The following is a 72,089-nucleotide window of genomic DNA, read 5'->3' on the forward strand; positions in this document are numbered from 1 at the left end:
GCAGAAGCTGCACAGCTGGCTGGTGACTCAAAACTGCCAGATGCTAACATGCTCTTTGTTACTGTTATATTTTCTAGGAAGGATAGGTTTTTTCCCATTTCCCTTCCCCTCCTGTAGAACGGACAGGCTCCGACTGTTAATGACAGCAGGCAAGCTAACAGTACTGCTGTGGCAGGCAAAAACAGGACTCTGGAATTAGCACCTCCCGTGTTAGTCCCCCGTGCAATACAGGGCTGGTTGGAGACTGCCTTTCTTCACAGCAGTTGTTAGTATCCCAGAAGAATTATAGGATACTGCTCATCTTTGCATTACACTTCTTCCTATCCGTGCTAAGACAGCTGCTGACTCTAACAGAGAGTCAAAGGAGCTGTGATGAAACCATAGCTGAAGAAGTCTGTTGTGCAAACTGACTTTTCCTGTTTAACCATTAAACTTCTAACCCCAGTTAGGCTTAGCACAATAGGAGTAGGAACCTGGCCTGGTGCCTCCTTATGAGAAGACTTACCTCTGCAGCTATTTGTAACAGCTCCTGGTTCATGTCCACACCCTGGCTGGGACCCTCGGTTGGGACTGCTCAGACTACTAGCATGGGCTGGGAGGTAGAAGAGAAAATTACCTCATGGTTCCAACCTTGCTATTTATCTTGGGAAAAGATGTTTTTAACATAGATCAGCAAATGATAATCACTATGTGCATCTGAAAACACTCTTAGAAATCATCTGAATAAATACAAGGTGATGAAGAGCACAGTGACTGAGGTCATCAAATTAAATATTTTTATGACACAAGGAGTAATATAATACAGTGATTAACACCATCACAAAGACAAAGTTTCAAAAACCTGGCTTATAGCCTCTGCTGCTGATGAAATAAAAAAAAAAAAAAAGATGGAGAGAGGCTATCTTATTGTTCATATCTGAGATTTTCTAAAAGAAAGAAATAATCTTGGGCAGAGCTGTCACACAAAAACAGTCTAATAAGATGCCCTGTTCTTCGCATGTAAAATTACTTAGTTAAATTAGGGCGAGAGAATTTTATTTTGAACCAACTTCTAGTATTATGATCTAAAACAGTCTAATCACTGCTGCCGTGAGACAGGTTTGCTTAAAGCTTCAGAGAAGGAATGTATAAGCTATCCAAAAAATGTCTGTTTTTTCAGTTACACTTTTTTTTAACTTTGTAAGCTATCTAGAAAGATCAAAATAATATGCTTCTGCATACTTTCTCTCTTTGTTATTGTTGCAGTTAGTCAGCCACCAAAGAGAGAAGGGCCATAGTTTTGATGTGTCTCCAGTGCCCTGAATCTATACAGGGACATTTATTCTGGTTTATACTGGAACATACTGGCTCAGAAGAATGAGCTTTAATTCGTAGTAACATAAATCAGGAAAGACTCAAGTATAAGATGAAGAGGTGCATGAACATTAAATATAAACTATTTCAGAACAAGATTGTTTAGAAGTCCATAGACTGAAATTTATTTTCACAAAAACACAGGAAAAATGGCTAGGGATTTAAATGGAAATAGCATAGATTGTTTGCCACCAATGCAAACAACTTCCAAGATTAAAAAAAAAGTCAGAATCCATTAAAATGTTCATTTTTGATCAGAATAAATTCTTGTTCTGAGAAAAGTCCCGTAAAATTGAAATGGAGCATATCAGAGAGCATTGTATTGCCTGAATGGCTGCAGTATTTCACATCTATTTTGACTATTCATTTCTTGACAAATTCTACCTGCTTCTGACACCACAGCTATTCCTTCCCTGCTCTGCCAACAGAATCTCCCAAACCAGGGAGCCATCCCAGCATAAGGCTGAAGTTTAATCTGCAGAAATGCCAGTGAACGTTCTTCTAGTATTTACACAGATTGATTATTAATATATTATATCTTTTAATATTATTGTCACAGTTGCCCAGAAGTGCCATTCCTTACTCTTATTTTCTTTTTTTCTTGTATTTAATTGAATATAGGTCTTTTCTTTTCTCTGTAATCTGTTTCTAAGGGAAAAAAATCATTTCAGTTTAAGTATCTTCTGTGATCTAAACTATTTTTATTATTTTTATAAATACTATTTGGACCTTAGCTTTTCTGCGTGACCTTGCCAAGCCTGAATGCACAGTTAAGTCTTTTTTTTTTTTTTTTTTTTTTTTTAAGTAGGAAATGTTAGGAGATAAAACAATGACAAAAGATAATGTACTTCTCTGTGGAACATCATTTTTGCTGAGGCACAAAGAGGAGCCTTTAAGTTGAAAATATAGCTGGCCTCGCTCTTGCTAGAATATTAGACTTTATTCCTTCCAAATAAGTTTTGACTCAAAGGGTATACGATTTAGAGATGCCATTTAAATAGGAAAGAAGGAAATGAGAGCAGCTCATTAAAAAGCAGCTCTGAGAAAGTAACAATTTACACCATGTATCTCCAATATCAGACATAGAAAGAACTGCATGTGCATCTACTCTACAGGAATATTATGGCATTAGGGATGTGAAAATAGGCCATTTATGCTTCTTTCTTTCTTTCTTTTTTCTTTTTTAATATTTAAAAGAAGGGATACTGTATGGAGTGTTTTTTCTTCTTTTTTTTTTTTTTTTGAAGGGATAAGAAAAATATTTAATTTTGACAATGGTGAATTTCATGGTGCAATATCATGAAAATACTATAGGCAAGTTTCATTTGTTTAAGCATGAGAATCTACTGCAGTTTCAGATACTATAATGTACTGTAACAAACAGTTACCTGTATAAGACTTGTAGATGTGACACAAAGCCAGACAGAAGTCAAATGCAGCTAGATAACCATTTTAAGCACTTTAATCTTGCCACATTTATTTCAAACATGGCTCTATTTAAAAGAAAATTATTATCAGAAAATCATGATTTTTTCCTACTATTCCGTCTAAGTGTGCAGACTGACTTTCTTGACTTTAGCTTTACATTCATGTGCAACCTATGTTACTCTGTTCAATTCAATAGATTGCTTTTAACAAGTTCTTCTACTGAGGAGCGATGCGTGTCAGTATTTGCTGATATATTGCTTGATAGGACCAAAGATTCCTAGAATTCAGTTTACCTTGAATATGTGGGCTTTATTACCATTCAGTATGGCCTAGTTAACCTCAAAATCTTTCAAAGTGTTGAACTTCAAATCCAAATTTTCCAGTTGCTGACACCCTCACTTCACTATGAGATTTATTTCTATCTACTGCTCTTCATGATAGTTTCTTCCTCTGCTCTTTTGTCTTCTCTGACTCTGTAAAAACTAAGTGGTGGCTCAGACTTTTTCTAATTTTTCTAAATCCTCTGGCTCCTTCTGCCTTGCTTTCTTCCATTTCTTGCCTACAGCTGTCTCATTTCTGTCACTAACAGCAGTTTGAATTTTTGCTTTGTATGATATAACTATTTAAACAGTAAGAATCAAATATGCTTTCCTGTGCCCAGTAGTCTTTGTTACTTGATTCCTGTGGTTTGGTGGGATTCCAGTTTAGCTGGATACTTTCTTAGTTTGTCTGACAAATTTCCCATTTTCTCCCTGGTGGTTTGCAGACAAATCTTGTTTTTTCAACCCATCTAACCCTGTATTGGATGGTATCTAATCCCTGGAAGAGACTATGGGAGGATCCAACGCTAGATCATTGATAGATCTTTTCTGCATGTGGATTGTTACAAAGATCATTCTTACCTGCTTCTGCTATTTGTCAGTATTGAATTTCCTGGTTTCAAAGTACATCCTCAATAGCTGATAGTTTCATCGTATAATGGTATGCAATTGCTATGAAAGCATATAATTTTGGAGGAAAAGTGGGTCAAATCACTCATAGCAACCCTATCAAATTCCTCAGCTATACTGTGAAGTTAATAAAACATTTACGGTAGGATTTGGTTGCTAAAATTTGGTGTCTACAACTTTTTTTAGATTTCATAATGTCCTACATGCTGTTACAGAGATATAGCAAGGCTCTCACAGGTCTCTGTCATAGCTGCCACACCTACATGAATGTCTTAAGATATATCTTACGTGGATGTCTTAGACATTCCTGGTGGCACTTATTGCCTATATCTAAAAAACTGACTCCTGCATCAAATGTGGTATGCAGAATCCCGATGTTGTAATCCTATAATAACAACAACTGCTGATCACAAACCTTCATTTTAGATCAAGAAGCATTTCCACACTGTTTTATTTAGTCTCAGACACAGAGAGATTTGTTACAGTGAAAACTAGATTACATACATGGATGACTACAAGCTGAAAAGTGATAAAGGAAGGTGTACTTTAGAGGAAGCTATTGGTGTCATGATGTTTTGGGGTTTCAGGTTGCACTGAGAAAGCCAAAAATTACTCGAGCTCTAAAGATTCGTTTGTTCTAACCTTAAAAGAAAAACAATGAGTGATTTTCTGTTGTCTTAACTCTCTGTACTGTATTGCTGTGAGACCAGGTGACACTGGCAAAAGACAGAGTGAAAGACAAGGGTCCAAGGATGGCAGCAGCAGTTCCAGTTTATATAGGTTTAAACTGTTATAAATCTGCATAAGAGAAATGTTCAGTAAGGAATATTCTGGCTGCTCAGTGTAACCAAAGCTTTTGTTTTATTGTTTGATGAGTTGCTCTTTAAAAAGAATTGCATTCAAACAGAGCCTTAATAAGGCAAAAAGAGTGTGTTTTGTATTTGACACAAAGGTAATATAGAGTATGTATAATTTGTATATTGTGTTAACAGTTTAGTCTCTGTAGTTTCTTGGTTCTTTCAGAAACTGTTTGATGTAACACCTCTTGAACAGATGAGATGAGACGAGATGAAGCATACTTAAATGTATGAGATATAAAACTTCTTGAATAATAGAAAGAAAGAATAGATGAGAGCTATAGAGGAGGAAGACCAGTTATGCATAACAATAGTATAAAACCTGGGAGGAAAAATGTAAACTGTTTCCATTTATCACAGTGCTTTCCTGTGTAAGTAGAATAATAATATTTTTATCTTATAGTTAATATTTTTAAATATGTATATATTCAGAAGGTGTATATATATATATATATATATGTAACTTTTGAATATATTGGTTACATCTTGTCTGTAATAAATTTCAAACAGTGAACATTAAAAATTTCCATTGATAGAACATTATAGGGATAATAAGTATGTTCATATGCATTTGTAAGAAAATTTATGAAAACTGTTCTGAAGTCTCCTATACTATAGTGATAAGTAATTTGTTAATCTACTAGAATATCTATACCTATTAAACATTTATTAAAACATCTTTTTGTTTAACATACTCTTAAGGAAATTAATAGGCATCATCAATGCAATAGTAATAAGCAGTAGTATACCAGAATACACTAAGAAGATTGGAAATCAAGTTTAATTTTATTAATTAATTAGATTAAAATAATGTAATTCCATTTACTTATTTTTAACATTTTTCATATGCTAACAATATTTCTTCCTTTTCTCATCATATTTTAGGATAAGTTGTTGTTTTATATTCTTCTCTTGAAAAAAGATAAATTTCTTAAAATATTTGGTTATATTTTGGTTAATCTAATGGAAACTGGGTTTTTAAATTCTAAGACAATGTGTTGATAAATTATTTCACAAGCAGGACATACTAATTATACTTTCAAAATTTAGCACATGTAAACAGTCAGCTGTTTTATGGCAGTTATCCCAGAATGATAAATTTCAGGCTGATCTATCTGGGTTGTTATCAAATTAGATCATTTTATAATATTTGTGCTGTGGAATGGCTTAACAATTTTAATCTGAATTCAGTGTCTGCTGCTGTGCTAGATGCTGTGGGTGGCACTAAGAGGACCAAACTTCATGGGATTCTCTCTTTAGTCTGTTGGGAAATACAGTCATTTGATAAGAACTTTTAGGGAGCAGGCAATTAGGAGGTCATGTGCACAGACCTATGAATGTGTGAATAAAATAATAACCATTAAATCCTTGTGGATACAGCATGAAACTTGGATCAAAGTAAATGCAAACCTAAAATATTCCAAGCTCTTGTCTCCATGTCTTCTTCTTTAACCAGTGCAGCAAAAGTAAGGTTGAGCATCAACTTTAGACACCTCATAGTGGTGTTTGAATTAGCTGCTTTCTCTTGCAGAGATCTCTTACTCCACTGGTGGAGCATTTTGCTCCACATAGGTAGAAACCATTATACTCCTAATTTAGATACCACAGGATCAGCATAACAACTTTTCCCTATCAGAGGAAGGAAAAAGGGAGGTGCAGCATTTACTGGGATGCTGTTGGATGAGGACATCTGTGTACTCCACTTTTTTGCATTATTTTGCAGTTTCAGCTGCGTGAAAATCTAAACTTAAGACTTGATTCTGAAAAAAATTAGTAGGTCAAACTATGCTTTGCAATAGCTGTCTGCAGCAAGAGACATGGGCCTAAGGATAGTTACTTTGGTCAAGATATATATATATATATTTTTTAAATCTTAGTTTCACAAAAGAGCATATCTGTGTTATGTAATTATTTCAGTCTTGCTATCCATTTTCTTCAAAATAATCAAGTTTCAGAGCTTTTCTGAGCATAATTTTGAATCTGATGGTAAGATTTAAGTCATGTTGTTTGATATCATTTGACAAATGTGTTGTGTTGTCATTCTTAATGGCTATCTGCAAGGAATTATGAATATTATTATCATGCTTTTTTTTCCTTGTTACATGAATCTATGAATTTCAACTCAATTTTCAGGATTTTCTTCATTTTTCAAGGTATGAGAGACACTGTCTGAATAGAAAAAGATTACTGCTTTTTGCTTTTGCATTAAGCTATTGTATTAGTATCTTGCAAAATGTATTAAAATGGGAATAAAAAAAAATAAAACTACCTGAAGAAGCAGCTTGCTATTTTTGTCAAAGTAGATCACACTTTTCAAGCCTCTTGAGGCTCAGAAAAGCATATTGGGAATTAAAATGGCAATACAGAGAAGCCTTTCTAAACTAGTTTTAGTCATGGAATAAATTAGTACAGAAAATATTAATATCTCACTGCACACCACATCTTTTTCCCTATGAACCAACTCACTTCTGCAGTTGTAGGTGAACTCTCCTTTCTACCTGGGAATTGATCTTCTGGTGTGGAATTTGCTACATAATAGGCTTCCAAAATGATGCTTTTGTAGCTTGTTTGAAAATCACGTTCTTCTTTTGTATATTGTTGTACATTTGTGCACTTTTGTACATTTATACACTAATCTAGTTTACGTGTGTATAAATAGGTATATAGACAAGAGTATTTGATTATGGTATGTTCATTTGTCCTGGTTTATTTGCAATGTTTGATTATGAGCTTGTCTTCATACACACACACACAAAATTGCATTTGACTAACAGTAAGTTGATTTGAATCTGAATGTCACCTCTCTTTTTTTTCTGAAAAGGGTGTCTTTCCCTACTGCTTCAAAATGCTGCTTTTTCCAGCTGCTAGGTATAAAGTTGTGTAAGCAGTGAGGTTTTTATTCTCACTCTTCTTTTGCAGTTTTGTAGATGTTGTCAGACGTATTCAATGCTACTCTATTAGCATGACAAGATATACAGAAGTGCTGCCAACGCGTAAAGAGACAGGCTGCTGTGGTATCTCTTCAAGGCAGATCACATCTGTCCCACACAGAGTTTCGTGTAGTATCTGAGCCTTTATCCTCTGTGTCTGTCTGTCATAACCGTCCATTGCTGTTCTGGTGACAGGTTTTGGAAAATGAAAAGTCAGCCTCTTAAGTGAACGGCGTTAGGCATACAGCCTTTAGAGGGGCTTGCTCAGAAAGACGATGGATCCAGCTCTAAAACAAACACTGAAATCTCACAGTTGCCTGTCTGCAGTGTAGCGTTTCTGAGACAGAACAACTTAGATCACCGAGTGGGGTGCCACCAGTAAAGACTCTAGATGAAATTTTGTGCTCAGATATAACTATTATCCTTTAATTGTAGGTTGTAGTCATTCCAACTTATCTAAGTATTTTTACTATCTTTTAGATATATTTAAAAATTGAGAGGGTCATAGAAAAACATGGCAATTTAAGCATTTTTATGACCTATAAATATACATTTTTCTAAAGAGATGGATTTTTCCTGTCTTTTATGAGACTTCTGTTTTTGCAGATGTAATTTATTGTGAAGACCATTTTGATGTTTTATGTAGGTTGTTGAGCTAAGTTCCAGATTGTACCAATGAGCACAAGTGCAAAATTCAGTCCTCTGCTTTTCTGCCACAGAGATGTGGCAATTAAAACACTGTCATAAATTTTATCCAACATATTTAAGGTTTAATCTATTTTAACAGGTATAAAATATGAAAGCTAAAGTTTAGTAATTTTGTCCTATATGTTTTGAGACAGTGTACTTCTCAAACTGTTAATGCAAAAAGCAAAAGAGGAAAAAGCTTTATATTTTCTTTCAGTCTGCCACTTCAGCTTTTTCCAATTTTACTCCTTTAAAAAGAAAAAAAAAATCTTATAGCATTTACGATTGAACTTTTCGTGCCTGATGTTTCTTTTCGTACATCTCACTTATGTGGTTTGTCCTGACCTTGACAGCTCTGTAGCACATTACTGAAATATTACAGCAATAATTCTGTACTATTATGCCTAATATTATAGCAACATCCTGCAGTTTTGCACTCTGAATATGGGAGAAATTCAGGTTTATTTACTTTAATGACTAGATAATGAGTCTGAGCTACACAGATCAAAGTGAACTGCAAAGAGAGGGACTGTTATGAGCCAAAACTAATAACAGGCTACAGCTCAAGAAGGGGGGTCTATTCACTTTAGTGCAGTGAGAGAGTGCATAAGTGTTGGGTAGAGGAAAAGGATGTGTTCCACCTATATTTAAAATAATGTAGGCTGAATACTACAGCTTTGCCTGTCAACCCTTTGGCAGCCCTTTGGACTTTTCAAGAAATTACTTCCCTTCTTTATTAAAATAGTTATAATCTCACACTGGTTCACACTAGTTTTATGGAGCTGGATCATCACTGGAGACTTAGTTAGCCACAAATTATTTCTGTGGATGTGGCAGAGACTACTCTTTGCTCATAAAGGAAGAACCTCCTACTGGAACAGCTACATAGTGTTAAAGCAGGCATACTGGTAGGGATTGATACCCTTCCATTAAGGGAAGAGAGACAGATGTAGTATTAAATAAGATATCAGGAATCTTTCAAAGCAAATATGTATTGTGAGACATTATGAAAAGTACCCTGAAAAATGAAACTTTCACAATGAAAGGTTATCTTTCCTCTTAGTTATTCACCTAGGTATCATTAACAATATTTTCCTAAGGCCATCCATTGCTGCATGGGAAAACATCAATGTTCAACTATTTGATGTTCTTCATAAAGAGAATAATTAAAGTCATTCAAATCTGAAGAAGAAATGAGTGTGAAATTTGTCCCATTTTTTCATGTCTTTTTGTCTAGATATTTCCACTGGAAGTGGAGTGAAGGAAAATGAATATAAAACCTTGTTCTCAGTTCACATCAGCCTTTTGCTGCTTATGCAGTTGAGCATATTATCTGAGATTAACATGAAACAGATTGCATGTTACTGTATGCTAAGCAGCTGCATAAGTGACTGCAAACAAGATTTGCATCAGAGTTCCTGTAATGTTCGATGCATTCAAGAGTAAAGTGAATACTTTAGGTCATCATTTTACTTCAGATTCCAAATGTTTTTTTTTTCCTTTTTTTTTAATAAATACTCTGCTTAAAATCTAGTGCACCTTAATGTCTTGATGTCTTTCATAGTCATAATTTTTCTCATGCCACGTTTAACATGAAAAATTACCAGGCAGAATTACAAAGACACAACTTTGTCCTTTTTTTCCACATTACATATTCCTCAGAATAATGGACAGATAAGTGACAACGTGATTATTCTTCATCTAATGAAAAATTACATTAAAAATAATATAGATTTTCTTTACTCCAAGCTTTCCCTCAGATCATATGTTCTTCCAGCCTACAGGATTCTTGGCTCAAGAAATATTATTTACATATTTATCTCTTTTGTACCTCATCTATCATAACAAAGCTAAACTCATCTTTAGTTTCTTACAGATATATATATTGCATCTCTACATGATGAGGTACAACTTGTAAAATGTAATTTTATATGAGTTATATGTGGACTTCAGTGCTTTCTGCTTAAGTTAGGGATCACTTTTTTTTTTCTCTTAGCTACATATATTTCCATGCATTATTGGCTGCAAAGCAATATTGTTTGTCAGAATAAGAAAATGGAATTTATTAGGTAAAAATCCTCCTCAGTATAATTAATTTATCCATGTAGATTAAGACATAATAATTACAGAATAAACTGTGAAAAGCAAAATATTTGTAAAGATAAAATACTCTCTGCTAATAATATGAAAGGCATATAGAAGGAGAAATTTAGATAAATATGCTCTTATGTGTGTTTGCTCTCTTTATTTCTATTCCTTTAAATTAATATGAAATTAAGTCTTCAGCTAAATGTAATATATTTTGAAGAATATTAGTTTAAACATTGCTGCATCTAGTTGGCTTGTATATGGGCAGTAAAAATTTTGTCTTCCCCCATATTATTGTTTGATAATTATTTGTTAATCTTCAGGATATTTTTACATTAGTTTTTATAGACTCCCGGTAGGAAACTCCTTCTCTTCTTGTGCACTCTAATTTTACCCTCATTTACAGTGTCTATTAAGCATTAGGTAAATGAATTATCAATATATCAAAACATAATGTAGTTTAACGAAGAAGTCGAAAAGACCACTGATATTTGCACAATATATTAGAGAATTAAAATTCTACTGCAGTGCCAATTCTCATGATGAAAACTGTAGAAAGAACAGTATATAGCATAAAAATCTATTTTGCATGGTGCAGATTATTGTAAGAAAAGGAAATTGTGAAAACTTAATTTTTGATGCTCTCTCAAGATAGCAATCTCTCAGTCATTTCTGAATGAAATTAAATAAAGGGGCTCCTTAGTTTTTATTTGCAGCACTGATCTGTAACTGCCTCTTTTTTCCAAGAAGTTTCAGTGTAGGCACATTTATTATTTAAGGAAAATCCATGAGGAACATTTTTATAGCACCAGAATAGAAATCATACCATAACAATAAAGATCAAAGATTGATGCAATTGTGAATACAAGTAATAGCCGCCTTGTGTGGTTGTTATCTCCACGAGGGAATTCTTTAGAATGGCTTTCATTTTATAAAATGTGTTTGTTTCAGTGCTATAGTATACGAGGAGGGAACTGTATTCTAGTGGTTTTTTTTTTCCAGTTTCCCTTTTTCTGCCCCAAGAAAAAAAACTCATTTAAAATTGGTGTGACTGGTTTCATGAACTTTGATATAGCTCTGAACTTCAAAGAAATCAAAATCATACAGAAGCCATCTGTATGTGTATGTAGTTAAAAGATATTTTGCCTGTCAAATCTGTTTTTAAACCAGCAGATGCTAGTATCTCAGATGTTGCTATTCTTGGAGTTTAGTCCTTTTCATGTATAACAGCAGGTGAATACATCAGTGCCATACATTATCTGCTGGCCAGTGTTGTTGCCTTCTTTCCCGAAGACATCAAATCAAAGCTAAAGCCAAGGGAATTTATATCGAGTGTCTTGCCCAAAGACCCATGATCACAAAAAAAGACTTTCTTCAAGATGGGGAAGATTTTAGTCCTCCAAGCTTGCAGGTGCTGCGTGACACTTTGTTCCAGCATCCTGAATCTATTGCAAGGCACCCAAGAAATTACTATAAATATTTCACATCTGCACTGTTTATTACTTCAACTCATACTTTTATGAGACATAGTGGGTGATAGTGTATGATATTTCTCTAACTCTGATTTATACTGCCAATAGAAATCTTTATTTGTTTGTTTTATTCACTTTATATACAAAGAAGAAACAGAAATTCTCGTAGCCTTTCTTCAGCAAGTCATTTGCTTCACTTTTCTCAGCTAAAATGTTTTTCTTCTGTGTAGACATTTTCCTGAGCTTCAGTCTTTCACATTAGAGTTGAATTACGTTTGCCCTTTGTCAAGAATACTCTTAATAACCTAACTATCATTTTTTTTTATTACTGAATTGGATGAAGCAGTAAACAGCACATTAATTAAAACGATCAGTTTCTAGTTAATGTGATGTGTTACAAACATCAAAAGGGCCAGAGAGATAAATTTAAAAGGGTCACAGGCAGGAAGTTCTACCTGAAAAAAGATGACTTCATACATCATAGGAAAAAAGAAGTCTGAAAATCTGAATATAAACTGTTAATGGAGAAGGAATTACTTAAACAGACTTAATCCCAGAATAGACAAAAAGCTGGTGGGTATGAAGTTACAATGCAATATATTAGGAGACAAAAAAAGGAAAAGGAAAATAAGGAAAAGGAAAAGGAAAAGGAAAAGGAAAAGGAAAAGGAAAAGGAAAAGAAAAAAGGAAAAGAAAAGAGAAAAAAGGAAATAAGAAAAGAAAGAATATAGAAACCTGAGAAGGTAAACATATCCTTTTACTGCAAGTAAAAGTACACTCAGCTGTGAGAAAGATTTGAGACATGACCAATAAAAATGATAAAGGTGCTGGAAGGCTGACTTATGAAGAAATATTAAAAGAGCTAAATAGCTTAGCCAAAAGACATTGAAAGGGGGATACAATAACCTTCTATGAGAATTTGAAGGGTGTACGTATTAGGTCAAAAGACCTTTTTCCTACAGTTCACCAGGGTGTGTTCGATGAAAAAGAGGCATGTAATAAATCACAATAGCATCAAAAGAAATATCTTAACAGAGGGCCTATGAATGATGGAATGAATAAATGATGGTATTTATTAATTTAAAGGCCCAAGAAAATTGTTGTGTTAGGAGAAAAATAAGAGGACAATGAAGTACATGTAGAAAGAAAAAGAAAAAAAAAATGCAAATTAGCAGCAAAACCGGAAAGAATATCAGACACCCAACAGAAATAAACATATGTCAACTATAATGTAAATTAGTACATCAGGAGTATAAAGAGAACACAGGTACATCAGCATCACAGTAATACAGACAAGAAGTAAGAAACAAGAGAAATAAATAAATACATAAAATTCAATCACAGCAGCCACTAGAAACGTACAAACAAAAAACAGCCTTGCTTAATATGCCAATTGTCAGCACAATGTAGAATCACGGCATCTCCTTATCCTTTTAGCAATGTGAGTGTATTCACTACTAGGATGCTTATAAAAGTGGATTATGTAGATATGACTACAGTTATTTTCTTCTATATTTGGAAAGTAATATTGGCCAAATCATCTAGTTATTCTTGATGTTGCACTCCCATCGGCTCTCTAAGGTACGTTAAAACAGTGGCACCAAAGGACATGGCTATAGGTTCATATTTATTACATCAGACATAACCAGATGAAAGAACTCCCGAAATCAGGAGTGAGATTTGCTCAAATTCTTGCTTACTTACGGATTAATTCGCTGATAAATTAATTCGACCTTATTGCACTCTTTATGTTGCTTACCATCAGAGAGACTTAAAGAAAAATGCCTTGTTTTTTCATGGAGTCTGAGTGGGAATCTCCTCTCTTATTCACAATTCCCAATGTTGCAGAGTTATTTATACTCATAGGGATTCATAAAGAGTGTTCTTAAAGCCTTGAAAACTGAATTATGAAGATATGCTGGACTTATCTGTGCTACATTTTTTCTTAAGGAACAAATCACAATCCACATACTTTGACATTCCACATAGCTGGTGTTCATATGAAAGGAAAAAGGCATCTAGTTTGTCCCCATTTCATACTAATAGAAGACTCAGAGATGACAACCACCTCACAACCAACTAGAAACTGACATTTCCCAAAAATGCTTTTAAATGAATTTGCATTTTTATTTTAAATTACCATATTCTCTCAGATACATTCAAGAGAAGCTATTTTCTAGCTGAGTCCTGTGACATCTGACATGTCATCAGTATGAGTCAGAACCATTTTATGGTGTCAGGTATCCTTTGTTTTCAATTGGGGTATGCCCATTTATGCCCGTCATTTAATGATGCCATTCAGTGTGCATTAAGTTAAACCTCTGAAATTGTCATGGACAAAAGGTACAACTATTGCTGTGAATCTGCCCTACTAATTTCTCACTCAAAAGAAGTTCGTCTGGAAGGAATACTGATGACTAAATGTAGGTGAATTGTTCATTTTCTTTCTGTGCCAGAAATTGTGCGTGGAAGAAAGATCTGTGAACAAAAGGCCAAGATTATTGAAAGTGTTTATCTTGAAAAGAGGTAATCTAATTATAACATAAAAAAGCCTATTTCAGATGAAGATTAAGACAGCACTCATGTGTTACATCTCATCCTAGCTAGTGAATATATAGAAAACTAAAACATGGTACCTTTTACAGTATCAAAGCATATTCTCATAAAATGTATAAAATAATGGTGGGAATAATTAACTCAGGGATCACTGAAACATCATTGGAAACTGGTATTCATACAATATCTTCTCTGAACAAGACTCAAGTCAGTTTCTGACCTTTGAGATCATGGTGGAATGAACAAGGTGTATTCAGATTATTCATAATAAACTTTCAGGAACTAGAACTGATTGTGAAGTATTTTGTTACACTAACACTACACTACACTACACTACACTAATTTTATAACATTTGGGTGATCAAATGGCTGGTGAAAATCACTTTAAATAACTATAAAAAGCTTGAGAATGGAGAAAAACAATTCTAACTTTACATCTATTGTGAGAGGATCTGGAACAATTAATAATGTCCAGTAAGGAAGTTCAGAAATTATAATAAATGTAAGCCTCAACTGAATGACTAGTAGCAGTCAGAGATGCAGATCCATTCCTACAGAATGATCTAGAAAATTCCTAGATGTAGAAATTCCTACAGATGTAATAGAGAACAAACGAAAACATAAATCCACAGCATGCCCATGTCTTTAGTACTTAGTGCAGGTCTCATAACCCTAACCCAAGAAGGGGACAAAGCAGAAAAAGGGCTTGGAGAAGGATGTCAAAAGTAAATCTGTGCTATGAATTGGCTTCCATACAAGAATAATCTTCTAAAGAGACTAAGACTTTGGAGAAATAGACAGCTAAGGGGTAACACAATAGGGATCTATATAATCACGAGAAGGCATGATTGTTGACTGTTTCTTATTCAGGAATCTTCAGATGAAATCATGACAACATGACAAGTTTAACACACACATACAAAAAAAGAGTCCCTATTTCAGCCAGTGCTCAGTCTTTGAAAGTTAGTGGCACAGGTTATTTTGAATGCCACAAGTTTATAGGAGTTTCAGAAACAATTAGATACATTCGTGGTGCAGCCTATGCATCACATCCTTGTTCAATGCAAGGTTCTCACTTATGGAAGAGTGTATCAGGGAAGCACCATTGCTGTGGCCAGTTTCACAGATGTGCTGTTAAGAGACATCAGCATTTTCATTTAGAGCTGGAGTACGTACTTCAAGTAATCTCCTAGTCACATTGGTTCACATCACAGAGGTCTTTAAGCATGCAAACTATATTCCTTTCAAGTTAAACTCAACTGGACACTGTGTTCATCTAACATGCTCCAACTGCCAATGGGTCTCCAGCACATGAGACCAGATTGGAAGTAGTCTGTAGTAAAGCCTCCTTAGCTTCGCTGCCCTCAGCATCACTGTCTACAAATGTCCCACACCACTTACTAATGTACATAGCACTGCTGGATATTAGGCAGGCTAGGACAGATGCAGCTGATCAGTCATGTTCTCAGATTTCCAGAAATAGAGATCTTTCTATTGACTGTGATGATATCTGTCTTGTTGATCCTCATGTGGAATATGAAGTATACCATATCTGGAGTGGGGAGATATGTTGTCAGTATATTTGGAAGTTTATATTTTCACTTTGGTCTTTGATATTCTTTCTTTTGTTCCCTTAAATCCTTTTTCTTCTTCCATCTGCTTTGTAATGGTAGTACCAAAATAATAGAGGCAGTATGTGATATATAATCTTATACTGTCAGGTTGTGAGTGATTTCAAATCTCTACAAAAGTCTACATCTTTATAGACAAAGATGTGTACTATTGAGTGTAAGATAATACAAGAAAGGCCCAAACTAAACAGAATATCTGTCTTGTTGCTACCTTTCTTTGGATATATTGAATCTCACAGAACTTTCTTCTCAGAAAAAAAAATCATTTTATAGAAAAAAAAGAATATTCTTATATTGTAGGCTTGTTCATTGTGTGCTTCAGATGTACAATTAATTATATAAAAAACTATTCAACTTCTTTCTATACTGATAGCTTCAGATCTTTGTTTAATTGAATCAGCTTGTCTGAGCTTTGAATGCATTGTCAAAGAAAATCACAGCGATGGGGATTCAAAATATCTTTAGAGTATTATCAACAATAGCAAATAATATGAGCTTGGAAGAACAATGAAATGAAAACAGACCTTTTCCCTGGACATATCATATATATTTACAGCACAAAATGACAAAATATTTTTCCTTAATGTTATTGTCATTTTCTGCATCAATATTAGAAACTCAATATGACTTAAACTAGCCTCTTTAGGCTGAAGGTATAATATCATAAAGATTCATAACAGCAGTTAGCAACAAAGATGTGCTTGCACATCTTTAAGTATTGCCCTCAGCAACCTGAGTGAAAATGTTTCTTCTCATTGTATCTTTGAGGCTAGACACTTGGAAAAGGAATTACAAGACAGCACAGAATGAAAGAAGGAAGGGCCATGTATTAAACTTACAGGTAAATCCATAATAATCTGAAAGAAATTTGAGTCCTCCACACAGAGTGCAATTTAAATATGTTCTAATATATTCATGTAAATTTATATTTTGGATTTAGACCAAAGGGATTTTCAAAAAATATATCTGTGAAGATGAATCTGTTCACTGACAAAAAATATATTTACTTTTATTTTGTGGTAAAGCTCCTTGTCAGATTTTACCTGGTATTTTTCTGTGATTGAGATATAAGAGCAAGTAATATACTGCACTTTTTCTTGCAAGCCTCTCAAATTTCAAGGGTTCTCTTAATACAGATTATACTTACAACAGTTCAGATTGTGTGTACTACAGGATTTAGGCAGCACGGGGAATTTGTACGTCACTGTTAGAGTACGTATAGAAGTCCAGTTTCAAACCTATGTCACACCTGAAATGAAAATAAGCAAAATATGGTGGTCTCATTCTATTCTCCCACTGAGAAGTTAATTAAATAAATATATTTTTGCTCTCTAGTTGTCAGCTATTGCTTACTTCCCTGCACAGTTCCAACAGCAAAATTACACAGCCAGGCAATGAGCTAGATACTCTCACTCATGCTCACTAAAGCAAATAAAAAGCTGTAGCAACTCAAGATATTACCACTGCTCTGCTGCCTGCCTTATGTGTTTACTGGAGGTTAAACACTTCTGGAAGAGCTGGCAAAGGGAGTTTGTGTGCATGTTTCATCTGTTTCGTTCTGGCGTACTCGCACAAACTACCGTTGCTGGCAGCTTAAGCAATGACACTGAGCTGTGACTAGAGCACGTCAAGTGTGCTTGCCTTTTCCTTTGCTACACGGGTGGTAAGTGACTGCCTTAAACCACTGGAGCAAGGCTCACCACAGTGTGTCTGTGTAAATTAGAGATGGTTGCATTTTCTCAAGCAAAATATTTTTCCGATGGAGATACCATGCCATACGAATCATGGCATTCGTACCTGCTTTGTTTCCTTCCAGTTCACCTGCACTGATTTTAACAGCCCAGGCTCCCAGATAAAACATTGAGGGCTTCCAGTCAAGTGGACTGGACCTCCAGTTTTAAAGATCTACTACTTTTTTTTTTCTTGGAGAATTTTGCATTCCTGAGGCAAAATAAATGTAAAAATCCTCAATAAACCAAAATACCTTCCCCTGAACTGCTGTAGTATGTCAAAACCATAAAATTATCTAGACTTAACTTAGAGCAGTCTATTTTAAAAGCTTTATCACTGTAGGAGTAAACTTCAGTACCTCAACCTTTTACACAGCTTTTTTAATCTTCCCTGAAAAGACTCCACAAATACAACCCTCTTTCTTTCCCTGGAAGAAAAAAAAAAAAATGTTTATTATTATCTTCTACAAATGTCTTCTACAAATATTTTTTTCTTGCTGGCAAGAGAATAAACAAATAAAAATCGTGGTCTGTTAGCCTGACTATGCCAGCTGATCCAACTGACTGGTTGCAGAAGTAATTTTGGGAGTTACCTAATTCCTGTCTTCCAAGCTGGTGATAGTCAAGAACCGTATCCTGAAATTTTGTAATTTGAAATCAGAAAGGAAATATGAACTACCTATGAAAAACTGCTCAGCAAGGAAGACAGGAGATCCAGTGATCTAGTCTAGTTACAATAGTTTCAAGACCTAAATGTATGGAATAAATACTCATCTTTTTCATTAATATTTTCCCAGGAATCATTAAAGCTCAAAACAGGAGAAAGAAAAGGTTACAATTCAGAAAATCACCTCAAATCATGGACCTGCAGTACTTTATTTTCCTTTGTTTGTTTTTTGTATTTCTTTGATTCAAATCTTGTACCTCTGGTCTGTGTCCCTAGAGTAGGCATGTAAAAAATATAAATGATTTTATGATATAAAAAATAGACTCTAGTTCCCAGTTAACTTCAACTTTAGAAGTAACTGCTTTTATAACAGTCAGTACTTCATACCATCCTACTCCATCCAACCACACGATATACATTGATTTTGGTACTGATGGTCACAACATATAAAGAACTGAAAGGTTTAATGAGTTGTTTTCAATATGTTTGGTGGGTAAGTGCTAAATAGTTTTTTAAATAGTATTAGTTATAGCAGCCCAAACAATCTATGGAAATATGTGATCAAACTGTTAAATAAAACTGTAGTTTTATTTTTGAAAGCAAATCATTAAAATGGCTCAAAATATTCTTTAAGTACTAATATTTAAACCCTCAAATGTTTCCATTTCTTTTTGTTTAAGGAAGCATATTTATGGTTTTTGCCATTTTCAGGGAAGATGCTAAGCAATATAATAAAGCAAATTTATTTAGTCTAGAAATTCTGATACATTGAAGTTTTGTTAATAGCTCTGTTTTTATCTCCTAAAAGACAGTTGGAAAGGTAATTATAACATGCAAATTAGCTTCCATTGGGATTCAAATTAAAAATTATATACTGAGGTACAATACCTAGTACTGCAACCTATGCTTAGTATTTCTTCAGGTAGACTGAATTCCAACAGAGACTTTACTCTGTGATTTATATGGTTTAGGCTAATTTCCAAAATACAGTTTTTATGCATCTCCTTTCACTCCTGTGTTGTTTTCCTTCTTCATATTCATATTTTCTGAAAGTTTCTTAGTTTACATATAGAAGATATTTTCATTAAGGAATTTCAGTTTTGGGCTGTTCTTTAAACCTTTGCCTTTGATGAAATTGTTGCAGCAGCCTTTATAGTCTCTCTAATTAATGTAAAAGCCCCAAATCGAAACACAAGTCAGTCAGATTAAAACAATTGTGCAGTACATTTTAACTACAGTCTTTGCAGGGCTTTTCCTTATGACTATTTTTCAGTTCTTCTTTTATGAAAGATTAGGAAACAAGGATACAAGGCACTGCCAGAGAGAGAAAAGGACACCTAACCCAATAAGCCATTCCCTTTAAGTTTATCTCACACTCATTTTCCTTCTTAGTAACTATATCCTTTGATTCCCTCTCTGCTCAGACAGAGCTCATTTGAGCTGTTTGCTTTGATGGCCTTACTTGGCAACTGTACTAAGTGAAATTCTCTGGTTGAACTCTTTGTGTGCTATCCCTCTATGCATTTAAATTGTGGTTTCTAATGTCTGAGACATTTGTACTGTGACTATTTTCCTACCTTTACCATCATTCCCCTCTCATAATTCTAGATGTCATTTAGGTCATCTCAAGAGCTTCCCATTTGTCATCATTTCTTTAAATTATTTTTATTAAAATAGTCTGAAAATCTCATTTCATTCCAATTGCTTATAACAGATGCTCTAAGTTGATAAAAAATGCTTAACCTAAAATGCAAAGCAACACTGTAGAAAGACTTAACTAATACTGCTTACTAAGGAAATATTCTCTTTCAATTTGTTTTTAGAACCAAATTCTTTACTTTGGCTTTCTAAGCTGATAGCATCTTATATCTACCCAAATATTTCATAGCCTTTTAGCATGAAATTCACACCTCTTATTTACAATCTATCTGATGTTTTTGGCTGCATTTGCCCATAGAGTTTAACAGCTGTTCAATTCAACCTTAGTGCTGGGTTATATCACCTGATTGAGGGTGACAGAAGAGGTCAGATCAAAAAAAAAAAAAAAAAAAAAAAAAAAAAAAATAAAAGCTTTCATAGGCTGAAAAATGGGCATCACTTATGTAATGTAGATCTAGCTAGTGCTTAAGCCAAAATGGATGCACATAAGTGCAGTCTCTGCAATGCCCCACCGTCTTCATGCTGCAGTTGCCTATACACGGGACCTCTTTACAAGCACATGCCCTGTCTTCATGTCTGGGTTCATCTTTCCAAAAGAAAGCAAAATGCAGGCCTCATCTCAGCGCGGAATCATGATGCAGCTATAAGGAGCCCTGTGGGATTCACTACCATGGGTGGGTGACATGGATGTGATGTATGAGGTATGCCTTAAACAAACTGTTTTTGCAGATCCACGGAGATGAGAAGTGGTGGGAGATGGCAAGTTTTGTGTAGGTAGGACGGTGCCGCCTCCTGCATTAACTCCCCCATTCTGGCTAAAGATTAAGGGCCCGTGTGCACAGAAAGGTCGTACCGTGGTCACAGCAGTAGAGAGGACATGTCGACCACTAGGACCCCCTACACCCCCAGACCCATTTTGAGGACTTTCTGAACAATGCAGTACATATGCTCAAGCTTTCTGATGAAAGTCTGCCTAATGGGAGGATCTCAGAAAGTGAGAAACTATAAAAGCCGCAAGATAAGGCAAATAGCTGCCGGCCCACCATCCAGGAACCTTGAGTCAGGGACAAGGTGGATAAGACATGGCTGGAACCCAGGGTGGTGATCTCTCTATTCCCTACCATCTCTATTTCTCTTCCTTTCTTTTCCCCCTTTCTCTTCTTTAGCTTTCTTTAACTCACTGATAACATACAGTAGAGAAAGTTCTGTTTTGCTTGTGTAGTATAACGTATATTTAACAACCATAAAATAGTTAAGATTGCACTCTTGACTGCTTAGTCATTCCTTCTTTGTAGTCAATAAAAGGTTTAATTGGATTTATCAGTTGCTTGGTGTTGACTTCACCTTTATTAGTCTGTGGGGTATCACGAAACCTAGCGCAATCCATTTTGAGACCCAGGGTCAGAGATTTGAATTATGACAGTGGGCACAGAAATCTGAAGATCAGGTCTTTGTCTATTGAGCTGTAAGGCTACAGCTCTGTGCTCATCAGGAGAGTCTGGATATACGGAAAAGACAGAGTTAGGGTTTTTAGGAGGAGACACAGATTTCTGCTATCTTACCAAAACTCACAATCTCCGTAAAATAATCAGCGAGTCCAGTGATGAGAGAGCAAACAGGAGTCTAACCCTCAGGACATTCATGAAGCTTTGGCTAAGGTCTTCACTCTGGTCTGGGTTCCTAGGACTATACCAGAGTTTTACCCAAGGCCTTTTTATCCAAGCAAAACAGTGCATGTTACAAGACTGGAGGGAAGGAATTGAATCACCATATCTCACACTCTAGGTAACTGTTGCATTAACTTGTTTATTCAGTAGGAAAGTTGTGTTTTAAGAGGCTTAGTTTAAGTGAAATGAATAAATACTGCAGCTCCCAACTCTTGGCATCCCAGACATGTAACTGAGGGATCTGCTCCTCAGAGGGGCAATTTGTTTACAATTGCAAATAAAAAAAAAAAATAAAACGCCCAAAAAAACACAAAATAAGTTTAGAAGAACCTCTCAAAATCATTTACAGTGATCTTCTATGGGATGCAGATTAGGCTGAAATAGTCACTTCAGTTTTAATTTTAGTGTTTACTTTCTCCTATAATCATCATTTTAATTATTTGCCTCTATTTTGTTGCTTTGGATCATTTTTCAAGTATTCTGCATATTACTTACATAGTAATCTTTGCATTGTTATTCTATCACAGTGACACTTTGCTGTTTTTGATTGTTAGTAACTAGAAACATATGCAAATATTCTGTAATATCTTTACTCACTCCATTTTTTTAATTTGTTTCTTTTTGTTTTAGCTGATTCTTAAAATTAACTTCCTGATCACAAAGTATGATTGCAATCAAAATTTCTATAGGGCATTTAATATTCCTTAAAGATGAGAGTTTTTCTTATTAATTGAGAGTATTTAGTAGCTAACAAAGGTGTTTTATGATCATAGCTCCTGTAAAAAAATAAAATAAAAAAAAAGATTCAAAAATGAAAACAGCATAGATAGTTTTATTGCATCATCCATGTTTGTTTGATATTTTTTTCCAGGCATATCTATTGATCTAATAAAAATAGTTTGTAATTCTGTTCTGTAGTGGAATCTTGGTACAGTCCTCAGTGATACAGGTGGAGAACTATGGCAAGGTATTTGACCATCATAAGTGATCAAATAATTGCCCACTGGTGCTTTCCCAAAACCATACACTAAACCGGGGGAGAAATATTAATCCTCTTAAAAACCAATCCATTGTTCAACAATCTCTGTGCTTCTGGAAGCAAAGGAAGGCATGGGCCAGAGCTGATTTCTGTATTTGGGAAGAAGCTGTTCACTCCAATGGCCTGGAGAATACAGTCTTGAAAAGACAAAGCTTTCCCCATCTCTCACCTGAGTTTCTGCTGGTATTCAGATACCCTTTCTTCATGATCTTGGCCAATGGAAGAGCTTTAGCTGTTTTTTTTTTTTTTTTTTTTTTTTTTAATTCTTTCCTGGTTGCTGTCTCTCAGCAAAGAAATCTCTCTTCTTCTTAGACATTTAACCTTTTAGCACTCCTAACACAGTTAACTTACTTTGCTGAGGTCAAGGCAGAGTGGGCAGAAAGCAAACTATCAGCCTTACTCAGCAACTCACAAACTGTCGTAACAATAGCAGCAACTCTACCAATGCCATCAAATACTGAAACATGCTGAAGCACTCAGTATGCAGCCAGATTTCAAAAATAAATAATGAAATATACAGCAAGGTCTAAGAAAAAGCCTAGCTGTTTGTGCTTCTCGTGATCCTGAGTTCACCAACAGTCTCTAATTGCACTGAGCATCTTGTAGTCATCAGCGCTGAAGGTCAGATCTGATAAGGCCCAGCTATTTAACCTTGAATCAGACCTCTATATGCACGCACTAAATTGGGAGAAAGAGTTGTGAGAGCTCATCTGGGGCCTCTGCCCATGCATCCTCTGCTTGTTGACTTGAACACTGCATTTAAGCTTTGTCTCTTGGTGTGCCACGTTTTGTAGGTATGTTACATCTGGCTGTAGCTATGTTACATCTCTTGCTGATCCTGACCTTCCCTTGCAAAACTTTTTAACTTCACCTCAGACTTATGTCGTCACTATAGATTTGTCTGGCAATCACTGGACTGCTGACCTGGTTTACCATCACTGAACCTGCTTTACTCTCCTTCTTTGGGTGCTGAGGGACTGCACTCCTTGTCAGTGATAGCACTGCCCTGCCTGCCTTGCTGTTGCCTCCCAGCTTGCCCTCCTTTGCAGAGCTGCCTGTTCTTGCTGCTACCTTCCCTTGAGCCCATGGTGATCATAATAACCCTCATCCCTGCAACAAACTGGTTGCATTTTCTTCTCTGTTGTTTGATTGCCTCTTTTTGTTATCTCAGATAAAGATTTAAATGCAAATTTTATTTTTTTTTGTTTTGGTAGTGAGAGTTTCGTTTCTTTATTATTAAAAAAAATCCAACAGAAATAGGCTCTTGGCACTTTGAATGTTTTTAAGTGCCAGGCAGATGTGGGGCTCCACGCAAGCACATTGCTTCACTTTTATTTATTTATTTGTTTTTATTCAACCCCTACTGTGTTGTGCAGTTGAGCTGGAGGGTCCAGATGCCATTGCTGCTCTAAATACCTCTATAAAATGCAAGTCTGAGGGAAATGCTACAGCTGTGCCACCTCTTTGCATTGTTTCAGGGACATTGCTATCCCCAGGACCTTTTGGATTGCATCCTGCTGTTTTGTGCACTGCCTTTTACCACTCTGGGGTTAGACAGCACTGCAAGGGTAGCTGTAATTTGGAGGTTGTGTTACTATGTGACTTTATTCCCTCCCTCTAAAATTACTTTTTTGCCCCTTTCTCCCCTTTCCTTCTCTTCAGTTTTAAAATTTTTCACACTTTATAAAGAAAGCTTGAAGAAAACCAGGATGAGACATATGTCTCCTCTTGTGAGCACAGTAACAACCTTGAAAATCTTAGGCTTGGTTTAAATCACCTTATTTTTCTCCCCTATGTTGTTTTTACATACCTCAGTATAAGAACCACACTACTAGTTCTATAAAAGTAGATCTTGTAATACCTCAAACTATTTTGTTTGCAATTTCCCCTATTCAATAATTTACTTATATCACAACACATAAATGCTAACTTTCAACAATTCTAAATACAAAATCAGCAAAGGCACCATCAAGTGTTTTGGAATTGTGGGGATCAGCAGTGCAATTCATAGGTTGTTCTTATTATTTGAGTGATGGATTTGAACAACTAGGACTGTTCACAGCTAATCTGATATTGAAAGATATGATTCTTTTTGTTTATAAAGCTATTTATAAATCATCTATTCAGGGAATATGAATAATGCCATGTAATTTAGAGGACAAATCATATAGCATGAATACTGAATATTTTCAATGATCAGCTTATGAGTGAAGCATAAGTTAAAATCCATTGACACAAGTTATTTATTGAATAACTGCAAATACAAAAATATATTTGAAAAATTCAGAACCCGTATACAGATAATTTGCAAAGTGAAGAAAGTTAAATTGTCATACAGATTCTGTTATTCTGTATGCATGAATAAGTTATGTACATGGCCATTCAGCTGATTGACTTTACTTGTGGAAAATAGACCTTTTTACCCCACCTTGTTCAATAGTTTCTTACAAATCACAATGAAAATCATAAAATTTATCTGAGCCACCAGACAGTTGATGCACCTTGACTACCCACCAAATGGTAGGGCCAGTTCAGTCACGTTGGACTCCTGAATCTCTTCAGTCAGTTCAAACAGTTGCTTTTGTTAACACTCAAATACATGGAACTGCCAGAAAATGGGGTTCAAAGGATTCCAAGATGAACTGGTGATGTTTTGAGTGCTTACAGAGTTATCCAATACTAGTTTGTGAGCACTTAATACTTGAAGGACAAAGTAATGTCTGTATTGTGCTAGGAGTTTTACAAACACATGACAAAAGACAGTCCCAGTCCACTGCAATTTCAAATCTATATAATAGTGTCTTTAATTATAGTTGGCATAATGAGAGTTAGGGTTCATGTCATGTGAGGAAATTGTTTGAGGTTTCATATTTTTTCTGATGTCTATTGTTCATAGCCTACCTGTTTTGGAGTCACTTTTGTTTCTAGCATAAATTGTTTTTTTAGAAATGCTGAAAGAAATGCAAGGCAAGTAGTGTTCTGGGCAACATCATATTCATTATTCAAAGAAAATAGTGTGAAGTTGAGCTGCACAACAGGCTTTTGGTTTGCAAAGTCCACATAAATATTTTCTCAAAAAAGTTGTTATAGTTGATAGGGTACAAATCAAATCACATAGAAACCAAAACAAATATTTTAAAAAACCCATGACTCATAAGTATTAAGCCAATATTTATATAACCCCCCACCCAGTCTCTGACACAATCCACTACGTTCTGCATATCTCTGCTTTCTACTTCCTGCAGTGTAAGAAGATAATATGAGGCTATGTTATAAAGAATTCTCTTTTTTTCATTACTTTGACCTATCTGAAGCCATGACGAAAATCTCAGAAAATGTATTCTCAAGTGAATTATAGACCGAAAAAAGATTTGGGTAACTTCAGCTAAATATTTCATTGAGGAGGCAGATCCTCACCATTATTCTGATCTGAACTGCCCTATTGTACATTTTGAGAGTCAACGATCATATCTTTTATGTTCATTTATTTTCAGACCAATAAAATAGACACAAATATTAAAAATGGGACAGTTCTTAGACCACAGCTGTCATTTCTTATGTGCTGTATAGGCTTTCATCTCCAGAAACAGATGATCATGCTGAGTTTACCTTTCAGCACAAACAGTATTTTGTTACAGTCAAGGAATGTTTTCTTATCAAAACCAAAGCTATCTTTCCAGACAACGGAGAAAAAAAAAATTAAGAAAAAATTACTTCTGTCTTATGGGAAAAACAGGCAGAGTGACTCTGATCAAGAATGATTCTTTCCTTCTTGCCTTTTTTGAACCAGTAAAAAGCTAAAATGTGAGCACTAAAGTTAAGACCAAACTCACTTGAAGGTAAGCCCATAAGAAATAATGAGAAATAGCCTCAGCAGCATCCACATCCTCTAGAGAGATCATTTGACCTCCTCCAGTCATGGATTTGGATCCAATTTAGGTATATATCAGAAAGATCTATCTCAAGCTGTGGCTGTAGTATATTATTTTCTGAAATTCCAATATCCTGATAAAATAAAAGTGATGAGAAAAGTAAACAATGGTTTTTAATATATAGTTTTTCTTGGACCGTTGTCAAAGCTTGCCAGTTTAATAGTGTAGATAGAGTAACTACAGTATGTGGGTTGTGCAGTGGGGTAATTGCTTTTTATTGCTGAAAGACTGGAAGCCCTTTTCATAATAGCTTTTAAAAAAATAGGTAGAAACAGTCTCTCTTTTGTTCAAAATCCTTCCTTACTCGGAGATTTAATCAGATGGTGATGTGGAAATGAAACATAAGAGGATACATTTTGGAGTTTGATGTCACAGGTGCTTTTAATCCCCTTGACTTTCAGTACCAGCCTGTTGAAAACTGTGACAGGTAGTTAATCCAACTTAATGAGTACAGCATAATTTGCTTTTCAAATACCAAACATAAAAATACTCTGGTAGAGTTTAAGACAAATTCTAAGTGTCACTTTGCATACTCAGGACACTTTACCCGAGACATTAACATTATTTATTTATATATTTATGGCTTTCAGGAGAGAATCTGTGGTTGTTTGGTGGGTGCAATTGATAATAACAATTTTTTTATTTCAGTTACTGATAGTCTCTTCCTTAAATGAATTCTTCACTTATCCTTTCCTTTTACTTAAAAAACTTCAAACAATAAACACTTAATAAGATTATATCCTGATTTAACTGAACTTTAATTTCAATTTCATGCTTAGACTAAGAAGGAGCTTCTCTGATTTTCATGTAAATTATTTTTTTCCTCATTGGTAACTAATTTTCCTCATTGGCTCTATGAACCTAGGAGAATGGTCTTCATATTTATTTTTAAATGGTTTCTTTATCAATTTTACTCTGAATGTGGTATTATAATTCCCAGAAAACTGTATGGGAAGTTATGTTTTGACTTCTTACATCTTCATGTTACAAAAGCCTGATTCTAAAGCATTCTGGAATTTGAGATACTAAATCAAAATTCTAGTGTAGATTCTTCAAGTTGATCTTCAGTCTATGTTTATTTTCTAAAATACTCTTGTCCCTGTAGTGGTACAAACTTGCTGTGTTGGTTGTTTCAGAAGATATGATCAGAACAGTTATGAAAAAAACTGCTTTCCCCTAGGGAAAATGAAGTTTAAATCTTTCAAAATAATTTTAAGAAAAATTCAATTTAACTGAAAATTACATTTTCCCTATTTCAGAATTTCAAAAATAAAACTGTTTTTTTTTTCTTTTAGGACAACTTTTCATCTACTTTTAAACATATTATATATAAAAATTTTGACTCAGAGAAAAACTTCTAGAAAAAAACAAAAAAATAATTTTTTTGTTCTTGATTTCTATTCTAAATTAGAATTTAAAAGTTCAGTCTCCAAATCAAGCTCTGCAAGTATGATAACTTGTCAGTATTTTCTTTAATAATTTGTGATAAATGTTGTACTTGCAAAATTTTCTATTGACATCAAGGTAAAATGGGTAACAAGTAGATTAGAGGGAAAGAGTAGATTTAGATATGACTGGAAGAATTTGTAAAAATGATCTAAAAAGGTTGTCATTCCACATGCTAGAAATAATCAGCTGCACAAATAAATAGTGGTGAATGGCTGTCTGGGTAGCATGTTGTCAGAGGTGGATTGTGTAGACCACAGGCTGGATGGGAATTAGCAATAACATGCAGTGACTGAATAGTAAGTGTCAGCCTGAAGTGTATAAACATGAAAGCAGTTAGTACAGTTTGTGCAATAATTTTTGCACACTTTTTTACTAGGTTCTACTAAGGCAATATAAACTATTTAGCATGTGGCTTTTCAGACAAAAGTAACAGCAATGATCAAAAGTCTAAAAAAACCCATGATTTGAAAGGAAAGAGTGAAAGAAATGGTATTATTTACTGCAGAGAACATTAAGGGGAGTATGACAAAGGTCTCTGAATGTGTGAACGTGAAGGGAGTAAGTTATCCCCCAGGTCTACGATGGATAGGACAAGAAAATATGATTTAAGGTACAACAAAGAAGATTCAAGCTAGGGGGTAAGAAAAAATATGCAACAAAATAAGCAATTACTGATACAGATTGACTAAAAGTGCTGTAGAGCCTTTAGTGTTTGATATTTTCAAGAACTGTTTCGGCAAATATCTGTTTGGAATAATGTAACTATAGATGACCCTGCCATGAGGTAGAGTAATAGACTAATCTGCTTTTTTAGCATACGATAAATCTCACTGTGGATGGATGTTTTTTTGAAGAAAAGATTCCATTTCTTGTCTTTCTTGTCATACATTCCTGATCTCCATGGGGACAAGTTTCTCAACTCTCTTTCTGTGTGCTTTTTCTTTCAGTACATCATCTAAATAATGTTTACCTGTCATCAAATATTCTATTTCTTTTGAATGCAGATACCATAGAAGAACATATCCCAAGTTTATCTTGTCATTTCATTCCATGAAGCATGGTTTAGAATATCCATCACTGTAAGATATCATTAGAAGCAAATGAACAACATTAGTTTTGTATTTTTTTAAAAATATATGTAAAAGTATTTCCTTGTGAAAATATTCATAATAAGAATTCACTGCTGTTCTTCTTTTCTAGTACTCCTTAAAGGTATTATACCTATTGAAAACACGTCTTTTACATCTGTGCTCTCATTCACTTTTTCACTCATTCACTCTTATTCTAAAAGCAGGAGAAATAGGCCATCATCTAGTGTGAAATGATTAAAATCATTTTAGAGATTCGCTTTATAGTCAACTATATGTTATGAATGGATCTGCAAAGTGGCAATTTTTTTTTGTCTTTTGCTACAACTGAAGCATTGTAGTACATGATATCAACATTGTGTCCATGTTGATATCATGTAGACTTACTAGAGCCCATCCTGAGTGACAATCAAAGTCGAGGTTTGGTTATGTGGTTTGCTGAGCAAAGGCATTTTCAAAGGGGCAGAAGGTGTTTGCAGTGGAATCTCCCTGAGGAGGCATGGTAAAATGTGCCGAAGTTCTCTCAGCTCCCATCTACATGAGTACAGAACAAAAAAAGGATGAAACTATTTAAGATCATCCTATTTCAGCCTAAATATTTTATTAATTTAGAGAACTGACTCTTTTTTCCAGAGTGCCTGTTTCTCCCCTTAACAGTTGAGACTAGCTCTTTCAAACTAATCATGATTCTGATAACCTTATTGATGTTTCCTTATTGTCCTTGAAATTTTGATCAAAGCATTCTAAACTTTAAGCACATAATATTAAATCTACTAGGCACATCAATAGGCTACTTTCTCCTTCCTTTCTTTTCAATCTATTTTTGCTTTGTTTTTCTGCTGACATTATATCTATTAGTAACAGACAGTAGAAGATTTTTTTGTATCCATTTTATTCCTTTTGCTGGTGGCATCCACCTCTGGACAAACAACTGACAGATGCAAGCTAGGAAAGATTTTCTGCTATATCCTAAAATAAGTATTTTTGGACCCTCCATATTATTTGCAGCATCCTAATTGACTGTTTCCTTATTTGCATTACATTAATTAGTGAGATATTACACTACAACGTTGTAACACAGCTATTTGAAATAGCTGAATAAGTTTACTTATAGTAATTAGAAGCAGCAGCAAATAACAGTTTTTAGTGTAAGATAATAGGCAATTATAGATTTGTTTTTTTCCTGATGTCATATTTTCAGTCATTCTATGATTGCTTATTTTATTGTAAAACTCTTATATTTATTTATTTTTAGGCAAAAATAAATAACTTAAATCACTGACATTTTGTCATTGTGCTACAAAAAACATATTGCACTATGTGATCTAGAAATATAAGCAAAAAACTAAATGAACTATTAGCCTTTAAGATATTTTTTTTCCCAAATGTCATTCTTTGAGGATGAAAACATGTTTGCTTTGTAAAGCTCTTAACATTTCAAGCTGAAAGGCTTGAATAAGCTTTGAACTCTGCAGTTTGTGATGCCTATAAATTAAAGGGAAAAATAACATTAAATGATACTGCAGCTTGTGAGGCTGCCTTCTTTAAGTCCCTGAGTATTTTAAGTCCCCAAATGTACTATTTGTCCTGGAACAGCCCGTGAGACAAAGACCCCTGTGTATCCCATAGAATGCTGCTATTTCATTTGAAAATATTCTTATATGCGGCAGAAGATGAAAGTGAATTCCCTATAATGTGTCAATACACAGCTGGCCATCTGAACTATTTTCTGTCGATAGGTACTGTGACAATCCAGTGGAAACAGAGTTTAGCAGTGATTCAAAAAGTCTTTGTCCCTGACCTGTGTATCTGCTACCTTTAATTGGGTCCCTTAAGCTCCTTGAGAAGCTAGGAGCTAGAGCCAAGATTTAGCAGCTTATAATAATAATTAAAAAAATGCTTGATCTTCTGCCCTATGAAAAGTATATTTATTTTTGGTCTTGGCATTTAGCGCTCTCATCTCATCCTTCCTTCTCTCTTGCACTCCACTCTTTTCCCAGGACTGAGAACTTCCTTTTTTTTCCCCTTTATCTGAAACAAAATAAAGATAATATAATGATTTTTAATTAGTCATCTATAGGTATGTGGTTTCTCAGCAAAGTTAAAAAGGAGGCTTATGATTACAATAATTTTCTCAGGGAAGCCTTGCAAAACATATTTCCAAATTATAAAATTATTTACCATTGAGAAAATAAAAGGAAAAGGCTGACTTCCTTAGAGAACATTTTCCAAGCAAGGGGTAGTTTCACAGGCATAGCATAGACAGTTCATAAGTTCCACAAATATATTTGTGTGGATTTCCCTATTAGTTCTTCCACAAAAGAAACTGAAAAATAGTCTTTTGTCTTATGTGTCCTTCCATCACAAGGCAAGGCAATAAAATACTAATAATGGCTCACAGAGGCTGTAAAGAGACCCTAAGTCCTTTAAACAAATGCTTACAGTCTAATTGTCTCATCTGCTCATTGGTGTTATATCCTTCCATCAACAGTGTGCCATTGAACTTGTAGACTCTTCAAGTCACAGATAAGCTTTAAAGAGGGAAGATAACTTTTATTTGTTATGGGCAATAAAACTAAAGTCTCTACTGACTGTCTGACGAGGAGGCGCCTGATGCTGTGGATCCAGTCAGGCAGAACACAAATCGCAATACTGTCTAAAGGGCAAGGTAATGGAGGAATGAGAAGTATAAAACCTACACAATAAAATTATATTGCAATGAGAGAAAATTAGAAAATGAAGAGTGGAGCCTAAAAATAGAACAAACCTGTCCCTTGAAGCCATATGCACTAAGCATGGCTGCTCCTGAAACAGTACCACACTGGTTTGCCCTCAGTTTAGACTCAGCAGTAGTGGTATAACAAGACTGGTTTGAGAGAACATGCTTGTGTATGCATGCACATGCACATTTATACACCCAAACGTATAGTATGTTCTTTCAGACTGTTCTGTGTCATTATGACTTTTTAATCTACCATATAAACTGTCCATGAGCAGACGATTGTTTTGGTTTTAGTTCTTCATCTTCCAGCATGGATTAAAAAACCCAAAGATCTTGGAAATATGCCTCAAGTTATTTCCTTATGGAAAGAAGATGTTGCATAATGAGGAAGCTTAGCTATTAAAACAGATAGTAAAGACAACAAAGATAGTATGTATACACAGACACCCATACACGCACAAACACATCCTTTCAATTATGCAGCTTTTGCAGTTTTTCCTCAACCTGTCTCTAGCTTATTTGATGCCACTATCTTACAATGACACCTGCTAGAAAAGCTTAGTAGAACCACTGACAGCTCCCCTGGAGTAGTTGCCTGTCAGAGACTAATTCTCAGGCAGCAGTACATATCAGCTCTAGCATATTTCTAATTTCCCTTCCTTCCTCCTTGGGGCAACCTATGCTTATTATCACTGTGAATAAAACTCCTGGCCCTGTTTTTATACCAGTCCTCATTCTCCTGATGTGAAGGCGCAAATGAGATCTGGAACCTACCACAACCTAATTGTGAGCTTAAATTTTAAATCCTTGGCTAGAAATCATCTTATCGCTCCCATTTCTTTCATGTCCACAGCTAATCCACTCAGTATTTCAGAAGAAGCATTTTTCCTTTGTTTCAGCTTGGCTTTTAATATGTACTTTTTACTAGTTTTAATATATGAATGCGCAACATGTGAAAGCCATTTTTAGCTTAATCTCTCTAAGGACAATGGATAAATCATCTTTTTCTCTTCCTTGCTCTTACCCAAAGTCTTTTCCCTCAAGCATAGATAAAAACACCTCTTTTGTATGTGTGTGCAAAGTTAAAGCTGGCATTGACAAAATAAGTGAGATGCTCATCTGATTTACATTCATTGAAACTAATAGTGTTATATCATTATGATAGTGAAAAAGCCAGAATTAAATTGAATTCTTAACTTTTCAACTTAACCTGTTATTGGATAAGGCATCTAATGGTCTCCAGAAGTAGTTCTGCAGAGTTTGCACAGGAATTTGGGGGTTCTAGTTATGCCAGTCCTCCACCCAATAAGGTGTTGTGTGATTACTTTTAATAAACACTCCTTTAAAGCCATATTTTAAATGATAAGCCCAGAATTCCAGTTAATTAGGAATGCAATTATTTGCCTTAAATTATGTCAAATTTATTAGTTATCTCTCTAATACTTGAATACCAGCACAAGAAAGAAAAGGGGTTCAACAGACACTGGACACCTATTCCCATTATCTGAGAGATTATATGAATGACATTCCTTTAGCATTTGTTTAAATTATACTGTGCAGAAGTCTCACATCTTGGCATTCTTTTATTTTTTCCTCCTAAATATGCACATCCAACTCTTAGAATTCTGTATCTACCAGATTAATGGGATAGGTAACTTTCTCTACAGAGTTTTGCAACAACAAAGTCACTGAGCTTCTACTAAATAAACAATACTATCCAGATTTTTATGTAAGATGGTTTCTGATTCTCTGACCTATGGCAAATTAAGGTTGTAACCATGTTTTAGAAAAATTTCATTGAAGAAGGAAAATGTTAAACTTGTGGCCATATACTTTTGCAGTAGACTTCTGCTTCTGTTAGGACTGATTATATATGGATGGAGCTATGTCCTAAACTTCATACGAAGCAATATCCATACTAGGAGACCTGTCCCACATAGAGCATTCTAACAACCACGGAAACTAAACAAAGCTGCCTGATATAGGCAATGAGTCACAAATAGATAGGAAAGTTATATTTCCAGAATCTACTTTGGAATCTACAGAGTAAACAAATTCACACACAAAAAAGACCTGTCAAATAATTTAGAATAACAAATATATGCAAGAAAGTTGTGATCTATTTGCAGACATTCTGCAGACAGATAAAAGAGGCTAAACTCATTTAATAAATGATTCATAATGAATCATTCTCTCAGTACGGTAACAAAATAAGATGTATTTTTACATGACTTCCATGGGAGCTTGTAAAGCTGAGAAAAACAGTTAGGGAGAAAATTTGCTTTCTTATAAAACTATCTATAAAGACATCCCACAAGTTGGACTCCAACTTTTGCAGTGTAATTTCTCATCACACCCTTGTCTCTTCAGAAGCAAAGCATCCTAGGGACAGCAAAAGCTTTCTCCCACTAATCCACTATCCTTTCATGCAAATGTTCGGCTGGAAACCCCATCTACAAAGTATCATGTAAACTGCTGTCAATATAAATGGTGAAATCAAACACTTTGCTTCAGTTGGATGGGGAAAGCCATCAGAGACTTGTTTTTTTCCTCATGCCACTTCTACGAGCTGTCCTTTTTCAACAGACCTGGTTTAGTAGCAGCAAATTCTGTGTCTCTCAGGATAGGAAGCATGAAAGTTTGGCACCTTAAGCCTTTCCCTTTGACATTGCAGGAGCTAGATGCTCGCAGTCTGCTGAAGGTGTGTGTGTACCTGGTGTTGTTGTTTTTTTTTTCTTTCTTTCTGATAAGGTGATATGTATGCAGTTCAGAAAGCATTCCCATAGAGAAGCCCCAAAGGACAGAAAGCCTGTGTATCTGACTGCAAATCAGCCAGCTACTTGATTCCTGGAACAGTGGAGTAATTGGCTGGAGATTTTATCTGTTCCTCTGGCTGATGCCAATAAGCAGCCGTGCTTATTAACAGTTTATTTACAGAACACAGATTGATTTCAGCAAAGAAACATCACCAGCCTCTGAAAAGAGTGAGCAAATGATTTCTTCCGGGTGTTCAAATAATCTATATTGTCAAGATATCCATTTGCAATGGTCCTTATGGTTTTAGACTTAAACATTGAACATACACAGAAGACACAACATGAAGTGAAAAGGTTTTTCTTTATTTCTGCAGAAAACTTGATGAATAAGTGCTCCATAATAGCACATTTAGATAAATAAATGTATATCACATCTGCCTCAGGCTTCCTTTGCAATATTGGGCAATTCCATGTTATTCACTAATTCACACAGCTCTTCCCTCACAAGGAGTCAGGAATCAGATACAAAATGGCAAAGCACATAGCCAGAGCCAAAGCATAAAGCACAAATGTCAATGCTTTTTTGTTGTTGTTGACATCTCAGAAATCATTAACTCACCAAATTATGATGAAGAACAATGAAGGACAAGTATCATCAAATTAATCCTCCTAGAAAATTGCTTGAGATTTTTTTCCATAACCAAAACTACACTTTTTTTTGTTTCTTTTCTTTTTTTCTTTTTTTCTTTTTTTTTCTTTTTTTTTTTTTTTTTTTTAAAAAAGAGAAATAGCTGAGATAGAGTTAAAGACTTCATGGTATTCTGCTGTGAAGTTAAATTGATTGTTACAGTGTTCCAGTAAGATTCATTTAGCCAAGAATAATATTTCTTTTCATGATGAAAGAATAATTGCAATAAGATTATTTGATTATGCTCAGGGTCTGATTTAGAATTAGGTATTCTTATCTGAACAAAGTCCATTTTATGAAGTAATAATGGTAAATGTCACTTCTGATACTTTTTTTTTTTTTTTTTTTTTTGGGGGGGGGGGGGGTGGTTCCACTCAAAATCACACTGAGGAACTTAAATATATTCTGCCACTGATAAATTGTTAGCATTCATCAGTTTAAGGATTTAAAGCAGTTTAAGAATGAAGAGCACTAGGAAAATGATGATGATGATTATGATTCAATTTTAAGGTCAGTACTTTTATTAAAAATTGATGAGTTGTATATAGAAAAGAATTGCCACAGGAAGTGGTTCATTGCTTTTCCTGTAATAATCTGTCTCAGTCTGAAGTGTAGTTCCTCTCAATATAATTATAAGAGCACTATTAAATTACGATGCAGAGCACAAGTTACCACCAGAGAAGTATATGAATAATAAGAAAGATAAATATCTGAGTAGAGGCTCTATCAAGAGAAATAAAATTCCATGTAAATCCATTGCAATAAATAAGTAATGTTTAACAAGTTCATAATTAACTCATTCTGATAAATATTGAATTAACAGAGTAAATGATTTTGTGCACAACTCTTAATAAATCACAAAATATCAGCATGTTACCAATTTATTTGAATGTAATCCAAACAAAATATGTATTCAATATATGTTTTAATGACTGCCATGCTGTCATTTGTGTCAATCAAAATACAAGTTTAGTGGCATTACTCCCTGGGATACTCATTTCTCTGGAAAGAAAAAAACATCATATGCATTTAGTTGGTGGGGGGTTGGTATTTGTTTGTTTCTTGTAAAACTTTCTGTTGAAAGGTTTTTCTCTTTGCAATATCCTAACTGAGAAACAAAGACTCAGATGTAAGACACGTCCTCTTCTTAACAGGTCAAGAAACTCTGTTGCTGACTACATTAAACCTAAGAGTTGTACCACTGAGATGTAAGAATTATACACAACAAAGATGCATAGAGTCCTACTAACACAAATGCATGGAGTTTTTTTCATACTTCTCTAATACTTGCAGGTCTATAAATTGCTCATTGTAGAAAGAACAAGCGACTTATCCTTCATAATAAATGTTTCTAGTAACCTGTATGGAAACACAAATGCAGTTTCAGTGCATTCTTCTACAGATGCGCCTCCTCTAGCTAAAACTCTATCGTGTCTCTGCTTGTAACTCTTTTTCTTTCCCATAGAGGGCAGTGTTCATTTGAATGGAGAACTCTTCACAACTCTCACAAGAAATCTCCTCCCTTCTCCATCCCATCTGTTCTTCCATCCTACTGACACATAAAGCCTTCACAACACACATCTCCAAAGAAGGTCATTCTTGACACGTGGAAAATCTGTTTATTATGAAATAAGAATTAATAAGTTAAGCAAGTAAGAGGTTCTAGGAAAAAAAAAAAAAAAGGTTCTGGAATACAAAATTCCAGGCAGATGGCAGACAAGATCATGTCCATGTTGATACTGCACTATTACTTTGAAACTAGTGTATATTCAATGCAAAATATCACCTAAAACAGTTTGCAATATTGTCCAAAGAAGTAGAAGTATCTGAAAGAATACCTGAAAGTTTATAAAGAGACAGAACAACTAGAAATTGGATGAAAACAGTAAGAAAAAGTTGTAGGAAGAAAGTGGCATGGAAACAGAAGCTAAGGAAAAAAGGAATGATTAAAACAGTTATCTTTGCACCCGTAAAGATAGATAACCTTGAGTACAGATATTTGTTCATATATATATGAATACATATGTCTGCACCTCCTTGATATTTACATATTTTTCTTCCAAGACATGGGCTTTTCACCAATTTTATTGAAAATGAAGAGGTGTCCTCAGTAAAGCACCCAGTATGTCGACATTAATATAAGGAACTCTGAAACAGACTGCCAAAAGACAAATGACTGAATATTACTAGAAAAATTGCCTTGAATGGCCTTGATGCCAATGGGAACATAGCACATGAAGTTTAAGTAAAGAAGAGCTTTTGACTGTGATAACAGTCTTGTGATATCCTTGTGTGCTTGCAACTCTTGCAGAATCCAGGAAAGACATCTCACTACACTGGAAATTTCACTCAAGACAAGACATATTTATTTATTGTTTCTTCAGTAGTGTTCTTCATGTTCCTCAGATTCTCCCATTCCTTTATTTTCATTTCTGATCTTCCATTGATATCTATTCTTTAAGTTATAGTCTTATCTTTTCCCCTCTAGGTTCCTCCACTTTTTCATTCTTGTTTTTATTCTTGTGCTCCTCTTTTGCTTACGTTTGTTTTGCAGCTTACTGTATTTGTCATGCATTAAGCTAATGCCAGAGGCAGAAAAAGCAAGAGGGAATGGAAATGCACTTCAGAAAAAGTACATCTGTCATCCCCAGGTCCTTTATGACAACCAGCAGCAGGTCCTATTCAACACAAATGTCTGTGAAAACATTGAACAAGACTACAGGCTCATACTTTGGTCAACACCTCTTACTCTGTATCCGTATGGCTGCATTTTTTTGCATCTAGTAAATTGAAAAGTAAAAGCTAACATGCTTTAGTCTTAGCTGGTAACATGTAGTGTAGTCTGTTGTGTGAGTAACTGCATATGATATTATAGGGTAGAAAGATACTCAACTGGCCTTGGGGAGGAAAAGCAAACAAACACCATATTTAATGGCATTCAAAAATCATATTTAATGGCAGATCATTGTTAATCCCATGCAACAGTCAGGGTCATTAAGTGAGGAGTCTGCAAAGACTGATGATAGGTAACGGGGTGCTGATTTGTTCGCACTGATAAACTAATTTAAAACTTAATGCATCCGAGCATCAATCTAGGTTTAAATCATTCACAGAAGTGGTGCTAGTGCTGATATTTGAATAGGTCATAAATGTAGAGTATGTTTTGAGTTGGCGTTTCCGCAAATCATCCCTCTGAAAGCTTCATTTTCTGGCTCTCATGCAACAAAGTTTAAATGCCTTGTGTTTATTTGCTTAATAACTTACAGCTTTGTGTTAATAATTCCAGTGTTTTTTCACTTTCTCGTGGCTCCTAAGAAGTGCTGTAAAACTCTCTAATAACACCTGGGAAAAGTAATTGAAAATATGCCCTTAAAAAAAGAATTAAGTTGTTATTTATTCTGCAAGACAAATCCAAGGCACTCATCCCAGGTATTCTTGACAGTGAGAATGTTAGAAGAAGGATGATATTTTATTGGGCAGTCTGTTGCTTGTGTTCTGGCTCTCACCCCAACACAATGACTACAATCAAGAAGAGGAAATTGCATATGTCAGTGTCCTAAGGGGAAAAACAGTGTTTATAATAGCAATGTTTTTAAATTCAGTTATTATAGTGAGGTTATATGCAACTTTCCAAGCCCAGGGGACTGGTTTGAGTGGGGTGTGTTTGTGCAAGTGTGTGACTTTATTTATTTATTGATACAGTAGTTCCTGAAATACCCAGCTTTCTAAAAAGGACACATATTTTTTACAGGACAGTGAAAAGCAAATGGACTCAATAAATGTTCTAGTCTGAAGCACTTAGACATTTCTGTCAGTTGCCAAATAGAGAGTGGTCTTCAGCCTTGTTCAGACATCAGCATATGAAAATTAGTCACAATAGTAAAATCTGAGGAATAAAGAATAAACAGAGATCATGAATGCAACATGATATTCCAGCCGGAGAAATGTCAATTTCTTTGGTTTGTGTAAGGAAGAAAATTTTCTTTCAAGCTGCTGAAATAAATGACAGTGCAGTAGAGAGCTGATATTATAAAACTAGGATTTTGTTTTGATAGCCCTGGATTAAATCTGAAATACATTGAACTGCCACGTGTTATTATATTTGTCTGATACATTATTGCCATTGTTCTGGACGTAACGGTGTAAATGAAAGGCTCTCTAGCTGCTCTCAGATTTCATTGGCAGATTTGCTATATTTTTTTCCTCTATACAGTGATGTATGTTTTATTTTCTATGGAACTTTAAAAATAACACTTTATCATAATGGTAGTTATAACCTCTGCTGCATAAAGACTGTTCAGAACCAGTCGGGGAAGGTCCAATTTCTTTGAATTTGACTCAGAAAAAAAAAATCTAGTACGTCCACTTAATTTTTCCTTATCACAGAACTATTTGACTGGATTTATAGAGACAATTTGGGAGATAAGTAGAGAACAGAGCTTAATACTCTCAACCTGCTTTATCATTTGTATGCATTTATCATTGTATGTAAAATCATTTGGTAACAAATCATCAAACAGCCCAATCCTGCAGGTAACACTAAAGTGGTCTTTTTCCTTAGGTGTTTAAAAATGGAACAAGGGCACACTTTAGAAGGAGACTGGCCTTGTAATGGCAGGAAAGTGCTACAATGGAACCTAAGCTTTTAATGTAACCTTCCTCAGCTTGTAAATGACACTGAAATATATAGTTTCTCTCTCTCTCTCCTCCCTTTTTTTTTTTTTTTTTATTTTATTGGACATTTTTGTTATACCAACTGTGCCCAGAGCATATTATTAGCTTTCCTCTTTGATTCTAATATATTCTTTCTCTGTCTTTCTCACCTCACTTATTTTTGCCATTGTTTTCCGTCACTTATCCTGTTTTCCTCTATCTTTCTATACTGGCTCATCTTGAGAATCATCTTGATGATTTCTCAGTTCTTATACAGTCAGTGTTCTAACTTCGCATATTCCGTTCTTCCCTGTGCACAAGCCTGGCCTTTTTTGAAAAAGCTACTTGACATAGACATATTGGTAATCTCTGAACAAATGAAGCTTCAGTAACAAAATGTAATGCTACTTTTGATGCAGAGTCTTCTAAGTGAGGCACTTTTATGTTGTTAACAAGTAACTTGACCCTTTTTGAATAACTTCAAGAAAAGAAATATGTAGTTTTCCTTGTCTAGTGCAGGTCATGATTTCCATGAGCACACAGAAGAAGAAATTCCCCCTCACGGGGGGAATTCCTGTGCTTCAATTTCTGCCCATTGCCTCTTGTCCTGTCATACTGAAAAGAGTTTGTCCCCATCCCCTTGATATCCTCCTTTCAGATACTTATCCACATTGATAAGATCCCCCCTCAGTCTTCTCTTCCCCAGCTGAACAGGCCCAGCTCTCCCAGCCGTTCCTTGTAGGGCAGGTGCTCCAGCCCTCGGATCATCTTTGTAGCCCTCCGCTGGACTCTCTCCAGTAGCTCCATGTCTCTCTTCTACTGGGCAGCCCAGAACTGGACACAGTACTCCACATGAGGCCTCCTCAGGGCTGAGGAGAGGGGCAGGATCACCTCCCTCAACCTGCTTGCAACACTCTTCCTAATGCACCCCAGGAGACTATTGACCTTCTTGGTCACAAGGGCACATTGCTGGCTTGTGGTCAACTTGTCATCCACCAGCACTCCCACGTCCTTCCCTGCAGAGCTGCTTTCCAGCAGGTCAGCCTCCAGGCTGTACTGGTGCATGAAGTTATTCCTTCCTTGGTGCAGGATCCTGCACTTGCCCTTGTTGAACTTCATGAAGATGAGGCTGACCGGCCTAGAGTTGCCTGAGTCCTCCTTCTTGCCCTCCTTGAAGACTGGAGTGACATTGGCTTTCTTCCAGTCCTGAGGCACCTCTCCAATTCTCCATGACCTCTCATGATGGAGAGTGGCCTGGCAACAACATCTGCCAACTCCCTGAGTAAAACTGGGAGGGGGAGGGGGGAAGGAAAAAAAGAAACACTCACACAAAAAAATCCCAAAACAGCCAGACAAGTCCTGAATGGGGAAAAACATCCGAAGTGGCTTTTATGAAACTGGAAACCATAAACTGCTAAAAAGAGCTGCAACAAATAGAAGACAATTGAGTTACCATTTAAAGCCTATTTCCTCATGGATAAATAGAGATTTTTGTAGAGAACGAAAATCTACAGCTAAGCTCACTGGATCATATTTGAAAACTAACTTAGGTTTTGGATTGCTCAAAGAACCTCATAATTTGTAGTAATAAGTGGCCAAATATGCAAGTTTTGCAGTAGAAATACATTTTGTAATAGGAAAAGTTTTCTGTGCAGGTAATCAGGACCTGTTATGACACTTAATAAGGGGTCACTTTGCTACACAGACTTCACAGATTAGCAGAAAATAATGAAGGATGGACTCTTAATGAGATCCAATTCACAAGTATTAAAGAAAAATTACTATGGACATAATTTGTATCCAAAATAAAACAGAAATATACATAACACAGCTGAAGAACAGATAAGATAATTCTTTAATATCAATAATAGCATGCATGTAGGGGTATAATCAAAATGACATAAAAGATACATGAGAGAGAGGAGTGCTACTACTTATTATTCCAAAAAAGAATGCAGGAAAAGACACTAATATAACGGGATTTTAGTGGTTATCAATGTAATCATGTAAACCAGAGAAGCACAAAACAAGGAAGGATGATCATATATCACAGCACAAACTGCTTGGTAGGAGTATGCTGTACACATTAGCAGACTAGCACAAGGTGTGTAGTGCAATATAACTGTATAACACGTCATAGAAGAACAGCAGTGAGTTGATGTCCTTTTTTGCAGCAAGACAGACTAAAGAAAATATAGTGATGAAGTTGCATGAAATACTCAGAAGTCCCAAAATGCCAAGGTAACTGCATTCCAGAAAGAGAATTCAGAAAAAAAGGGAGATCACATCACACCACTGCTGACATTTGTATTCACATGATTTTGCACATTCATTGAGCATTCAGTCCAAAGAGAGTGTAAGTAGCAATGTTCAATGAAAATGTCAGTATCTAGATATCTATATAACAAGCATCTAGTGAAAACAACAATGAAAATGAAAAGAAATTTAGTAGACTAAGAAAGAAATATTTTTTTGACTCTGTACAGGGTATCTATAAAAATAAGTAAATGGAAATAAATACGATAATGATTCCACAAATGTTTAGACTGTAGGGGATATCTACCAGAAGAATGACAAATCAAACTTCCTACATATCCAGTGCTAGTGTTGCTCATAATACATGAATTGCCAGAAAAAGCAAGGGGCAAAGAGGATATGGAGTCCCAGTGTAAAATGAGTATTTATTGCTAGGAAAATGGAAGTGCAAATGAGCATGTGAGTTTGATGAGGCTGCAGGAGACAGGACGGTACCAGATAGGGTAGACCTTTGAAACAGCGTAATCATGTGAGAACTTGACAGCCCTTCTCTACTAGATTTCTACGCCACTCCAAAAGACACAAGAGGATCAGACTGAAAGTGAGAAGATAAAGGAAAGAGAAGGTAGTGAGATAACCACTTTCCTGCTTAAAGATAGCACTTCAAAAGAGTATTCAGCAAGCAGTATTCAGCTGCACAAGAGATGTTTTGGAAGAATAACATCCTAGAAAGGCTGATGGAAGTCAAAGTCACTTTTATGACATTGTAGCATAAAAAAAGTGCACAACCAAAACTTAATCGCAGTACTCACAAATGCAGGAAATGTTACCTAAAACTAAATCACAACAAAATGCAAATCAGAGTAGCACATATTAATTACTTTGATCATTCCTAAGGAAAAGGAAGCATCATACATAATCCAAAAAATAAAAGCAATGAAGTATTTAGTTGTCCTCACACGATCCAAAAGACAGGGTAGTCTTATCTGGGATGATGATCAATTAAAATCCAGACTGAGTCTTATCAAGGAGCATCTCTGAGTACTGGAAAGACAGCTGCTTAAAGAGTGGAAGGAAACAAGAAATAACAAGTCATTTCAGTATAATGATCTGCCCCAAATCAGAAAGACACCCGTTGCCCCTCAAACAAAATTCCAATTTTACATTCAGTGAAAACGGATAACAGTAACCAAAATACCAACAAACACTTCATATGCGTCTATGAGAGAAGCATTATTACAGGAAGAGTTCAAGAGATGTCAATGTATGTAGCAGCATAAAAAGACACATTTTGCTACTGCTAGTAAGCATCACAACCTAACCCACAGCTGTTATTGTCACTCTTCATAAAGTCTGACTAGAACTGGAGCATAGCTGAAACTCCAAACTGTTTGACAAGAATGGAAGATAAATTTTGCTAGCAGATCTTCACTTGCACACTGTTGCAGAGGCACAAGATGCAGAAGAAGGGGAATAAATATATATATATATAAAATACTGCAGCACTTATCAATGTCTGTCAATATGGAAATATAATGAGAGAAAAAAAAAAAAGAGTGACAATGCAATAAATTTTTACCTTTCAAAGATGAAAGTACATCCAGGATAGACTGCCCCAAGACAAGCTCTCAGAGATTCTTGGAATAAGAAAACAATGTTAATCAGAATATGCTTATGTCTGTTAACAACATTTTCAGTGGAATCAGCCTGAAAAATATTTCTGAATATATTGTACTATGTCAAAAATGGATAAGAGACATATTTCATTGACCCCTTATGGAAAGGCAAATGAATTAAACAGCAAGAAAATGTTACATTTGTGCAAAGTATCCCAGGCAGAATTGCAAAGGACCCATGGCTGTTAATGTCACACTTCATAGAGTCTGACTAGAACTGGCAGCTACTCCACTTGAGCACGGAGGGAAATGTTATTTGCTGATAGCTTGTTACAGTCATATTTTAAATACCCCAACAAAGAAACATGTTTGTTAGCACTACAGTGAGTCATACTATGACAATTTCTACAGACATGTTATATGCATTTTGGATCATGGACTACAACATGCTTTGGCATACATCTGGCAAAATCTGGAACTGACTGGATTTACACATCTGGTATCTGCAGCCTGTGTTATGAACAGCTGAATGGATTAGCTGAATATTGTATTCAAATAGTTAAGCCTTAAACTCCGAAAAATATTGAAGCACAATCAGGGACTCACTGTGAGTGAGCTAGAGTCTAATCAGTGATTTTCTTTGGAAAGTCTTTAAAAGCCAGGAATTGTAAATCAATAAAATGGAGCTGGGTAATCAATAGAATAAGAAACAACAGACTGAAACTTTTCAGTAGAGGGGCTACTGTAACAGTTTTAGCAACGTGTGAAGTTGGTAGTGACAAGGTTGTGGAGTAATTATACTGGTGCAACATGGCAGATGTCATGGAAAGGATTAGAGACTGCGTTCTTCTACTAGTTGTTAAGCCCTGAACACCACTCCTGTTCATGGGAACAGGATCTGTGGTCTGCAATATCTGCAAAGAGAAGGCAGATTCAGTAAAGAGTACAGCTCTGCTGACCCTCAGCACAAGCAGAACCATCAGAGACTGATGCATTGTTGATGAGCACAAACAGCAATATTCACCTCAGCTGGAATTTAACACAAGAGGAAGAAAAAGCGTATACACCAATGCAATTATTAAGTAGAGCATTAGTAATGTCATCTAAAGCTCTTGTGCTTACAGAGTGCATGCCTTATGCACAGCTTGAGAATTGATCCATTATTCCGTTATGAGAAGACCAAGAAGACCTTCCATTTCTAGCGGTCAGTGTGACTGTACTAAGCTAAGCTTCTAAGAATATATGTTTGGGAAACCTTCTTTATAAATATCCTATGTTCTTTCCTTGGTCCCAGGAGTATCTCTCTTTCCTGTGGGCAATCTAAGCAGGTACAGATAGGCAGTCCGTAAATCATGTGTTTTCAAAGTCTTTTCCAAAGTAACAATTTCTACAAAAGCTCGTGATGCCAATGTCTTATTTACAGAAGCACCTCAGCATTTCAGGGAGAGCCAAATCCTCAGCTAACATAAATATTAATGCTGTATGTATTGCATAAATGTTATATAAGTCCCCTGATACAAACTGAGGGTTTAGTTTACCATCAAAACATCAGGTAAAGGCCAGAATATGATCTTCCTGGTCACTGAGTTTAGCCCCTACTACCACGACATGTAATCCTATTGGTAAATGCATTACAGAAGTAGTTTAGATTTCTTATTTTACACTCTTCCAAGAAAGCTGACCCAGAAAAACAGTGCTTTGCCTGCAGTGGAAAGTAGTGGCAGCAGATTGAATTTGGATGTGTTGGACATGTACCAAATCAGAGCTATTGGACAGGTGTGTAAGGAATATGGCAGTTAATAATTATTTTCCCCACCTTGATGAGAGGTGCACTACTTTAAATCTTACTTGGACTCAGTCCAAAGTATAATTCCAGCAGTGGCTGAAGAAACAGTGACATATTAAAACATGTTTTAAAAACACAAAAAAATTAGCTGTTTTGTGGCTGAATTTAGTGTATATATCAGCATAGTGCAGCTGTTCTGACTTATATTCATTCCCTGATTTATACTTTGAAATTCTTGCTGCTCCCTGTACCACAGAGGCAGAGATCCGATTTGTACTAAAACCAATAAGATTCTTTTTTTTTCTTTTTTTCTTTTTTTCTTTTCATACAGCAGCTAAGCTTTTTTAAAAAAAGTCCAGAAAGGCTGAAGCAAAGTGTAGCAAAAGGTGATGACAGTTCTTTAATTTACGTTTCTATTATTTCAAATCTATTCAGTATTCTTTGTAATACTGCTACTCATAATGACTGTGTTTGGAATTAACATAGGTTTTCACGTGTAATTCAATGGGTATTCAGTGTAACTTAGCAACAGCTAAGCACTTATTTCTTCTGGAAACTAGAGCATAGCTCTTGATGACTTCAGTTGGTGGACTGGGAGGCACACATTACTCTGAATTTCTGATTTTCCCAATTAAAGATGTAAGATGTTATTTATTTATAATGGGAATTTGTGTAGATCATCAGATCTTGAATCAAAAATAAATAACTCCAGCATCAAACCTCCATAAGCTTTTAAAACTGTCTGGATTAGAGTAGTTGAATAATTTTTGACCCATAAATTTTAGGTTCATCGGCAATTAGAGCTACTACAATGCAAAAACCTTTTACAATATACAATATTCGCACATCTCTGCATTTCAAGGGTTTTGTATGTGTGTGGATGCATTTTGTATAGCAAATGGAGTAGAAGAGGCTTTTATTTTATAAATACATTTCTCTCAGGGTTCTTGCCACGTGTGGCAATAAGTTCTCACAAAATATGTAGTCAAAATAAGCCTGTTCCAGTTTAAATAATGAATTAGTCCAAGTAAATATGAAAAAAAATCCCCCAAATAGTAGAAATCTGCACTGCAGAATCAATGTGTAGCAGAATACTTGGTGTGTAAATTTAGAGCATGAGTAAAGATTCATTAAAGGTTACAGACTGGCAGGATGAGCTCACCCATGTACAGGTCGTTGATTTGTTATATTTAAAAGGCAATATTCAAGGTTTACTGAAGAACATTGTTTTTACTTTTATTGGTATGAGAACAGACTTCATGAGAACAAAAAAAGAAACTGTTGATGAGTTAAAAGGCAAGAAACATTTAAAGGTTTTTTGCTCAATTTTTGAACAAATGTGATTACATGAATTTGTGTTCAAAGTCTTTGTGAGACTTTAAAGCAATACTAAAGTGTGTTACTTTATGCATTGTTCTAGCAGAGTGCACAATAATGGGCACTGAGGATGTCAATAAGTTAGTTAAATGTTTTTATACTTAATATTCCAAATAATTCCCAACAGTTGAGAATGTAGTTTCAGAGGGTTTTCAGCCCTTGAGTCTATAGTGTGGCTAACATTTAGGTCAGCTGATGCTTCTTGTCCCTGTGCATCTCTAAATTTTCACTGCTCACAAAACTACTCAGCACTCAAAAAAGTAAAGCAGGTGAGGTTTCAACAAACAGTTATTTTTTTCTACACTATCTTAGTCCATTGGGAGTGGACTTCAGGAGTATAAATGGAGCAGCAGCAGCTCAGAACATTTGTCAGACTTGTTGAGCTTGGCAACTTAATTGTCACAGGAAAAGGAGCAACAAAACAAATGGAGACTATCACAAATGTGGAAAGTCAGGAGCAGTCATAGTTTTATGGCCTTGCAGAAATGAGCAGAGTCTTTGGATCTTCTGAGATTTGACCGTTACAAGTTAAGATGAAGTATGAAAATACATATGCCAGCCCAATACCAGAAGTGTGAGAAATCTCAGTATTGATTGTTTTCTATTTAATCTACTGTGCAGAGTTTGTGCAATAATGTCTTGAGAATAGCATCATTGATAATTTTGCTACCAAAGTAATTTAGAAAACATATTCAATATTTTTTCAATTGAGTAAATGCAGAGACAATCTCATAAGAATCCTATTTTGCGCAGCAGTTCCTGAAGTGTCAAAATGATCTATAGAATTTTTGTTCCATTTTTCTAGATAATTTAATTAGTAGTCAGGAAAAGAAAGAAAAAAATATTTATATAGAGAAAGAAATCATCTTACTTTCTATACACTGTTGGTAAAATGCATCTTGATAGAGGCTGCAGTTTGATGAATGATTGATATATTTTTCATAGAATTGAAATGAGATATTGCAGTTGCTATTCAAGCATCACTACTTGAACTAGAAATAAGACCCATTATCAGAAGGAATGAGTGTGAATTATATCTGTGGAGCAGAACAAACCCCAATAAGCATGAGGGGAGAGGGAAGCAGGTGGAAAGAGACAGGGCTACTGTTACTTAGCACTTACTTTGGGGAAGAAGTTCTCTCCAGCCAGATAAAAGTAGCATTTTTCTACAGGAAAACAACAGATGAGAATTGCTGAACAGCTCTAAACATGCCTCATAGTACTACACAGGGCTATTTACAGATAAGACATTGCTGAGAGAACCAGCTACTGTTGTGCCAATTAAGCTGGTGGATTAGGTAATAAAAATATCTGACATTAAGACCCCTAGACTTATATTATGTAGGCCAATAAACAACCATTCATTTTAGCTTTTCACTGACCTACGCTAGATTCAGGTCAGCCACACAGAAAGGGTGAAAGTTCCAAAAATCATTATCTTTCTTCTTATTCATGCAGGTCTTTGCTTCTCATACACTTTTAATGTATTTCCTACTTTTTCTTTTCCTTTTTTTTTCAAACTAGTCTACCATTTTGGCACATATGAGTCTGTGATGTCCTTTTTTCAAAAATTTTTCTTATTTTTGAATCAACCAGGAGAAGCTGACAATTTTAATGTGTGACAGAGCAAAACCTTATAAACAGGAGCAGCAGGTTTCCATCATTCTTCAGATGGCTCGTGCAGCCCGATGACTCCTTTGTATCACCAGCTTCTAGTAAAATGGCCTCAACTACCTCAGGAACAAATGCCATTTAAACTAACTGGCATAATAACAAATACACACAGAAAATATATCTAGCTATATTAAATACAATTGACTGTAATTTCTAATAAAGGAATTATTGAAACAAAACATAATAATCTCACTTGTCTTCCAAATTTTCATGTAAGGAAATCTGTGATCTCTAAAAGAAACTACATATGAAATCTTGTTTTCCCTTTCTCTAGTTTTCTGAAGAAAAGCAAAGAATTGGATCACCTTTTTTATTTTTATGTAATTACCGGAGCCTTTGTGTTTCTGAATGCTCAGAGAGGTTTGGGGTTACTTGCTTGTTTTATTGAATATTGCATTATTTATATTTATAATATCTATACTTGACTCATCTATTCTCAGGAAAGGAAATGAGTGTGCTGCAAGAGAGGTAGCTCCTTTTATTTTTTAAATTAATTTGCATAGTCATTTAGAAATAATCTTCTGAGTTTAAGTACCTTCCTCTGTAGTACTTTTCTCACATCCTGTCTTCTTTAAGTGATTTGTATTCTTTACTTTCAGATGAAAATTCTGAAAGTTAATGAGTATCAGCTCATCCTTTGCTCTTGTTAAACAGTTCAAAATATTCCCTCAGAAATGATTCTACTTCCATTAGTAGGAATTTTGAATCCTCAAGAGAGAAAGGATTACTGTTGAGTTTGAAAATTGCTGCTCTCCAACTTCATGTACTGACACTAGACTTAAAGACAGAAGCTTGTAAAAAACCAATAAAATACTTGAACTGAACCCAAAGAGAGAGGGAAAAAAAAAAAAAAAAAAAAAAAGAAGAAGAAGACTGAGCCAAATAATGTAGTGTGAAGGGTGAAGTGTGTAAACTCACTAGATGCTAGAAGAATAACTACTTATGTAGAGGTTATACTTTATGCTTCATCTGTTTCTATCCGTATTTGAGCAGACAAATGCCCTGTTAAAAGATTGGATTTGGGGGTCTTTTCGACTTTTTGATGTTGCTCAAGTCCCTAGTTTCCTACTTGCATCTTTCATGTTGCATTAGGGATCTGAGATCTGAGTCTTTTTTAGTTAAAAGCTACACTCTTTAATATTTGCTTTTGACCCTTTCACTTTTCTATGCTTTTTATGAATTATATAAGTCCATAAACATTGACTTTTCTGGATAAAGACTAAATATATATATGGTTTCCACAGATAGGCAATATGTGAACAGAAAATTTCAATTTTCATAAAGCTAGCGTGCTATGATATCACTGAAAATCACTAGTGAAGGACACTGCTTAAGCAGAATTGCTTGGACTACATTCATATATGCTGTCTCTACTACCAACAGTATTCAGAAATCTTTAAACAGTTGGTCAATGTGAAGAGAAAATCCAAGAAACAGCTTATATTTAGCTTTAGATATCATGATCTATGAGCAATTCTTCATTTGGTAAATTGCCTCATGGAATAAGTGTCAAAGGTAAAAAAATACAATATTTCTCTAATGTGTTGTAGAGTCAAACAAACACAGGTATGTAGTAAAATTTCCCACAGAGAGCACTCCCTTGACACCTAGAACGTTTTAGTCCTGAGGAAAAATGTAGACATTTCCTTAATTCAAATTGGTCAGAAGAAATTTGAGAATTTCTTCAATGCTCCTACAATTACTTAACTTGGAAAAATGAATTAAAATGAATGTAATTGGTAACAAATACAACATGAGGTGTTATTGGAGAAAAAAGTGCAATATGAAATTCCCAGAAAGGAGAAGGAGTAATAAATCAGAAAAAAACAAATTGAATGAATGGGAAATGGTATCTTAGAGGGGAAAAAAACGTAGTCTCCTTTTTCAACAGCAATTCTAGATTTTTACTCAATAAAAATGTGTGACAGATAATTAAACAAAAGGTCCCTATAGCCAAGGATAAAATGTGGTGTGAAGTTTGGAGTTTCCAGTAATAGGACATTGTTCAATAATTAGTGACCCTAAAATAATTCCAGAGTTGTCACATAGCATCAAGACATTCTCTGGTATATTAATAACTGTAGAAGAAACAATTTCCAGGAAAACATGTCCATATTTTGAAAGTTCTTTCCAAACTGAATCCAGAGATTAGTCAGAGAAAACATACATTCAGGTCAGTTTAAAACATAACTTTGGAAATTAATAAGGAAATAATGAAGATATAACAGGTAATGGGAAATTTTCAATCTCCCTTAGCACTTGCCATTTTTGAGAATCTGTAGTCTCTGTAGCCTCTGCCTTTCTTTTCCTACAAAATGTGGATTACATTAGTTCCTCAGTGTTAGAGGATTTTTTCCCCTTTTTAGTATCTTTTGTCAGTATTTTCTGAGATATGAGCTCTAATGACACAATAAATACAGATATACATTTGATATTCTCATTTCAGCAATATTCCTAGTTTTGGTGGTATATACATTTACATAAGAGTACTTTCCATGTACCTTCTGTGTTTTCCACATCTCTTAGCTGTTGGCCTCATATTCAGCTGAATGTGCTATATTTTTTTCAGTCAATAGAATACTATAGCAATGCAGGGTTTTCTTTTAAGTCTTATCATTCTGCCTTCTCTGTTAATTTTAGGATCCTCTATACCACTTAATGTATAACCTAGTGAAATTTTTCTTTGGATTAAACTGTCCTCATTGTATAGAAATTACACCCCACGTCTTTCTTCTGTATGACAAGGGTACTGTTTCAGTTTGGTATATTAACTTGTTCTATTAAAAAGAGAAAAGGAGGGAGCGATGGTTCCAGCAAGTATAAAATAAAATGAATAAAAAGGAGAAATTCTCAGGACTGAAGAGACTTCCTGGGAAGTTCTGCTGGTACTGGGGATAGAGATTTTTGTGTTTTTTGTTTCTTCTTTTTGCCACAAAATGCAAATGAATCTCTTCAGTTAGAAAATAATAACTGTTTTCTTAAAAAAACACAACTTGAATCATTTCCAACTATCTTCTCAGCTATTAGCTTTTTTTAGATCTTTTTCTCTTTCATGAGATACAAAAAAGGCTGTTTTTCATAGGTTTTTTTTTGGAAAAGAGGAGAGTTGGGGAAAGGAGGGTAGTAGGAGGAATTGCTTCACCTCTGAGTTTTCTGATGTGTAAAAATTGCTGAAAGATTAAACTTCTCAGAATATATTTACAATTTTCCCTTCATTTCATAACAAAGACCTTTGGCAAGGTTGTCTTGGAGATGTTTAATTGTAGTTTGCTTGATAATGACTATGTATGCTTGCTAATCCTAAACTCATTTTAAAATATCACTATGTAGATTTAGCAAGAAAGGTCACAGATTGTGTTAAGGTTGCAGAGTTAATAAACCAGTATTAACTTCCAGACATGAATAGTATGTTTTATGCTTCCTGTAAGAATATCAAGAAGGAGTCATAGTAGTTATAAATAATCTATAAAAACTATTATTTGATAACCATTTATTGAATTATCTATTGATCCTAACCAGCTATAAACTATACTAATATGGATGCTTAATATGAAGTGTAACCCTGAGACAAAACTTGAATTATTTTCCATAGAATATTTTAACTGTTCTCTAGCTATTTATCATGAAATAAGAAAGAACAAATTATACCACTTTGAATCTACCTCCTAGTCTGTAGTCTTTCTCATGTGGTTTTATGCAATTTAAGCCTCAGATTATGATTTGCATTGTATGTCTCTGCCTTTCAGATGAATTTCACTCCTTAGAAAACAAAGCAAAATGGAAGCACTGAAGCATAATATGTCTAGATTAGCTGGATTTAAGACACTAGATGCTGGCTAACCAATTACTACCTGATTGCCTTTTGGACTAATATCAGCTCCCTTCAGGCTATGCTTTGCAGAAATTTCTCTTAATTCTTTGCTTGTGACATATAAATTTATTGCTAGGAATCTGGTAGTGTGCCAGATTCACCAGTCCTATTACCAATGAAGCTAATATTGTTCCTTAGCTGAATAATGTTTCACCTTGTTCATCTCATTCTAAATATCCTATAAAGAAAAAAAGAACATTAAAATATTTGATGGTTAAGACTTCTGCAAGAAATCTAACGAGTTAGTTGTATGCTAGCAGCCTTAAGCCATGGTGATATAGCTATTTCCCTTAGTAGCAGTAAGGGAAAGTTTAAATACCCTTCTCTCTCCAAAGAAAGTTTAAATAGCCAGCTCTCTCCTGCCCTGCAGTGTCACTCAGTCATGCTTGGACAAATGTTTGGGGAAACAGGCAGAGAAACACGTCAGAGAGCAGGCTGTAAAATAAGTTCTCCCCAGAAGAAACGGTTGGCAATGCTACTGAAAGAAATGTTTGTGTAATCATGATCTAAGATAAACAACACCATCTTCCCCTCTTCTTTTAGAGCTATTTCCCATAGTATTTGCTAATTTATCTGTTGTTGTATTGAAAGTGCCATCATCATTAAAAACTCAAATTCAGGCTTCTCATTAATCAGCATGGAAGAGCTTTCCAAAGACCAGTTGAAATACTCTAATTAAATGACATACACTTGATATTTGTTTTGGAAGGCAAAATCTATTCCCATGGTTGCTATCTATAACTTTCATTTATTTTTTTTATTTATTTTCACATCTTGTGTTTCTATATAGCTAAATGACCTTTTAAATGTCCAGGCAGTGCAAAATGTAGTAGGCCACCAGCTGCAGAGCTAGTTTACTATTATACTGGTTTCTTTTTCTTTCACTTTGGCACACAACGGTGCTTAACCTTTAAAGCTTTTGGATATGGTATGGAGGTTTCTTCTTTCCTTCTTTGGTTAGTTTCTAACTGAAATCAGACAAAACACAGCTGTGAAATGCTAAGTGAATAGCACAGTGATACTGAACACACAGAAGGAAATGATCTCTACTGCAATCCTGTGCATTAATGAAAATATTAAGTGCTTTCTGTAAGGGAACAATGTCTCTAAAATTTTACTACTGCTTCAAGGTGGTTGTGCTTGAAGCTACTGGCCTTGCTAGCAGGCTGCAAAGCATCTTCCCAGTCAGGGTTTTAGATCAAGTTGGTAGAAGGAAAGATGTGCTTTTGTGAAAGTCAGAGTATATTGTAATTGGTAGGTGCTATCACAGTTGCTGTTGTTATTCAATATAGGTGGAAATTGCAGATACATGTCACGATCCAGAATACAGGAACTTGCAAATTCACTCTGGAATTTGAAAACCTAGATGGAGTGTCCTTGCTCAGGGCTGATTCCAAAGTTACACGTGAGCAGGAGCACTGGTGAAAACACACAGCCAGCTGTTGCATAGGCAATTGCAAGTTGCTGTGCTGAGATCGAGTAAGGCTTTTTGTATGAAATTCTGTATGATGTATGATGAAAGTGCATGACATTTGACAGCAAAGGGACAGCCTTTTTGTCCTGCATTCAGAGTAGAAAGTAATTATATATCTTTTGGAAATAAACACAATTTCATCAAAGATATCTACTTTCATCATAAAATCTTTTCTAGGGAGAAATCTGTAATATCTCATTTTGTTGCCTTCATTGTGTTAAAAGGCTAGCAAAAGATCATTTAAATTCTTTTCCTGATAATAACACAGTTATCATTGGGTTCATTCTGCACTCATAACATTTGGAAGTCTATTTCCTTGACTTGGCATGGATATAAATAATGTCTAGATCCCTCGCCTTCCCTCCTCTGCTTTGCTATCCTCTCCTCTCCTTTCCATTTTCAACTCTGCTACCAGGCTGCATCTTTCCCTTCTCACTCCACCTTTCTAAAAGAGCATTTCCCTAGATCACACTCCCAAGGCCAAAATGAGTCTAATTACTAGCTTGACAACAGGATTCATTTTTCTGATTTTTTTACAACTCAAATGACTTTAAAAGAAAAATTGCTAATGCTTTTTCTATGTTCTACTTTTACTGGGGAAAAAAAAAGCAGAGCCTCTCTGTCCTGTTTTATCCTTTGAAATCTTTCTTACATAATATAACACTGTTCTCTGTTTGGTGAAGAGATCTTTGCTAGTGAGCTGTAGGGCTGGAGGATAGTGCTTAGATTATTGATACCTCTGGGATATAAAGAACTCATAATATATTTTGGTGTCTACCTAGATTAACTTTGATGTATATCTTTACCAATGTGCAAAGCTTTATCTGTAAGAATACAGAGGCACTGCAGGACTGTCAATTTTTTATTGTAAGGAAGAAAGTTTAAAGATATTTTAAATCATTGATTCTGAGGGACAGAAAAGTTAGATACACCTTTATCACATTGTTTATCATCTTAATATATGCTACATCCTACAAATGATTGAACTCCTAGTAAATTATTTTCTTATTATTGTTTATTAAATGAAATAGTATAAATTATTGAAAATATTCTTTTTCTTCAATGACAGGAGAGTCAGTTCTATTACTGGTCAAGTACACTTAAGCTGCTTCTCAATATTTAAACCAAGTATAGAAAAGACATAGTGAAGAAAGGACATTTATGAAAAGAGATAATCTGCTAAAAGCACTATACAGCATTTCAGTTTGTATGCAGAGCATGAACATAGTCAATAATTTCACCTACGCACACAAATTACACTATCTGACACTATAATGACACCTGCACTCTTTAGAAATAGCACAACCAACTAGTCTGAAGTGCAGTGAATCTTGCACACAGATTTCCAGTTTCAAGCTTTTGAAGACTAAAAATGAACACACTAATGTACAGTTAATGTACAGTTAAATCTTTTATGTTTCTTTCCAGAGTGCTGTTTCAGATAATGAAGTTGCTGAAGTAAACAAAGAACTAATAAAAAAATTACGGAAGCAGTTTTTGAGCAGCTGTAATCAATCTGGCAGTCTTATTCTTTCAGATGTAATTTTGTTCTATTTCTTGTATGAGGAGTAAATGCATGAAGTCAGTTACAGCAATGTGAAGTCAGAACGGGTCCCACAGTCCTTCGAAGAAGGAATTAGTACTGCAGACATGCTTTCACAAAGTCCCACTAAGTCTGTAAGTCTGAGACAATCTGTCAAAGCCAATATTCCAAGTATGTCTCACTCTGTTCCACTGTTTGCCTTCAGTTCCTTGCTATATATCTCTACTCTATATATCTCTACCCCTTTCATCATAGACTGACACTGCTGATACAGTAAAGTTAATGTTTCATTTTCTTAGAACAGTATTTTCCACTCATGTTCCTCAGTGGAGAATAACAAGTCTTACATTGATTTACCTTTAATGGTTAAAGGTGCAAACTGATGGATTCAACTAAATGACCCACTAGAAATTCATGAAACATTGACTGTTAAACTTTTAAAACCCTTTTGAAATTTTGAGATGTGTTTGAACAGGTTGAAATAATCTCATTCAACTGTTTTGTGATTTTCTAATAGTTTCCAGTATGTATATAATATCAAAAAAGGAAAAATTCACTGAGTGAAACATCTATTTTAGATATTAGTACAAAATGTGCTGGGAAGAGTGATGACACAGGGGGCAGGTTTAGCTCAGTTGGTTAGAGCATGGTGCTGCTAATGCCGAGGTTGCGGGTTCAATCGCTGTATGGGCTGTGCTGAGGGTTGGACTAGATGATCTCCTAGAGGTCCCTTCCAACCTTACCATTTTATGATTTATGATTTACCTAAAAGATCTAAGCATAGAATGTTTAGGTGAAGGACAATTTTTTTTCCTATTCTACAGAATAATATTCATGAAAATATTATTTAGCAGGGTCTCAGACTAGCACTGATCTGAGCACAGTTGCCATTAGCATGCAAAAGGAAAAAGATGCAGAGACTCGCTAACACTGCTCAGACTGCAAGCCAGATTTCTCATCTGTTCCTCTTCTGAAAGTACTATAATACATTTCAGTAATTATCCTAAACACTAAAGCCTCACTTAGATAAACTGTAATATTTTGAATAATCAGTGTGTGATACCACAGTGCTTTATTTTAAAATTGGGCTTGTGCCCAGTTTTTAAAATAACAATGCCATGCTGACAGATCACTTTGGATATGTCCACACTAGAAAGCTGAATCAAGAGTGTGCAGTAACAGTAATTAAATATATGCACGTTAGCAGTGATTTTTCATCTGTACACTTATCTCTTACTCATACTTGTTTTCCTCATTTTGGTGACCGTGGAACAATTGCCTTATGACAATAGCTAAAGAAAAATTTCAAAGAGAATTTCTGAAAGAAAGGGACAAATTGATTTTCTGAGAATCTTTGGTAAGTCTGTAGTTATGTTGTTAAAATGAAAGGCAAGGTACAATATCCTTCCACGCCTGTCATGACAGATTTCAAAGTAATGTTCCAAGGTGGCTGAGATGGTTTCAGCAAGGCAGTGGCTCCCATTTCTAAGCTGTATCCTCTGAGAGAAAACCTCATAGTTCACAGAGACACTGAAATAACGTTTCTGAGTCCATTCCTTTAAGTTGCCAGTTTGCTTAGTGTTGGAGAATGGCATTCATTGGACAAAATGTTTTTGGCCTTGGGATGGCCTTTGGTCTGTGAAACCAAATTACTCTGGACTTAGGGGCTGCATACTTGATAAATTGACTCCTATGCACCTTGAGTCATTGTAGCTTTTTCACACAATGTGCAACTACTCATATGCAACCAACTTCAGTCCTGTCAATAGCTCCTCACTGATATGTTAGATTACTTGCAAGTTAAAGGTGTATTTTTCCAGCCATATGGTACACTTTATCTCTTTCAGGTGTAAACAAACTAGTGTCTGCTCTTTTACCTATTTAATCAAAATTGTTTTTTCTTCTTTTCTTTGGAGTCTGGTTAAATTAACTGAAATGACCTGCAAGGTCGTTGCTATCTCCAAACTGGATCAAAGAATGTAGGCAGTGCACTACAATCTACTTTAATCCCATTACAGCCATGTCACTCTCAGGCCTTCTCTGTGATTAGACAATTAGATACCAATGGCTTTCTAATGGATTTACTACAAAGCATTAGCTGATGAAAATTCTGCAGTGTTAGCTGCTTGCCTTTTCTTTATAATGAGAAATGAAACGCTGTCACAGTAATCTGTTAATTTAATAGCTTTCATAACAATGTTAGGAGTGGTAGTGATAGAAATTAAACATGAATTGCTGCTGAGGTTAACCTGTTCCATGAGTTAGCCTCATGGTTATTTGGAGATGCATCCTATTAGGAAAGCAAACATGATGACAAAATTTCAAGATGAATGTATTTGAATTGTAGCCCCAACTGAAATACAGTGCTTGTCAAATATGACTGAATGTTGTTATAATACCCAAAGAAATAGTTATTAGTTAGTGTAGAAGTAACAGAAATAGAAGTAAAGTCTCTGTATAGACTTTTGTTATGGCTTTTGAAAATATTGGCAGGAGTTCAACTTATATGTGTAATGCAGTGCCTGGTGGCAGCTTACACCTGTCTGCAAATCACTCCTCTTCCCTGACTGCAGTCAGGCTGAAAACACAGCATCCAGAGTGGTGTGAACTTTCCTCAGCACTTGCACTGGGTTTGAATGTAAATGTCTGAGACATCAGAGCACTCCGGTAACTACCCTAAACAATCAGTCAGACAGTTTGCAAATCATTTAATTAACTGTAAATCTGTATTATAAAAAGTCTAATTATGATCTTAACAGCTATGGCGTGTTTCATGGACAAACATGCTCCAAGCAGATAGCCAGTGAAATCCTTCAAATGTGGTGGCTATTGATGGGGCTATTGTTTATGAAACCGGTTGGCAGATATATATCACAATAGAACCAGTACTTATTTTCACTCTTGTTGGCAGATGGAGAGAAGCCAAAGACTGAATATGCCTCAGAGATTTTATTACCTAATATATCCTCTTGCCTTGTCCCTGTCAGGCAACTGTGAGATTCTCTGGATAGCTGCTACGTGTAAGCTTGTCTTGCTGCAGTCATGACCGCAGCCATTTTGTGCATAAAGGCTTTCGTACTCTATCTCCTGAGTTCTTCATAAGCATTCAAAGGTGGGGGGAAAAAAAAAGAAAGAAAGATTTAATGTATATTAATATCTGAACGTAATTAGCTAAGCTAATGGGAAAGGTAAGCAAATGTGATGACTATGAATCCACAGATTCTCTGTGTCTACAATGCTCTGAGAGTTGATGAGACACTGAGTTTTTCTCTATTACTTAGAGACTTATAAGTGATTGTTAACTGTGGGCAGATTATTTTAAACCGAGACATATTAACTCAAAGTGTCAAATCTTTGTGTGACGATTTGCAGATATGACTACCCTGTCATAATTTCTCGAGTTTATCTTGTTGCAAGGGTTCTGCCAGTTTTCAGTATGTGAAAGAAAGAGGCTACTCTGCTGTAACTGCTCAGAAATATCAATTTACATGCTTTAGGAAATTCTACCATTCAAATTGGAACTAATGATCTTTTGCGTTCTTTTTGTTCTCATAACATGATTTCCAATTGATATCATCACAACCTTTTGTTTTGATAGCATAGAAATATAATGTCAACAGATCAGACATAGCCATATTCAAAATATGCAGTGTGTTTATACATACATGAGAGTATAAACATACTGTCTTAAAATTAGCATATAATCTAAATGTCAAATGAAATAAGGTGATACTTCTGAAATGAAATGTTTTGGCACTATCAAAATGAAACAAGTAAGATGAAATGATTCATTTTGACATTTTCCTGTGGAAAATTTCTTCAGAATTGAAATGCTCCTGTAGAACAATTTGATTTTAGTAAAACTGAATTTTTTGAGTAGAAAAGTGTTTCGCTGAAACATTTCTGAGCAGCTGTAGGTGGATCCTACCTATGGATGTCCACATTTGTAAATTTATCTTTCAGACAGATGAAGGATACAAGGCATGTTAAATCCATGATTCACCTAGGAAACTGGCCATGAATTATGCAACTTCAGCTGAAGCTAGAGTCACACTGAAATGAGACAAGGTCAAACCATAGTGTGAAATATGTGTCCTTCATTAACAAGCCTCCCACGCAAAATTAGCACAAATATGCCTTTATATAGAATTACATCAGTACTGAGAATTTTTCCTCAGTTATTTCCTCAGTCAGAGATGCTTGAGCAAATAGTCTAAATGAAGAATTTGGGACATCTACTGACAACTTTGCTAGAACACCTAACTGATAATACCAAACAGAAAAGATCTGTGTTTTATGATTTATTACCAGTTTAATTTCAGAATATTTATGACCGCTGATGGTGACCGCCAGCATCTGCATGGGCCCTTGTGTGGCTGTTTCTCCATTGTGCAAGTAGAGACTCTGCACTCCCCGAGTAGGAGAGGGTGCCTGCTGCCCGCATTGCTCTTGAGAGGCAGTATGTGCGCACGTAGCTGTCTTCACAGATGTGCTCAGTACACCTTCAGTTACAAAAAACAATAATTGTTTTGAAATTTTTAAGAAGAAAGTTCCATAGCTGTCCAACATTGTGGTTTATCTGCTGCAGTGCTGATATTGATCTTGAACGTATAGTTCACTGATTGCTGGTTATGTGTCATTAATAATTCAATAAATTGCTTTGATCCTAATCTAGTTTAAACTATGTGAGCAGTTCTTCCCTGTGACAGATACAGACCAGATAGTTCACGTCAAGGCAGTGGCTTTGAGATTCAGGTTAAAATTTCTCATAGTTTCATCCATCCTTTAAATCACCAGTCACTGATGCAGCTTTTCTATTAAAACACATTACAGTATGGTTATAGAGATGAAAAATTTGTTGTCTGACCAGAGTCCAAGATTTAAATTCTGGATTTTAAATATACTGTTTCTCAATCCCTTTGAATCACAAAAATGCAGTTTAAAGTCACAATTTATTTATGATGGATTCTGAAAGAAACCAACTCTTTCTTTTGAGCTAAACAATAAAGGTTAATATGCATACTGTTATTTTTCCAGAGTTTTACATTTTTTTATTTGCATTGCATATATTTATTTATTCTCTGCATTCACTTGCCAAGCTTCCTTTCCATGCACCGTTAATATCTTCCCCACACCCACTCACCCACCAAAAGCACCTTACAAAAAAGAAAAAGGAAAAGGAAAAGGAAAAGAGAAAAAGAAAAAGAAAAAGAAAAAGAAAAAGAAAAAGAAAAAGAAAAAGAAAAAGAAAAAGAAAAAGAAAAAGAAAAAGAAAAAGAAAGAAAAGGAAAAGGAAAAAAATAAGTGATAAGACTTGTTATTAAACTTCTTATTGTTATTTTATGGATCTTAACAGGCTTTAACCAAATATTCTCAGTGAGATTTAATATTTGTACACTACAGATGGTTATCATGCATAGCAAGTGATGAAGTTCACACAGAAAGTGTAAAACTCAAAGGTTCGTTTCATTTTTTTTGTTTTAATTTTCTTGTTTTGAAAGATGTAAAAGCCTCAGCTGAAGACAAGACAACATTGGCTTACTATTTATGGCATTTCACGGTCAAATAAATGCCTTATAGCACTCACACACTATTCACCAGCAACTGTCAACATCAAAAATAATGTAACAATCAGGGTGAATCAAATCCCATGAATAAATACAAATATCTATTTTCATTTTCAGTGTCACTATAGAGCAGAAACAACAACAAAAGCCAGCAGCAATTTCTTTAAAGAGTAGTAATAAAAATATTTAGATTCAGAAGGGGAAAAAACACATCATGAAGCATTGTCGGCTCAACGGGACTTCTAATAGAACTTGAATAGATGAGAATTTACAATTCATCTATGCACTAACAGAGCAATGAGTGAGCTCAGATCTTATCTGTGTTTTCACATAGATGCACAAGAAAAATGCCGAATATACTGAGTCAGCAATGGCACTTATTGTGCTGTGAATGTTTATGACAGTGTGAATGTTTGTAACGGTGTGAAATGAGGAGCCGCATGGTATTGATATACTGTGATACACCTTAAAAATGTATCCACAAAGGCTGAAGGCTGATATTTAAGTTCTTTTCTCATCGGCAGCCATGGAAAGAGGAAGCTGTGGGTAAAAAAAGAAAACAAAAAACAACAACAACAAAAAAATCAGAAGAAAAAGAAAAGGACAGGACACACTGCTTTTTTCATTGGTCTCTCACCCTATCACCCTTCAAGGTAAAATAAAATTTTCTTTAGGAATTCATGAAAATGCATGTGGAACCCAGTCTTCATGTATGTCCAGCGCTCTTTGGTGTCTGTTAACGCTCATTTAAGTATCTTCTAAAATGATGATGAAAGAATGAAAAAAAAAGTCTTCTGAAGTTTTTAGTATGGTGAGATGGTAAATGATTGGGAAAATATGCTAAGAAAAGCTACAGAGGGTTCAAGAAAGCTTTCCTGTTCTAAATCATAACAAAATAATAATACCCCTTCCCCTTAATTTATCATCATAAACAGCAATACAAACACAAATATTTTTCTTAGTATTCTGAATCTTTAATTTTCAGATATTTTTATAGACCAGCTATAATTGTACAAATTCTATCAAAGAGTAAGATATTTTCAACTAAGTCAAGGAGCTGAAAGATAGTTTACAGTTTTGAGATGTGCACCTTTTAAATGTTGATGACAACGGTAGTTCAATTGCCAAGAAACTTCAGTTCACAGCTAGAGATGCAGAAGAAGGAAAAGCCAAGTATTTCCTGTCCTCAGGCAATTTTCTAATTAAAAATACAGTCTGATCTCAGCACTACCAGTATTGCTACATTTACATTTTTATACTTGGGCACACTATAAAGTAGTGGTGCCAAGTGACAGAACAAGAGGCAATGGGCACAAACTGAAACACAGGGTGTTCCATCTGAATATGAGGAAAAACTTCTTTTTTGTGAGTGACAGAGCACTGGAACAGGTTGCTCAGAGAGGTTGTGAAGTCTCCTTCTTGGAAGCATGATCCCGCTCTAGGTGACCCTACTTGAGCTGGGGGGTTGGACTAGATGATCTCCAGAGGTCCCTTCCAACTTCAACCCTCCTGTGATTCTATGACACATTAGTTGCAACTAGATGTACAAATCATTACAAGGTGTGTCAGGCCTCATGCACAATTTTATTACCTTTACTTATCACCATGGAAAAACTGACAAAAACAACTTTAAAGACAAAAATATACCACATCTCATATACACATACACACAATGTGCATGTGCATGTGCATGTGTGAGTGTGTGTTTGTGTGTGTGATTCTAAGTACCTATGTACAGAAAAATCCTTTGAGCAAAGAAAAAGAACTGAGTCCATGCAGAAATATAAATGGGTAATTTAAAAGTAGGACTCCTGGAACATTACAACTATCTGCAAAATAAGTATAAGTCTAGGGGCCCCCAAATTTCCATACGAATAGAAGTTCTGCTAAATTGGACTCATTTGGATCTACTGAGGTTTTTCTTGTTTTCTTTTCTCTGAAGTTCATTTTACTATAATAACATTTGATATCTGGTCCTAACATGTTTTTTTTATCTCCCTTCTTGTAAAAGCTGAAATGTTATTAGGCTCAGGTCCCTTTCTCCTATTTACCTGTTGAATGCAGCTGACAAGTTTCTTATAGCTGCTATAGCCCTTATAATGGTATCTAACTACATACTGAAAAGCAAAGACACATAAAGGAATCTGATGGCACAGATGAAACACATTCCATCCAAAGCATAGTAGTCTTATGAAAGACAGGTGTACTCAACCAAAAACATAGCAAGTATAAATAAATTCAACCACTCAGGAAGATCTAGCAATGATCAGTCTATTCTGAGAAGTCCACATAAGTATCCTCATAACCTATTAACATGACCTTATCGCAGAAGGCTGAAAGTAATAGCAGAGATCCTTTAGCAATATTTTTAATTCCTTGAGAACGCCTAACTGAGCAGTTCCTTGTGGAACACTATATTTTTTTCTATTTAGTAAAGAAGATACTCATTGTGTACATTAAATAATACCAGTTTACTGATCACATGGGTTCCTAAAAAAAAAAAAAAAAAAAAAAAAAAAAAAAGTTAATGAAATAACTTTTGATGATTTTCATGAACCTTTTGTTCAAATAGGCCTATCTTTGGATGAAAGAAGTGTCATGAAGATAATTTTTTTGTGATTAACCCATTGTTCCTTGTATCTAGCCTCTTATAAGCACAGATGACTGAATATTCCTGTGAAAGGTTTGTAGGCTTTTTGTTTGTTTGTTTGTTTTCAGAACATTGATATCTGCCTAACTGATAATGTTTAAGGAACCCATGTGATCAGTACCCTGGTATGATTTAATGCATACAGTGAGTAAGAGTAATGCATATTCTTTTCATTCATACAATGTCATTGTTATGTACTTTAGTCCTACAGTGATAAAAGGGGAAAAAGAAGTATTTTCTAAAATTATATTTTGCTTTTATTGCTTGATTAAACTTGATAATTGGAATTAACTCTTCTCAAGCCATAATCATTTTTATATCCTTTAAAAACAAATAGAAACTGAATTTGTATTTTGTCACCAAAACAGTAAGTACTGGTAGACAAATAAGTCTATTAGAGCTCTTTTTATGCTAAAAAGCAGGAAAAGTTCCAAGAAGTTCTATACTCTGCTAAATGTTTCACCACAGGTTAGAGCTGCTGTCTCCAGAATTTCTCCCAGAAAATTTTTACTCACAAAGAGCAAACTGTGAATGGAAAGAATGTGTCAGGGATGGAAATAGTAATAGTACATTTATCCAAATCACAGTGAGGACTGAAAGGGGGAAAGGAAACAACCTAGAAGACACAAAATGCAAAAATATGCAAAATATGCGATTTAATTTTAGAAGAACACATTTACCTTTGTAAATCTCTATTAGAAATCAAGATACTGTAATGATAAAAAAAAGAAAAAAAAAAAAGAATAGTTTGTTGCTCAGAAGGGTTTAGTAGAGTTTATTTACACCTGAATAACCTGCTCTAGCTTTATTGTATGAGACTGGTTCTGATCATTAGCCTGGCTCATTGCAAGTCATTGAAATTCCTGTAGCCTTAGTCTCATTATTAAGCTCTCATCATTAAATCAATCCTGGTATGGGTTTTAATGAACTTAAACAAAATAGGCAGGTTATTTATTGCAAAACTATTAAATGTTGAGCATGTTGCACTTGTTTTCTACATACATATAAAATTTTCAAGCATTGTTCAGACAATGAAGCTCTGATTACTTAGCAGCTGCATTTGAACGATATTCTGTTCTGCTGTATTATATCCTACTGCCCTATTTTTAATAAACATTGTGAATTAGAATAAAAATAAAATACATGGTCCAGATTCTGCTTCCTGTTGAATCATTGTAATATGGAGGCATAGTCTTGATCACTGTAGATGATGTAGGTTTTACATGATTACAAAGGAGATGAGACATGTCTTAAAAATCTGCCTTATCTGCTCCTAGGACTCTGTGTACCCAGAGGGCTTTTGCCCTGTCATTTGGCCACTGTTTGTCATTTTGCCAAGTTTGTAAGCAGTGAACATTCACTGATTTGTTTTGTTATTTCACTTCCCCCTTCTCTTCCCTTCTCTCCACTCCCCTTCCCTTCCTTTTTCTTCCCAATAAAAGATTTTAAAATTGACTTATATTTTATACAATTGTCACACTATTGTGAAATCAATATTTATTAAGTATTAAGGCTTTAATATCAAGCATATTTGATGCACTTCTCCTGACTGAATATCCTGAAAAGCACAAAACCAAATTGTAGGTTTAGAAATATGCCTCCTGCTATATTGAAAGCATTTCTAATTTTGTCATTGTTTACAAAAAGTTAAGCTCCCTTACGATTGTTGAGGGATGTCACATGTTAAAGTCTTGGATTACATTTGTTGTATGGTTGGTGATCTAGTGTATTCAGGTGCCTTATGCCAGAGAGAGTTTATCAAGATTGATAGTTAATGATTTTTTTTTTTTTCGCTGAAAGAGGTATTTTCAGAGAGAATCTGAATGGCCAAATGAAATAAATCTGCTTGATTTGCTAATGTTACAAGAGATGTTCCATGGAGGAATCAATAGCAGATGACTATTACCATGAGCTACTGACTAATGTTAACGTTAGTTCTTCCTGCTGGTTCTTATGGCAATATTTGCAAAATAGTACCACTTTTTCTTCACTTCTGTCTCCTTTTTTAACAGGCATTCTTCATCTTCTTTAGTGTTTATGCTAATCATCTCATAATGTACAATCATTCTAGACTTGCAATTATCAAACTACAAAATGGTGCTTTACAGCAAACTACACAGATAACACAGAAACGATTAATATCTCTAGTATTGTTCATTTGTTGCTATGGAAATACTGTTCCTTTATAAAGCTATTAGTAAGTAAAATAATAGTGATGTAGCCATTGACAGAGACAGACTTGGCAAACATTGAAGAAAAATTAAGATGTTTATTGTTGGAGATCTATAGTTTCAGCATAAATACATAGAAATATATTTTTCCCCATGCCTTTGTATACTAAAAAAGGACATTCCAAGTGCAACCCATATGGATAGAAATTTTACAATCAATCATTGGAATACTATATACAAATACACTTTAAAGTAAAAGAGACATCAACAGACTAGTAAGCAAGTTTTGTATTATTGTTATCCGTGTAACTAGGCATGGAATATCCACCCTACTAGAGATGCCTATTTTTGGGGGGAGGGGTGGGGGGGACTGTTTTTTTCTCCCCAGAGTTAATATCCTGCTTTCCTACCATATAGAATAGCCTGTCAGCACTCAGCATTAAGCTTTCTTTTTCCTTGGATACAGTTATTTGATTAGAAGGAAAATGGCAAGAGATATCTGGAACATTTCAAATAGTTTTTCTAATGTTGCTGAGTGAGCACATTTTTACTATTCTGCTGTCTGAATTTTCTATGTTTGATGTGCTGAACAGTCAAATTATTTTTTCCATCTCTAGAAAATGTTAGTGCTGGTGAAGCTATGTAGATATTTTAAATATAAATCATAACGTGTGTGTCTTCATTTTCAAAGTTTTTTTGGCCATGTACAATCTTATTTATTTAGCTCTCATGTAAATGTTAGGAGACCAATTTCTAGCCCATTCTGTCAGCTTCAGTACAGCTGGGTTCTCAAACAAACATTTGATACCTTTTCCCTGAATATTAGCATCATAAATATCATCAACATAAATATCATCAATATAAATATCAATATCAACAACTCATTTTTCTCTGACAACTTATCAACTCTCCCACAGAACACTTTTGCTTTGATGCCGAAAACAAAATTCAACAGAGATGATGTTGTTACCAGGGAGTGACCATTACCTGTCACAGTCAGCTAGCAGTATCTCATTTTTCAGCATAACTGTGGTGGCTCCACAAATACTTGCTGATTACAAGTTATTTAGGACAGAAACTTTTTATGTTCTCTGGCATGAACTGCAACTAAGGCCATATAAATAACACCAAAGCAATACCGTTAAAATCATGTAATGATCAACTGTTATGCATATTAAAGAGAGTAAGAAAAGTTCTACTGTTTTCTGTTATTGAGAAAATAGAGTGACTCCTACTAATATGATTGATACTTCTTATCTATCCTTTACTTCATCTGTAGCTATAATAGAGGACAAATTATTTACAGATGTAACTCCATTAAATCGCACAGCATCATGCATGCAACTCCCCTACACTCTGGCTATAGAGAAATAAATTTAAGTTTTTCTAGCATTGGGAAAGGATCTGTACACTATGCTATGGAAGAGTCATCTTTACATGTCACATTAGTTTATTTGTAATATTTCCAAAATTAAACTAAACAAACTGAAGATGGCACATGGATAGAATTCAATGGTCCTTCATGCAAACACCCACAATGTTCAAATGCAAGAGAAAAGCTGGAATATTTATAATTTTGGGGAATAGGTGAATGAGTGGGTGGGAGAGTGCTGTGTAAAATTTGTGTTTGTATGAATGAACAACTTTGACATGGAGCTCTAATAGATATTCAGAATACTATCCAAAATAATTTTCATACATATGATTTCAGGCACATGTTTTAACTGTTGTATGGTATAAAACACTCATTGCTACATTGACCTGTAGGAGCGCCATAAAATCACTTAATGGTCTACATCACAGCTTCAGATGATTCAGTTCATTACAATTAATGAAGAGTGGTAGATCTGGAAAAGATTTCGTATTGAATATGGTCATAGTCATTTGTTCTATTCACTAAATCGTTATCTCACTGGCATGAATCTTTCAATTTTAACATATTAATTTAAAGCTGGTTCTTTTAGAGTTTGTTTTGATAACCTTTGTTGGATACAATCTCCAAAATAGTTCACTCCAAGGAATAATCTATAATTTAAAAAGGCATAAAAATACTGTGTTTCAGTTGCCAAATTACACAATTTTAAAATGTTACATAATGCATAAACAGCTTTGATGAATCCATTTAGTCATTCCTATTGTATAATGATGTTGACATTTCATTAATTTCAAGATTGCTGTAGATGTCTAATCATAGCTTTTGAGGGGGAGAGAACTCAACTAACTTTTAAAGATTTTACCTGACAAAACACATGAAAATAGAAAGAAATCCTCCTGGCCCTAGTATTATAAAGATATATATTCATACAAGATACTCTTTAGAATATTCACCTTGTAGTTCTGTAATAAGTCATTAATGCAAGACAAACTATCAGGATTCCTATGGGAACCTGAAACACATTTCATCTGGCTACATCATTATGGAAATTTTGACCATTGGCTCTTAATTAGGTATTCACATTTGCATGATGGAAGTTCATGATTTTGGCTAGATACCATTCATAGCACTGTTTTGTTTAAAATGTTTTGTATAGAGAGTTATAGTGCATTAAAATAAACAGGGAAAAAAAAAACACCTTGTTAAAGGCTGAAGATAATTTGGCACTTATGTTGCATATTTAACATGCAAAAAAGACTTTCTTATGACTATAGCAATCGTAGCTGAAGGCAATAGTAGCAGCTGCCACTATGTGCAGCTGAATTAAAATATTTCTACAGGCTGAGAAAATCCACTGCTAGTCCTACCAGTTAAAATATTGAAAATAGTCTCATGGCTGATGAGATAACGGCAGTTGTGACTGGCCTAGGGCTCTAAAGCAATAGGAGTTGAAAGGAGAAGTATCTTTTATAACAGTGCACTTTTCAACTCTGATAGCTAAGAAAGGCAGGGTGTACAAATGATCACAAAAAGTTGCAAAAATTACAGAGCTACATCTTATTTCATTAAAACAAAGGAACATTACAGTACAATCTTGTTATATCTGAGGCTTTCATGAATACATGATACTATACCTTCTCAATGAAGAACCCATGTACAAACCCATGTGCAAAGGAAGCTGAAGTCACTTCAAATCAAAATCTAAAGGAGAAGAACAGAAATCAATTATTTATTGCAAAAAGCATCATAAGCCAAGGAATTAAAGTATAGTAACCTGGGTATATTAGATTGAATACAGATTGCATGTATTATCCATTTGAATGTCAGATTGATGTCTGACCCAAGCCTAGGGCTAGCTGTGAAGCCTGACTGAATATCAGGACACATAATGAGAAAATAAATCATATCGTTAAATTAATCAAAATATGATAATTAATCATTGCTCTGTCTGTCTTTGGGAATAAAATTGTGCTAAATGTTAATTAGTCTACAAAAGAAGTAAGTGAGTTTTGTAATCTTCTTTACCTCTTTATTAGCTGATGAGCTAAATAGCTCAAGGGAACCTCAGCTACATCATCAACATTTTGACTAGTTGCATTGTGTCCACCTACCACACAACTGGGTCTCTTTCTTGCAAAATCGAACCCAATGCACTGTAAAAGGCACAAATGAAAAAATTAATTCAGAAGTCGAACACAGAATAGCTATACTGCTTGATAAGCATACCAAAATTTTATTATTTGTGTTTTAATTGATTTTAAATCTCAGATGAAATAAGTTATTTCAAGTAAAAATCTGATAAATCTTACAAATAATCTTTCACTGTTGAAATCATTTCAATAACTATTATTTAAATCACTCTATTTGCTTCAGAGCAGCCATGTTTATCATGAAGCAGTGAGCAATAAAAAAAGATGCAAATGGCTGAGGGTGTTCCACAAAGCTTAGTCTACATAGCACTTAAGAAAAAATAAAAAAGAAAGCACTTTAAAGTGGGGACCTAGGGAGAAAAAAATTAAATAGAGGTGATTGTTAGGAAATAAAATTGTGAATTTTCGAAAAGCTTTTTTAATAAAGACAATCAAAAAATATTGTATGGAAAAATAATTTTTCAGAAAGTATCTCTAAAAAAATACCAGATTACATGTGTAGCTTTAGTCATTAATGGAAATAGAATCTGAGCTTTTTCAAGTACAACTCTCAACATATCCTTACAAATGGAACTGAAACAACTGTTTCTAAACAGAGGAGGTTTACAAAAAACTTAAAGACCCACAGATCCAAATATCAGTCCTGCTTTATTCCTTCAAATCTCTAAGCTATTGAAGTGCAGATTCCAGGCATTTCTTTCCAAGATCCAAGATTTTTTCTTAGCTGTCTTCCAAAATTTCCAGGTCTGGCTGTGTGACAAAAAAGTTTCAGATGCTCTCTCACCCTGTCAAATTGAAGAGCAGTCATTTCACACTACCAGCAGTCCCTGTTCACTTTTCTAACACAGAACTAAAGGTGTTAGTAACACTTGTTTATGCAAGAATCGCTTTTGGACTGACTGATAGGATGAGGAAGTGTGTGTATAGCAACAAGATGTGCTCCTTTTGGAGACACAGTTGTCATTTAGAAAGATGTAAAAGTTAAATAGAAAACAAAATAATAACCCCCTCCCCAAACACATGCCTTTTCCCTTCATATATATACAGGTCTCTCTCTATATATATGCACATATATGTTTTCACATTCATAAATACTTATGTATAGGTGTGTATATATATATATACACACCTATATAAATACAGACATGGGTATGTGTCTCTCTGTGCATTCTTTTATAAGTTAAATCCCTAATGGAATGAAGGAATTAATGCAAAGCTACATAACAGGGAAAAAATATTTCTGATATTTATAGTAGTATTATTAATTATGATGAATTCTCTTGGTATTTATAGGATTGTAATATGTAATCCCTTAGGAATTCTATGGTAATTATCATTCATTAATTTCGACCTACAATAAAGTGTTACTGAAACTTGTACAATGTACTGTTTGTTGCCTTCCTTTACTAGCATCTCCAATTTTTCCATGTTTTCCTCCTTTTGCATGTAGTAGTCAGAAGATTATTCTAAGTCTTTGCAGATAGTGATACCCAGAACTAAGTTTTCTCTACCATTACTCAGACCTAGAGTAATTTAAATGAATTATTTATGCCTAGAGTAATTTGCCACAACTAATCCTCACAAGCAAGTCTAATGCTGGATCCTTTGGGACGTTCTTTATTTCTGATTAGTATTAAGCATGAATTCACATCTTGAAAAATCCACCAGTAGAGTGCTGCTATTAGGCCTTTTCTGTGCTGAAAAGCAGAATGGTAATTTTTCAGTACTAGGGGGGCCGTGTCAGGTTTGTCAAACACCTGAAGCCCTACAGCACAGCTCTGGGAAGGCCCTAGCCCCAACCTATGCTGCCTTGCAGCAACAGAGTTATGAGCGTGCTTGAAAATGGACAACAAATGTAGCTGTGATCCCAGTCTTGCACCCTTTGCCTCCAGGCCTGAAAATGCTAACATATCTATGTGTGCTGATATTACTCTAATTTCAGACTTAAGTAAATCCACATGTAGGTAGATGTAGCCTCTTAAGTAGTGTCATTAAGGCTCTCCCTCTTCTTTACTGCTCAGGTGTTTACACTCAGATAGAACAGGGCTACAATATTCATTTCAGAGGGTAAGTTTCAAATACTCATTTCAAAGGGATTTGATGTCTGTTTTAGATAGCAGTAGGATGACAATTACCATAATATAAAAACAAATGATTCTGTTTATGTGATTCAGGGGATTGTCTTTGTTGGATTGTTTTGATTTCTTTCTTCTCTTTCAACCAAACTAGATTTGTAATGTCTCATTTTTCAGTCACATGAATGAGAAGAAAAAAATATGCAGAGCTTTGCTTCTCTGATAATAATTGAAATAGTTTTAAAAATAAACTGCATTTTAGTTCTTAAACACTGTTATTGATGTGTCTTAAAAGAAACTTCCAGTCAGATGATTTTAAAAGTATTCATATTAAAAAAAAAAAAGAAGTGGTTAGTAATTTAACGAAGTGTTTAAAGCACACTAGAGAACACTACAAATTGCAGTGATAATGTAAACAGTAAAAAGAATGAACAAAATATATTGTATTAGAAATTCTAAGGGTCATTTTGAAAAGTAACTAGTGTACATCCACAGGAGTTTT

This window comes from Rhea pennata, chromosome 2, assembly GCF_028389875.1.
Source record: "Rhea pennata isolate bPtePen1 chromosome 2, bPtePen1.pri, whole genome shotgun sequence".
NCBI classification, from domain to species: Eukaryota; Metazoa; Chordata; class Aves; order Rheiformes; family Rheidae; genus Rhea; species Rhea pennata.